This window comes from Carya illinoinensis, chromosome 14 (genome assembly GCF_018687715.1).
Source record: "Carya illinoinensis cultivar Pawnee chromosome 14, C.illinoinensisPawnee_v1, whole genome shotgun sequence".
NCBI classification, from domain to species: Eukaryota; Viridiplantae; Streptophyta; class Magnoliopsida; order Fagales; family Juglandaceae; genus Carya; species Carya illinoinensis.
Window position 1 is genome coordinate 25,325,228 of NC_056765.1, and position 72,089 is coordinate 25,397,316.

General features: G+C 32.6%; 2 protein-coding genes across 4 annotated transcripts; both read right to left on the reverse strand.

The window, feature by feature from the left end:
- Positions 1–13,681: 13,681 nt before the first annotated feature.
- On the reverse strand, positions 13,682–38,878 carry LOC122294156 (uncharacterized protein At2g27730, mitochondrial). 3 transcript variants are annotated; one of them, XM_043102655.1, is made up of 5 exons: positions 38,721–38,878; positions 34,119–34,238; positions 32,648–32,686; positions 32,159–32,385; positions 13,682–13,727 (listed from the first exon to the last, which is right to left on the reverse strand). In XM_043102655.1, exons 2-4 carry the CDS (start codon positions 34,218–34,220, stop codon positions 32,176–32,178), a joined length of 351 nt encoding a protein of 116 aa, XP_042958589.1. In that variant the 5' UTR covers positions 34,221–34,238; positions 38,721–38,878; the 3' UTR covers positions 13,682–13,727; positions 32,159–32,175. The 3 variants fall into 3 exon arrangements, with proteins under 3 accessions (XP_042958589.1, XP_042958590.1, XP_042958588.1); XM_043102656.1 differs by having other exon boundaries at positions 13,693–13,709; XM_043102654.1 differs by lacking the exon at positions 13,682–13,727 and having other exon boundaries at positions 32,038–32,385.
- On the reverse strand, positions 15,826–22,399 carry LOC122294155 (N-carbamoylputrescine amidase-like). Its single transcript, XM_043102653.1, has 9 exons — positions 22,174–22,399; positions 20,060–20,108; positions 17,815–17,906; positions 17,502–17,653; positions 17,362–17,408; positions 17,233–17,266; positions 16,699–16,865; positions 16,289–16,385; positions 15,826–16,170 (listed from the first exon to the last, which is right to left on the reverse strand). Exons 1-9 carry the CDS (start codon positions 22,257–22,259, stop codon positions 15,995–15,997), a joined length of 900 nt encoding a protein of 299 aa, XP_042958587.1. The 5' UTR covers positions 22,260–22,399; the 3' UTR covers positions 15,826–15,994.
- Positions 38,879–72,089: the final 33,211 nt, after the last annotated feature.

Genomic DNA, 72,089 nt, shown 5'->3' on the forward strand with positions numbered 1-72,089 from the left:
AATATGTTAGGGATAAGCCTTCTAATGGCTAAGCATTGTACAAAGTTTATCTACTTATGGCACTCATCCAGTGTTCTCTATGCCTTTATATAAGGGCACAGGTAACTCTCGAATCATCTTATTAGGTATTCTTGATTTATTATTCCCCACTTATTACTAACTTAGGCATTGGAGTTGTTCCAGGCACACAGTATCACCTACATAATGACTTGCAAATTAACAATCATGACCGGTGACGGGCCACGTCCTTTACAACATCTTTTGGGAGCCAACTAACCGATACCATAATGACTTGATATATTTTATTAATTTTATATAGTTATTTTTTTATCCTAATAAAAACAATATTATAAACTTAATTGAAGATGAAGAAATATCAACATACTTACAAATTTAATGTGAGCATGCTATATAGAGTGAATATCATAAAATATTATGTTTTAATTCTCAACATTAAAATCATCATTCACCTTCAAAATTATGGTTGTAGAAAAGAGAAGGGGCGAGGGAAAGATTGAATAGACTAAGGTCCTGTTTGGGTTTAGAAAGCATATCATCTTATCATTATAATTTTTTTTAAATTCTCACACAAAATATAATAAAAATTCAATTTTTTCAAATCTCAATTTAAATTTTTCAAATCTTAAAACAATAATAATATTAAAAAATAATGTTCTAATAATATTTTATTCAACTTTCATCTTTCATCTAAAATTATCTCATCTCTAAATCCAAACTAGCCTAAAAATGTAAGAAAGTCACGCGTCATAGCTTTTTATTTTTATTTTCAAAGAAATAGAGTATCAACATTTTTGAAATTTTTTTGTTGGGCCAAGGTTTTTTTTAGTATATGAGTTTTCACGTTTTCACAAATTAAGACAACGGTTTTTCGTTTTTGCAATATTGATATTAAGAGTAAACTACTGTTAGAAAAATGGTGGGAGATTGACACGTGGCAATTATGTTAGTTGTTAACAGGAAATTGACGAAGATACTTCATTGTAATTCTTTTTTATCTTATACTTCAATGTTATGAAAGTTGAAAACTTTGGCCTCAAAATCTGGAAACATGAAAATCCAGGTCCTTATATCTAACTCTAAAATATTTGTTTACCTTGAACGTTATTTCGAACTTGTAGATATTATAATTGTTTTGAATTTTGGGAGGGTTTTGCAATAAGAGGAAGATTTGTACAAATAATTTTTGGGATGATAAAAGAAAAGAGTAATATTACATACAGTCGTGGAGTGCGTAAGTGTCATACAATCATTTTAAAAAAAGAGTGAGATTTACTATTTAAAAATTGATTTTTTTCATATAGATCCTGTAGTTATTTATATTTTTAAAAATAATTACGTAACGGTTGTATAATATTTACAACTACAATTATCATTTTTCATAAAGAAATCTTTCTTGCCACTGTCTCCTGGAAAATCTCTAGTTTATCTTGGTTTTTTTTTTTTTTTTTTCCCTTCAGTGCTTCCAAATTCATGGAAATAGTTGAATTCTTGACCACTCTTGTCCCATGACTATATTTTCATCTTAACACATGAAAAGTGGATCTTCCATTGCCCCTTTCCTCCTCCCCCAAAGTCATAGGTCTCATCTCCGTTTTTCAAGTTTTTTTTTGGTTGCTTTTAGGATGGTTGAAGAAGCGTCTACTACTTTTGAACTTCCACCAATCTATACGCATCATGCGCCTCGCAACCACACTCTCAATCGTTGATCACTAGTCTTGACTCTCAATTAGTTGACTCCTTCGTGCCCAAGTCGCGTGTAAGCTTTATACACTCTCTCATTTTTCCGACTCTGATCAATTTATTAATTATGACCAACTCTGTCCTAATTTTATGGGTGTGTGAGTTTCACGTGTGGCCAGGGAAGACGATCAAACTATTAATCTCATTTATTTAATTATTTTACTATGCTAAAATTACTAATATAACCCTTGCTCATGAAATAAATATAATAAATAAATAAACATGTAAAAAACACCTTGAATTAAATATGAGGGGAAAGGTCAGTATATGGTTTTATAAATGTAGAATCACATCATTTCCATGTGTTTTTGACAGACACGTCGTTTAAGAGAGTCAATGAAACGGATGGAAGGTGGTAGATGGGGAACTCGTGAAAAGGATCGGCTCGAATATTCTCAAAACAAACGAGGAAAAAGGAGAGACCGGCATACATGACAATGACATGTAGATAGAACGGTATCTGTCCAACGCTGAGTCTTAATTACTATAAAAATAAATAAATAAATAAAAATATAATCTTAACTTCTTCAAAGCTGTACATGATCAAAATGGAGAACATTCCTGCGTAAAAATCTTATAACTTCATATAATTTAAGGGAGATGAGATATTTTAAAAAATTATAAAATTTTTAAATTAAGATAAAATTAAATAATTTATAAAAAATATATATATTTAAATAATAAAATAAGACGAGATAATTTTTTTTTAAATTTAATAAAAAAAGTGAATCTACTGATAATTAAAATTTATTTTATAAATATATTAATAGAAAGGAATATTTATTATTAATTAAAAAATTTATAACCAAAACGTAACTAGAAGATAGTGCACTGTGCATTGAAAAGTAATAATTATTTATTATTAAAAAATTTAGAAACAAAGATCCTACATTAAAAGACAAAAACAAAAATGAAAGGAAAAAAGAAAAAGTACTGCAGCCTGAAAATATCATTGAAAACGTACAGATGAGATGAAAATTATGGGGGCGGTTTGGATAGCAACATCAAATGAACCGTACAGATCAGATGACATAAGACTTATCTCATTGGGTTTTAATTGTTGTTTTCTCTGCAAAAAGAGTAGGAGTGGATAATTGAAGGGATAATGCATACTCCTTGGGAACCGAATTCCACAGGCGCATTTCTTCCAATAAGAACGTATATATAAATAAAGTTACTGTAATGACACGTATAACCACGCGATAAAGATCTTGGACATGATTCGTCCTATATTTATATAGTTTATGTTTATGAATAATGGGTATCATCATTAATCGTAGGTTAACAACGCGATGATGATCATTTTCTTTCCATTCCTTTCACTTTTCCTTTCGATGTTCGATCCATCCCATCAAGCAGTTTCTTTTGACATTAGAGGTTTACACTCGATTTTCTTTGTTCTGCTATTTCACTCAGTGGCTTCCAAAGAAAATGGGACACAAACCCACCAGTCCTAGACCCTGAAGTACTGCAATAATTATGTCTATTACTTATCCTGATTTCTCATTACAATTACTGGCCAGGAAACTTGAGTGACAATGACGTGGAAGGGGGATATTTGATACTCATGGGTTCATTATAATGAAAGCCCAGTAGTTGAATACAAATTCAAGAATGGATCTTATCGGTGCATTGAAGATAATAAATAGAGTAATCTTACTGGTCATATTAATTTTTATTATCTTTTTATTATTTTATAATATAATATTAAATAATAAAGATTATTTATTATATTTTATTTATAAATTTATTATCTAATATTATGATGAGAATTAAGATAAGAGCTTTACTATGTATAATTAAAATCGCGTACTAATCTACGTATCAATATTAATTCTTTTATATTTAAAATTTAAATTAACATTATTTTCAATAAAATTTATTTTTTAACTAATCATATTAAATTAGTGTATATATTAATACACAGTTATATTTGTAAATAAATTTTTCTTTAAAATAATGAATAGATTCTTTGTAATAGATAATACATTTGACTGATCAAAGATCGAGAAGATCACTTTAATTAATATAGAAAATTTTCACAAAAATCTTAAAAGTTGATCATCTTTACCATGCTAGACCTCTACAAATAATATTTAAAGATAGGGTCCGGTTACTATACCTCTCCATTCATACAATGGCATAGTGCCCATGGATTTTTTTATATATTTTTTTAATTATTTTCTTAATTATTAAATAAAAAAATACATCAATATACTTAAATTTACTTTTTTAATTATTAAGTTAAATAAAAAAGAAAAATTGCCCTGGCCAATCTGGACGGTCAACCTAGGCGGCAAAGAGGTTTTTTCTTTGAAGATAATATATTTATATTTATTCAAATATTTTACTTGAGATTATTTCTAAGTATCGGAGTTTTACTGACATTCCGTGCCGCCTCTCACTTTATTACAAATATCGGTATAGTTAATGATGTGAAACGTCCTTAACAACCTGCTTTAGCTATCTATATACGGCTTCGAGAAACGAAATCTCACTGTATATTACAATTGAGTGGAAATCAGCAGATCATGAAAAGATAACACTGTACATGAAATATCTCGGTAAGAACCAAAGTAATTTACACGATCAAATAAAAACTCTATCGCCATTAACTTCCTATTAATATTGTTGGCGGGCTTGTGATATTCTTGATTTTTAATTTATTATTTTTAATTATATTAATAATTGTGACATATTTTAAGTGATTTTATAAATCAAAAATTAAATAAAACATTACTTAAATGTGACAGATTATTTAATATGACTGCAAATAACAAGGTAAAAAATAATATTTCTCTTATTATGAAAAAAGATATCGTCTGGCTTTTCTAAATGAATCCTGCTGTAGCCCAAATTGCCACCGGAGAACAAAATTTTCTCCTTTTTTTAATTATTTTTTTATATTTTAAATATTTTTTTTAAAAAACTACAATATTACTAAAAAACACTTCCTTAATCATTAAGTAAAAAAAATTTTAAAAAAAAAATCGTTACACTTATTTTATCCTCATCTTTCGGGCACATACTTTTATTTAAAGAATGACCTTTACAAACAAGTATACTTAAATATTTACAATTTTTCATACCAAATCTTTTATGTATTTTTTCTAGATATTTTACTTGATCTAAATACAACATCATTGAATTCCTATTTTTAGAAATTCTTATACCAAGAACATAGACAACTTCACTCATGTCTTTCATTTCAAATTTAGATTTCAAAAATTCTTTTGTTTTATTCATTATATATAGACAATTACTTGTTAGTAATATATCATCAATATATAATGATAATAATGTTAATTTATTAACATTTTTTCATATATATACACATTGATTTAGTAGACTCGTTTCATATCTCATATCTAAAATGGCTTAGTGAAACTTCAAGTACCACTATCTTGAAGATTGCTTACAGTGAATTATTCAACCTATAGACTTTTTCATCATGTCCTTTAATTTAGAATCTTTATGATTTAATCATAAATATATCATCTTTTAATTCACCATTAGAAAAACTATTTTTACATCTAATTGATATAATTTCAAATTCATCATGGCAATAATAGACATGATAATCTTTACAGATGTGAACTTCGCCATAGGCCAATATGTATCTACAAAGTCTACCCCTGGTTGTTGGGTATATATATATCCATTGGTCACTAACCTTACTTTATATTTTTCTAAACTATTATCAACTTTAAGTTTTCTTCTGAGAATCCATTTACAACAAATAGCTTTTCTATCTTTTGGAATATATGTTAACTCCCAAACATTATTTTTGTTTATCTATTCTATTTTATCTTTCATGACCTCAAGTCATTTATTTGAATCGATATTATTGATTGCCACAAAAAAAATTTCAGGATCATTTTCTAAATTTTCCAAACTGGTATTTAGTGTATAATGATCTTGAAATAATATTGATGGTCATAAGGTTTTTTTTACTTCCACTGTCTCTAACATCAATACTTGAAAATTGATTTTCATTTGACTTTCTTTTATTTTTATTATTCTATATCTGAATAATATCATAATTTTCATTGTCAAACTCTACGAAAATCTGTTGATTCTCTAAATTATTTAATAAATTTATCTGATCAACTAGAGTAATAAGGTTTGTATTTTTCAAGAAAACGATATCTCTACTTTTTATCAATCCTCTTTCAAAGTAATAAAATATGTAGCCACTGCTGTTTTCTACATACTCAATAAACTTGCATTCCCAATTTTACTTTTCAATTTATCTCTTAAGCCCCGTTTGGTTACACAAATGAGATGAAATATTTTGAATTGTAATGAATAAAATATTATTATAATATAATTTTTTAATATTAGTTTTGTATTGGAATTTAAAATTTTTAAATTATTTATTACATTTTGTATGAAGATTTAAAAATGTTGTAATGATGAGATTTTTAGTTTTGATTAATCAATACGGGCCTAGTGGCCTTGGGAAAAGCACTTGTACCTTACAACCTCACATTTTGAGTTTACTTAAGTCTGGTTTATGTCACGTCCATATCTCATAAGGTGTAAGAGGTTTTGCTTTGATTTCAACTCTATCTAATATATATGTCGCAGTCAATAATGCTTCACCCCAAAAATACGTTGATAGATCAACATGCCATCATCAATCTCATCATATCTAATAGAGTTCTATTTCTTCTTTTTGCAATACCCTTTTATTAAGATTTATATGGCATAATATAAATGTGTTTTATTTCATTCAATGTACAGAAATCATCCAAAGCTTCAAATCACATCCTCTATCACTATTTAAACCTTTAATGGGCCTACTCAACTGAGTTTCTACTTCTATTTTATATTCTTCAAATTTCTCAATTACCTCAAATTTATATTTGAGTAAATAGATATACCCATATCTTAAATAGTTATCAATGATAATAATAAAATATTCCTCTATAGGTTTTAGTTTTAAAAGGTCCACATATATCATAATTTATCATTTCAAGTAAATCTTTAGATTTCTAACTTTTTTAAAAAAGTTTACTACTCATTTTCTTTTATTTCCAACTTTTTGAAAAAGATTTACTACTCATTTTTTCTTTGATACATGGTTCACATATAACAAAATTATTTGAATTTATTTATGATATTAATCCACTTTTACACATTATGATCATCTTGTATTTATTTATATGGCATAATTTTAAATGCCATAAATACGTACAATCAATAAACACATTCAAATAATCAGAAATAAATACTTTATTAATATCAATATTCGGTACATACATATCGTGATCTTTCTTTCATGCCTTTCACTGATACATTACCTTTACTTATTACAACGGTTCCACACTTAAACTCAATTGTGTAACCCTTCGGATCTAGTACAGGCACTGATACTAAATTCTTACGAATACTAGATACATATAATACATCACTAAGTAAAATAACAGAACAATTCACTTTAAATTTACATGTACCTTACCCCAAGACATTGCAGTATGTATTGTTGCCCATGTACACTTTATGCTCTCCTGTTTGTTTATCTTAAGTTTGAAAAACATATATTTATTCCTGCCTATATGTCATTTTGCTGCAGAGTTAACTCACCATAAATTTGACACTGATTCTATGATCATTACTTTTGAGACTATCATCACAATTTCCTTACTTTCTTGTACTTTTCACTTGGACATTGTGATTTGTATTGCCCCTTCTTCCCACACTAAAAACAATTTTCAGTAAATGATTTACTTTTTTTTTTTCAACCATTTCTTTTTTTTTAAAACTGTTTTGGCTTCATCTTGTTCTATGTAGAACGCTTGTCCCGAGCCATAAATAAATTGGATGATTCACTATCTCTATTCCCCTTCTTCATCATTTCTCCTTCAAGTACTAAAAGTACTGTACGCGTTGTTATTGTTATTTTATTTTTACTATGTGTTAAAAAAGTAACAATGTGATACCAAGATGAAGGAAGACTATTAGTATGGTTGTAACTTACATTTTATCAGTGAGAGGATGACTAGCATCATATAATTCTTTTTCAATCAACTTCATTTGAAGTACATGATCACTAATGTCATTATTCTCTTTCATACAAGTTCAGTTATATGTATCCAATAATAATTGTATATAAGTATCCAATCTTAAACCATAATTTGATTCAACTGTATCCATAGTTTTTTAGCAATTTTATAGTTTTCAAATAGAGGAATGATGTGATCATTCATACAATACAAAATTAAAAAATTTTCCCATGTAACGTATGAATACTATAAATGTTCTTCTCATTTATATCTGCTTCGTACGTTACTTCCATTTAACCCATTTTTTACACTTTCTGATACTTTGGTGTTGTCAATGTATATAAGATCTTTTCATAGGTTAGAAGAAAAGTTATATGCCTCAGGCTCGGAAATTTCTTTCGTTCAATTTTTCTATCCCCGAGATATCAATACTTTTCTTTAGTTCCATAAATATTAAACCTTAAAAAAATTAACAAAAACAATGTAGAAATAATAAATGTGTTCTATTGTAAATAAACTAAATACAATTGTTCAATTGTGAAAAATTAAAATTATGACAAACTCAATAATAATAATAATCCTTGGATCTAATCTAAGGTGGCGGCCTTGAAATTCTCCTATTATATTTTAAATAAGGAGAATAATAGAAGTGACGTCCCGATCGAGTATTTTCACGAACTTTTATTGATGTTTCTATCTTTTCAAAGAATTTTTGGTGATAATCTCGACCAACAGGTACTATGTAATGATTTGACATGAAATTTAGAGCACAACAGCTTTTAAATGGACCAAATCGAGTTTGAAATGACTTCAAATGTCCAAAATACCAAATCTGGCCCAACTTGGTTCAGAAAACCAAGTCAACTGATCACATCCTCAAAACGGTGTCATTTGGTCCCTTAATTGAAACGGCATAGTTTGATGTAAGCTTTGGATCCTCAGACGTTGCCAAAAAGACAATGTCATTTTGGTCATTTTGTTTCTCACGACAATGTCATTTAGCCAAGAATAATTTGAATTCTTCTGACCGTTGGTCGAAACGACACCATTTCAACTAGTGACATTGTCTTCTTCTTCCTCGTGCACGGATGTTGTAAACTTAGAAAATGTTTTATCTTGAAACAGTAATAATGTGTGTAAATTTGTTGGACAGTGCACTATTTTTTTGTGTAAAAAAAATACCAATAAGTTTCTTCAAAATAATAATAACTTACAAGATTTTGAAGATTCCTAACATACTCTAGGTCTCCCACCGTAATTTGGAAAAGTTTTTCCCTTGGATTCAAAAATCTCCCAAGATGATTGTAATATGTAAGTGGTGTTGCCAAATCAAGCACTTGCATATTGATCGTCTTCTCAATGCACAAAATTAACCTCTCTGCCATGAATAGGCTCTCTAATACTATTGTAGAAAAATAGAGAATAAAAGTGGATAGAAATCAAATGGAAAAGCGATAATATAGTGATACTTTCGTGAGAGTATTTGTCCCACAAATTAATGATAGACAAATTAAATTGAGTACCTTCATTGTGCACCAATAACCCTTACTTATAAGTCATGAGACATTAGTAATACAACTATTAGTAATACAAAAAAAATTTCTTGCAAGCACATTTGCGTACCAAATCGCGTACTAATACTAATATATAAGACATCCATTTAATAAAATGGTATGAATTAAAGATGGAAATAATTTTTATAAGATAAATGACATTTTCTTTTCTTAATTTTAATTTTTTTTTTTTCAATTAAAAAAATCGATGGTACACGATTTAGATGCATTAAATTATTTGTACCTAGCAAGACTAAGTAATAAAATGGTTAGTAAATGACCCAACTATTAACAAATAACACAAGTTATCTATTGATACTTCCTCAACCATCACTTTCATAAGAATTATCACTATAAAAAAAATGTGTCATTCCAAGAAATATATTATTCAGTGATCACGCCTTTTAGAGTTACACGTAACACTCTCAGAATACGCGCAAATAGAGTTATCTCACACAAATAAAAGGATATCCACGTTGTTTTACACATAAAATAATAATTATATTGCCATCCGTCTAAAAGTTATATGTCGACAAAGCATGCAATTGCCACGTGCAGTGATCTGAATAAGTGAGAATAAACCATGCAGAAAGCCACGTGGCTAAGAACTAATTTTATCACTTCTTTAAGTTGGTTCACTAACAAATACAAATAAATAAAACAAAAGAATTTGTGTTTTCATGTATTAATTCTTGCTATTTTCGTTCATATTCTTGTTAATGGAATTTTTCTTTCCTTTTTTTTTAAAAAATTTTTTTTTCCTTTATGAGAGAAGTGTTAGGAACAATATAAGAAATCTCAACATTATTTGAAAGAGAAAATATTTGTACATGTCCAAGATATTGACGGCATGTAGTTTTTTTGAAAAATAGCAAACCGATATATTTGAGACCATTATAAAACAAATTTAATTTTTTTATTTAAAGTTTTTATACATTTTGTAGCATTACCCTTGTGAATAACATGAGAGTTAATTTGTAGTTGTAGTGCTGACATGGGCATATCTTGAATCCCCTCAAATAATTGTTGAAAATCTAATCATGACCTAGGCGGCCAAGCCCCAATTATTAGGTTGGATTTAAGTAGTAAGATGATTTAGATATTCTGTTAATAATAATAAAATATTAAATAATAATAAAAAATATTAAAAAGTAATTAAATAATAATAATAAAATTTACTTACCCAAACATAGCCTTAATCTTGGTTATGCATGCAATTTCTTTCTCTAGAAAGGGACAAATTATCCCTAAATATTCTCAATAAGGTACAAAATACTATTACACGTGATTTTCAAAATTCTGTATTTAAAGTAAACATCTTTTTAATAAAACTATATTTTATAAATTTCTAATTTTTAAAAATAAGAAATGTTATGTTAAAAAAGGAAAAGATAATTTGTTTTTTTTTTTTTTTTGGCCCTTTCATTTTAGTGTTTTTTATTTTTAACATTTTTGTTCGAAACGTTACTAATGTTTTTAAAATAATTAACATTAGTGTTTTTTTATGGTTTTACGTGGCATGACATCATAAAACGTTGCAAAAAGTTTACTTTTGTGAAAAACCCAAAGGTAATGTTTGGATGTTGAGCTAAGTTGAGATGAGTTAATTTCTTTATGAATAGTAATGAATTGAGATGGTGAAATGATTTTTATATAGCTCATCTAAAATAAATTTAGATACATTTAAATGTTAAGATGAGTTTAGATTTATTTATAGAAAATTAAAAAAGGTTGAGGATCTCGTGTGTAAAAAGATGTTAAATTTAAAAAAGTTGTAAATTCCACATATAATAAAGTTTTGAATTGAAATGCGTTTAATGATTTAAAAGTTGTGTGCTTAGATGTTAGATTCAATTTAAAATTAGACTGAGTTAAATTGATCTCAGTGCACTCTATCAATGAAATGAAGCCTTAAGCTACCGACCCTCTGACAGAGCTACACCCAAAGATCAAAACATCCTCATTTAAACAGAGACAAAACACTAAAATAGAAAGACAGAAAAAGAGAAAATATGCCAAACACGAACTACACATAGATGATGACAAAAACACTATTTACAGCTATCCGCAATTATTATAGAGTTTTGCTACATACAAACAAAGTCGCATACTAATCTGCGTGCTAATACTGATTCATTTATATTCAAAATTTAAATAGGCATTGCTTTTAATAAAATATATTTTTTAACCAATCACATTAAATTAGTACACATATTAATGCGCAGTTATGCTTGTAACTAGATTTTTCCCTTATTATAAAAGAATAGATATTGATGGTGATAATAGCCTCGGTTTTCCTTCCCTGGCAAAGACAATATACATGTGGTTTGAGTAATAAATAGGCAGTCTTTCTAATTTCTTATTAGGGGTGTAAAAAAGACTGATAAACTGGTAAATCGGACCGGATCGGACTAAACCGGTGGCATCAGTCCAGTCCCGAGGTTGGTTCGGTTCAGTACCGGTTTTATTTTTCTTAAATCGATCAAAATCGTTCTGGTTTTAGTTTTCTTTTTTTAAAACCGGACCGGACCAACATATATATATTTTTTAATTTTTTATATTGTATATAATATTTATATATAATATATAACTATATATAAAATAGTTTTATATTATATGATAAATTACTAATTAATATAATATTAACTTTTAAAATCTTATATCATTTTACTTATTGTATTAATAATTACACTAATATTATATAGTTCATATTAATAGTTATACTAATACTATATTACTATATGTTATAATAGACTATAATATATCATTATAGTCTATATTATAATATATCATTATAGTCTATAATACAATTATAATATATATTATAATATACTACAATATATAATCATTATAGTATTATATACTATAATATAATATATTATATATTATATAATATATAATATAGTACATTAAAATCTGTAAAATTGAAGTACCAATTTAGGAGGGTAACCGGTACGTAATCGGTTTTGAAAAATGTAAAACTGGTACATATCGATTCAGTCCTAAATTTTGTTTAAGAGAAATGTTACACATCATCCCACACCACACACTTTATATATTAAAATAATATTTTTTATTATTTTTATTTTTTATTTCATTTTATTCTTATTAAACTAATTAAATTATTCTATTTATCATCTACACACTATATATTTATTATAGAAAAAATGAAAAAAAAATTAAAATAAGTGTGGTGTGTGAAGTGTGAGGATGATAAGAAGAATTTTCCTTATATATTACTTAATGTTTTTTTTACATAATTAATTTACTTATTTTTGAAAAAATTAAGTCCCCTCCACTTGTAGTGATAAAGAGAAGGGAGAGGTTAATATATATCCACTTTCAGATGAGTATAATGCGTTAAAAATAAGATAAATATACGTGTTTAAACCCACCCTTATTTATTTATTTATTTTTCTTCTTTTAAAATGTATTAAAATATTCCTTCATAATTATAAATTCTAATAAATCCCAATATTTATTATAGATCAAAATTAGTATTTGTCAGTCGCTTAGTGTATGTTTGGGATTGTGATTGGAAATATAGTTTATAACTTTAAGACTTATATCTTATAACTTAATTAATAAGTTATGCTATTAAAAAATTTGTGGTCGGAAATATAGTTTATAGCTTTAGGACTTATCTTACAACTTAATTAATAAGTTATACTATTAAAAATTATTTACTACTATTTGGTAACTATTATGTTTAAAACACTTTGAAAACATATTACGTTTGTTTGAAAACAAATTAAAAAAGTAATTTTTTTAGTAGAAATGACGAATATTTGAATTCTTAAAGATTATGAGCATATCCTTAAAATTTTGAAAGTTTTAATTATCTTAAAATTGTATGGATATTTTCATCTATTAACAATCTTTTTAAAGTTCGAATTACATTCCACATTATTCAAAAAAAGTATGTTTGAGAAAAAGCATCAAACGTACTTTTTAGTTTATTTGATATTAAAAATACTTTAATATGTAATATTCAAATAATTTAATTTTTTTTATTAAAGAGTTTTTAAGATTATATAAGTATTTTTAAGACTCCTACCATAATCTCAAATAGTCCCTAAGTTAATTATGCAAAAAACGTTGTTCATGTAGAATTGATCTCTCTATAGACTATATATATTTGTTTTACGCGTTACAGCAAAACTATGAATGGATTGGATTGGAAAGCCACGAGGCTACCCCATAAATAGGAGGCTTAAATCTTTCATAATTGTGCTTGAAATTATAACCACCAAATCCGGCAACCCCCATAGCCATTCATCCTTGTTCCACTCCAACAGAAAAAAGATGTGCAAATCAGCATCCCCTATTTAATATAGAACTCTCCCCCCTGATCTTTTCAACCCATGATCCTACTCTCTCTCTCTCTCTCTCTCTCTCTCTCTCTCTACCATCAAAAAAGCCCATCACCTTTTTCCTCTTTTTTCTTTTCTCACAAGAATCCTACAAAGATATACCACCAAAACAGCCAAGTCATGGCTGCCTGTGGAAGCCTCCACCACATCTTTGAAAACCAATTGCAGGAAAATCCAACACTGCTTGAATCCCTCTCTTCATGGAACCAGATTAAACCTGTTCAAACCAATGTTCAAAGGCAATCTTCCACCGAGATCTTCGGTGAACTTCATTTCAATGACAATTCTTTAGCATCCCCCCCATCATCTTATTCGACAGATTTAGCCCCACAATCTGAGGCCGAAACGTTCAGTGCCTATGATATTGGTGGTGGTGCAGCTTACACGGATGAGGGCAAGAGCCTGTCAAGGGACTCTTTCTGTGCAGGCTCCTCCTCTTCCTCCTCCTCGACAACCAAGTACAAATGTCATCATAAAAGTAGTGATAGCTTCTCGTCGATGAGCTCCGACAGCCTGCAGCTGTGTACTGAGGGTCTTGGGTTTGAAAGTTCCGATGATGTTGAGGACATGAGGAGTGAGATGAGCGAAGATTGGCAAAACCAAGAGGAGAAAATCAGCACGAAGAAGAATCATTTGCCATGTGAGATTCAAGGTGGTGGTGAATTCAGGAGATCGAAGATTAGTGTGGGAGCATTCCCTCCTCCGATTTCTTGTATCAGCAGAAGTGGGAAGCCTCAGGTTTGCTTCAAATCTTACAGGCAAGACGGCAGGTTTGTTCTCAAGGAGATACGAATTCCCACCCACGAGTTTTTGCATGCATGTAGAGAAGATGGGCGCCTCAAGTTGCATTTTGTTCAGCCAAATGATGAGATTCTAGAAGAAGAAGACGAGGAGGAGGAGGAGGATGAAGACGAAGCAGATGGGGAAGAAGAAAATGAAGACAACGAATACATAGATGGGAAGGAAGACGATGATGGTGTAAGCAATGGAAGAAAAGAGGAAAAATGAGACAGTAGGCAAAACGTGACGTCTGTGACAACTTTCGTGATAGGTACGAAGCCCTCCTGAAGCTTCGTGGCCTTGCCAGTTGGATTTTCCACTTCTGACTTTCTTCCCAAATTCGCAAATAAATAGTGGAACCAGAAGATGAATCCGGCGTTGAGTCTTTTGGAGAGAATTAAAATTCTCCTTTCTTCTGTCTAATCTTAATCTTAATCTTTGCTTCTACCGCTAGATGTTATTTTTTTCTAAGTAGTGCTAGATGTTCTTAAGAGCTAACTCAGATGTTTAAAAGCACATTAAAATTTTTCAGGTATAAATTTTGTCCATCCGTTTTGCATCTCGCAATCACTGCCCGCCCACTGACCATAGTAGATGATGAAGATTCTAACATTTCAGGCTACATTAATCATGCACTAAAAACTTAAAAATTCTGGCAATTTATACCCAGATCATGGTGCCTAGCTCACAGTTCATCATGAACCTTTTATCCGTACTATTTCCAAGTTTTCCAATGTAATAATTCCAACTCCGTGAAGCGGATCCCCTTCTTTTGCATGGATTCATTCGGAGAATGAAAAAAAAACGCGTAAAAAGTATAAAGAACTTCCTAAGCGAAGGAGACTAGACAGCAACAAAGACACCCTCTTGAATAAGATTCCGAACATGAAGGGAGTGTATGTTTAAGTACGTTTTGTAGCATCCAGGATATGAAATGCCTGCAGCAGTGTCATTGGAGCAAAGCAGAGAGGATTTTAAGAGAGAATAAGATCTTCTGGAGATGCTTTGAGCACATCATAGAAAGATTTGAACTGACCACATGGATTTACATGCCCAGACATTATTATGTCCCAATTCTTTGGAAGATTACTAAAGTTACACTTTTCTTGAACATAGAGCGATATGGATTCACGGAAGCCATACATGCACATAGCTGACACAATGAATCCATTTCTTTCAACGCATGAATCCATATCTCAGGATATTAATTACTTTGCTGAAGGAGTTGCGCTACATATCCAATGGCCAAATACAAAACTGCAAAGAAGAACTTGTTTGGGGCGCAATACCTTAGTTTATATGGTATATGGTAAGAGATCAAATATAACCAATATATGTACACAGCAAAAATGACATTTATCTAACTGATTTAAGTGACTTTCATCTGATATTATTTATCTAACTGTTCATGTCCAACCTGCCCACAAAGCCGGATCTTTGGAGAATAATATATTACTGAAAGTAGTTAAAAATCGGTTTTATTTGTTACCTCAATAAGAAGGTAGTAACAGGGGTGGTATCACAATTTAGGATTGTCGCCATCTAAGGTCAGAAGCACCTTGTATAAATCTGGACGCCGGTCACGAAATATTCCCCAACTATGTCTCTTGGACTTGATTTTATCCAGATCAAATTCTGCAACAAGAACGGCTTCCTCTTTATCATCAGCAGCTACGACAATTTCTCCAGTAGGCCCTGCATTCAAATTTCAGAATATATCAATTCGTATGGGATACAAATTCATGCAATAGATCCAGATACTTGAAGGTACTCCTGACTTTGCTAATGTTAATGGATAAACAAATGGGAGTACCTGCTATAAAAGAATTCCCATAGAATCTGATCTCACTTTTTCCATGCTCTGTCTCAATTAACTCCTTTCCTATGCGATTTGAAGCTACTAGAGGTACCTGAATTGGTCCAACCTATATTAGTTCTCCTTGTGTTTAAAGTGTCTCAGTAACAAACACCACATCGTTGGGAACTGTAGTTCACAAATTCAATCGAGTCCTTGACAGAGATCAACAAAAAGGTCACAAGAATGCCATATGCTTTAAACACATCACAACTCTTTAAATTTATTATTTTATGGTCATTTCTTAGATTATTTAAGGTTACTTGAACAAGGAAAAAATAAATTAATTAAAAAAGGATTGGAACCTAGGCCAACCTTTGACCAACTAAAGTACTTTAGTTGATAATTTACGAGCCTAAAGAATTTACCACATTTGCCCCTGCATGCCCTTGCATCACCCGCTTCCAGTGATCACGGGAATCAAGTCCTTCATCTTGAGGTTCAGAACCAATGGCAGTAGGATAAAACAATATTTCTGCACCCTGAAGAACCATAACTCTGGCTGCCTCTGGAAACCACTGATCCCAACAGATTGCTGACATAAAATATGCAGTAGTAGTAGTCTTAGCTTTTTCCTATGCTCAATTCCATTGCGGATTTTTTTATTTTTATTTTTAAAGTAATCTCAATTCAGTCGCAGATGCAATTATTGATTAGAAAAAATTGCTATATTTGCTGTTAACATAGGTATAATACACATCTGAAGCCCACGGTTAAAAATACTACTAAGGTATACCATCTCTGCACTGCATAAATGGTAGATGAAAAAACTAAAAGCATGCCGTGGAAAGGAAAAAAATACTTGGAACATATAAGATTAACGTACTTAAAACTTCTTACCAATTCCAATATTTGCAAACTTAGTCGGAACATATAAGATTAATGTACTTAAAACTTCTTACCAATTCCAATATTTGCAAACTTAGTCTGGAATACCTGTTAATATAAGTTTCATTAATTATCAAAATGGCCACCAAATGAATCTACCAAGGCAGTATTACATATCAATGGAGCATACAGTAAGCACCAACCTTAAAGCCAGTGTCACCAGGATTAAAGTAGAATTTTTCTTGGTAGCCTGTAGGAGAAAATTATTATACTGTTATTCTATACATATTTATATATATATATATATGATTCAAGAAAATGAATAATCCTGCACCTTATATACCTGGTCCATCTGGAATATGGGACTTTCTATAAAGTCCAAGATCTGTCCCATCAGCGTCAATAATGGCTACTGAATTATAATGAGCATTATTAGCCTCTTCAAAGAAGCTAACCGGTATCACCACCCCCAACTCTTTTGCAAGTTTCTGCATCCTACACGGCATGCACAAATATATATAAAAGAAGTTCAACTGCACGAAGTTGGGATCAAGGCATCGAGAGTGGAGGCAAAATAACACATTGCCCATTGGATCCAGTGTAAGAGCATTCACCGGTAAAAAAAAGATAACAGAAGCAATTTTCTAATAATTTACCTCAGGATTGTTGGGTGACCCTTATAGGGCTTAGCTCGCTGAAAGAAATCCTCCCTTTGTGCCTGACAGAAGTAGTACCCCTCAAAAAGTTCCTGAAACAGCATACAGTGAAGAATAAAGCTCATACTCATGCCAAAATTGAGTCGCCCACCTCAAACTGAGTGTATCTAGAGAAAGTTCCCCACCTCAAACTGAATGAATTGTTTCAAATTTTGATTAAAAATACTTTAATAATGGAAATGCATGTTTCCCAAAAAACCCACTAACAGACAAGTTGCTCGTTATTTGATTGTGCTGCTCACCACTCAACCAACTTAATGGTCCTTGCAAACTCAGCCCATTCAATTTTGTTGTAAGATGATGGGACTTGGGTTTTGGGGAGAGAGAGCTAAGATTTCAATAGAGTTAAAATAGGTTGGTGTTTGGTTTTGTCTGGAATTTGAGCGCGAGAAGAATAGTTGACTTTCACAAAGGTTCGGCCTTTTGTTTCCAGTTTCGAATTGTTAGTCCTTGTTTGGTCTCTGTTTGCTTGATGGGAAGGGTGACAAAAACAACAGAAAAATGGAACAAAGGTGCAGTTTGAGTTTTTATGGTGTTTAGTTGTTGATTACAGGAATAATTTTAGCCTGGCATGAGGAAATGTTTGGCTCTTTTTTATTGAGTTCAGTTTTAGTTGTTTTGAAAAATTTGGGATATAATGGTTATGTTCTATTAAGTTTTTATTTCACTTTTGATTGATTCTTTGATTGCTATAATAGAACTTTGTGAATCCAAAGTCTTTTTTTCTCTTCTAATTGGTTTCAATGCTTTTGAATAAGTATCCTTATGATTGTGTTTTGGGTTTGTAAGTCATGTATTCAATGAAGAAAGAGAATGGCAAATTTACTTTGTAGACAATTCAACTGATCACTTTCAATGTTTCTGTTGTTTGTAGTTCATATATCTATTTGTTCCTCTATATCTCTTGTTCAAACACAAAAGTATCTCAAAGGTTCTGGTGTGTTTTCAAATGGAAGTTCATATATTATTGTTAATTTCTTTGTCCATCCCCAGCCAAAATTGTAACGAGTTTATTGATAATATATAGTAAAGCAAATTTTGGTTGCAGAAGTATTTCAGAGTTTTGGGACTAAAATATTTAAAGGTAACTTCTGCATGATAATCAGCTAGAAAAGCAACATTACAAGCACAATAACATTTCACTTTTAGTTTGATGAACATCATTTGGGCTTTTTCAGCCTTGTAAATTGGATCTCTCTATATCAAGAGCCAAATAATCATTTATTTTGAATCCAAAAATGCTAATAGAAATCAAGTTATTATTGTTGGCTCCTTCTCATCTTGTTGATGAATCATTTGGGTTTATGGGACTGGGATCAAATTAGGCTTGAAAGCAATTAGAGACAAAACCTGAAACAGGGAGAAGGCTAATGGGTGGGCATTTCATTTGTATGCCAATTGGTCTGTGAAGTAAGGCAGTTTTTCTCTGATTAGAATGTGACAACAGCTTTGAGGATGCGTATAAGTACTTTTATTTGAAAAAATGGAAACATGATGAAGATTGAAGTGTTTACATACTTCTTTTGCCCGTCTCATTCACCTCTCTGTTTATGTCATAGATTAAATGACTTAGAAGTTAGTAGTTTGGTTTCTCTACATCTGACATAGACATTCACTTTCAAACGTAGGGTTTCATTTTCAAATAACTAGTCTTCTTTGCTTGTCCTCATGGTTGTAATGAAAATAATAACAGATATCTTATTCTTTTGCAGGTAGGTTGAGATGAGCGCATCATTTCATGCACATGATGAAGAAGAAAGCTACTAGTTTGCAAAGAACATTTTGATGAATAGCTTCAATTTGTTTTTTATTAAAAAAAACTGTATTTTTCTGACTCCATCAAGCCATACATTCCTTAGACATGCAGCATGACTGAATTGGAGCATTTTAATAGTATTTTTAAACTGACTCCAAGGTCCTCTAATCTCATAAATATACAGATATTTTTAAATTGTGACAGTCTCAAAAACGATATAGCGTTTTGATGTTCAGGAACAAAATATATTTGCATGAACCATAGAGCCATCATAAGAACAAAGAAACAGAAATAATGCTTTTTACAAGTAAAGAAACAGAAATAATTGTATCATTCTGAAGATGTGTAAAATACTACTTTCTTAAAATGAATGTTTTTAAGGAGATGTACACTACAAGAGCAGGATATCACAAGTTCAAGTGCACATGCCTGTATAAGAATGATGTTCGCACCCTTTCCATGAGCAGCTCTAACCAGTCTGCATAAAAAGAAAGCTCCTCAAGTTATAAAAAAAATGAAGCATGAGGGCATTGCAAAAGTATATAGTTCCAAAAACCAAGAACACGGCATGAAGAAACTAATGGCATAACATCAATCAAGCTACTAAGAACTTCTCAAATAAATATTAGTTAAGATACAAAAAAAGTATTGAGGTTGGCGTCTAAAATACCGAATCATTAAAGTTGGAGCCTGAAAGGCTGAATCATCCAGTGATACATAGTTTTTTCGCTCTCTATTTTACATTGACATTTGGTCACATCAAAACTACTTGGTGCAACCAAGAAGAAGCTATCTTGACATTAAGACAAAATAATAAGAGTACCCTCCATTTCAACAATAATCAAGTCCACATAGTCAAAACCGTCACAATTTGATGCAAGAAATTAACTTAAATCAACTGGAGCAGCAAAAAGAATGAAAAGGAAAAAAATAAACCGGAGTACAATGTTTTGTTTTTGTTTTTTTTATAAGTAATAAACTTTATTGAAACGAATGAAAACTAGGCAGAGCCCATGTACACAGGAAGAATACAAGATGGGACACCTAATTACATTCTAGAAAGCTGAAAAGAAAATAAAAACTCATTAACGCTCACTCCCTTCAATACAATAGCAGAAAACCACTGGAAAAGAGAAGACACAAAGAAATTCCAGATATCCCCACTGCTCTTTCCCTGTTGTTAAAACATATGTCATTCCTTTCTGTCCATAAACACCACAATAAGCACAATGGTATCATCCTCCATGCCGCATCCAGTTGAGAGCTATTGTGATTTCTGTTCCAGCATGCTAAAACTTCCACCACCCTCTTAGGCATAACCCAACTCAGCCCAGCTCTACAAAGAATACCCACCCGTAACTCCCTAGCCACCTCACAATGAAGAAAAAGATGATGAATCGATTCACCATCCTTCTTACACATGAAGCACCACTCCATAATAATTAAACCGCACTTTCTCAGATTATCAATCGTTAAAATCTTCCCTAGTGCAGCAGTCCAAATAAAAAAGGCAACTTTAGACGGCACATAAACCTTCCAAATGCTCTTCCACGGAAAGAAAACATGCTATTGGGTAGGCAACACCTTATAAAATGACTTCACAGAAAATTTATTACTCCCCAAGTGTTTCCACAACAAACAATCTCTCCCATATGGACCTATCTTAACAGAATACAAGAAGCTCAGAAAATCTGCAATCTCATCAAGTTCCCAATCCTGGGCATTTCTAGTGTGTATAACATTCCAATATACAGCCCCATCGACACGACACAGCACCTCTGAAACAGCAACCAGCTGGTTAACCAAGCTGAACACTACCGGAAACACAGCATTAAGAGGTCTCTCACAACACCACTCATCAAACCAGAAACGATTCTATCACCAGCTCCAACCTCAAACTTAATGTGTTTTTTCAAAAAAGTTCCACCCCTTTCTAATATTTTTCCAAAGGCAAACACCATAAGACCCCTACCCTCCTTAGAACACCATCTCCCCCACTCACACCGATATGTCCGATCAATCTCCTCTCTCCAAAAAGAATCTCCTTCCTTTTGATACCTCCACAACCACTTTCCCAGCAGTGCCTTATTAAAAAAGTTCAAATCTCCCACCCCCAAGCCACCATTCACAATCGGACAAATCACCCTTTGCCAATTCACAAGATGAAATTCATGCTCCTTTGCCATGTACACAGGAATACAACGCTTTGTGAGAAAGTAAATATCAATAATACAGAACTAAGAACCCCAAAAGCTGGTCTGGTCCATAGGCTACATCAAATTCAGACCCTTTTATTAACTTGAGAAATAAAATTTGCAGCAGTACACAGGGAGTTCAAATCGTACTTACAAACACAACAATATAAAATAATGAAGCAAGTGAATAGAACAAGAGAATGGAATAGATATACGGTGCTCGAGAAAAGGGTGTGAACTTGATTGGTTTGTAAGTAAACAGCAAGTTTAACAAGCAACTTGTGCTTCTAATATGTATTTACTTCAAAATGGATAAAGAAGCAAAAATAAAGAAATAAGAAGAGAGACCTTTCGGCGTTGGCGACATTTGAGGAGACTTCATCAGTGCAAGCGAACTGCAAAGCTGAGACTACCACTCTCCTTCCCTTCTCCATAACTTTTCTCTCACTTTCACCTTTTCTCCTCTTCAGAGTCGGCTGAAATACTGCGGATTGTGCGCAGACCCCTAGTCGTGTTTGGATGCTCTATCTTTTTGGTGTCTGACTTCTTTCGTCGGCATTGTCATAGGCTTAAGGCCATATATAAACTTTGATGAAAGTATATACTTTTCGTAAATGTAAGATCTCTCTAGTCGAAATAATAATATAATATTATTTTTTTAATAATTAAATTTTTAATATATTTTTTCATATTTTACCATTACACTAATCATATATTTATTAATAATTTAATTTGATACTTAAATTATTATTTTCTAACTAAATTTTTTCCTCAACTTAATTAATCTTAATTAATACTTAAACCCTAGTGGCACTAATCTGAAATCCATTTAATAATCGTAATCTAATAATCACAATCCACCTGAACTACCATGATCCATCACAAATAAAACTTGACAAGAAATCTGGATAAATCACATTTAAGAAAAATTCACACTAAAATATCATGAGAAAAAATCACACTAAAGAAATAACACGCAATCTAACTAACAAAACCAAAACACAATCTCAACTCAAGCTGGAAAATTACACCTCAACCCACACCCAACATCCTCTCGGCCTTCCCCTCAGCCATCGTAGCCAAAAAGAACCCCTCCCTTCCAGTTTCAGAAACCCCCCAGCAACTTCAGAATCTCACCGGCAGGCATGGCAACCCCACATTCAGGTCTCCTTCACCACGATGCCAATGCCAGCCAACCACCATGAACCAACCAAGAACATGACAACACCTCTGTTATACCAACCCAAAAATAGAGTAGCAAGTCTTAGCCATGCCTAGATCTGCCACATCATCTCCTCCATGCTGCAACCACGTGACGACTTCTCCTTTAGCCCTAGCCTTAGAACAGTGTCACAGCTATGGGAAAATGCCACCATGAGCTATCGAACACCAAAAGATCCCCACGCACGGCAATTCTCTTTAGGGAGCCAAGAAATTGAAGCGGTTCGACCACCACCTTGCCGAAAACCATCGAGAAAGTCATAGAAAGTGTTGCTGGATCACATCCCGTCACCCTCACACCACCTTGGTAAGCCATGCCCAATTCTGCTACCACGCACTAAAGCCGCCTTCATTGATCTCAATCCAACCACCTAGAACGACAGTCGCATGGTGCCCCCTCTCTTCCACAGTAAGAGTGATGCCCAACATCCTTCTTTTCTTTTGCTCATGTCTATTTCCTCAAGAAAGCAAGAGAAAGTGAGAGAAAAGGAGAGAGAAAACACGTGGAGAGGAAAATAAAATGAAAAAGGAAAAGGAAAATAGCCGTTGTCGGGAATAAATTAGAATAAAAATATATATTTTAGGTGAACTGTAGCACGCCAAATATGAAGGAACCTTAAGTTTTACTATAGCTGAAAGTTTCTAATATATCCCTTTTGCTAATCCAATGTAGCTGCATTTAGAAGAAATAAGTTATATTTTTCATTTAGTTGGACTTTTGATGAAGCCGGTGCCAATACTCTAAAACGAGACCCCAAGTCAAACTGGGACGGTAGGATTAAAAGAATTTGAGAAAAGTTGAATTGTTTCCCACTTAGCATCAACGTGTTGCCAAGATGCTACTTATCATTATCGCATCATACATCAATATATGATTTTTTTTATTTGTATCCTTTTATCTAAACATGCATATTTACTCATAGTAAACATGTGTATTTAAATAAAAAGATAAAAATAACAAATCACGTACTCATATGTGGCGTGGAGGATGATTAGTAGAATTTTTTTAATCCCTAGGCAATCTCATAATTAACGGAATATTTGTCAACTGTACATCAAAAAAAGAAATAAAAAAATTAATTGGCTGAATAGTGACTATATCAATGTTCTTATAATTGACCGTTGTAATCGTGGCATGATCTTCGGAGGTGATAATCTTGGCATGATCTCCATTTGTGATAGATTGTAGTTGTCAACAAATTTTGTGGTGTTGACATCCCCCCTCAAGTTCAACAGAAGTGACCATACGTTGAGCCTGTCATACAAAGGAGAGAATGTGGTAGTAACAAGCGGTTTAGTAAGAACATCTACAGGCTGCTTTTTTCCATAAATTAACTGGACGTCAATTCGACGATATGAGACTTGTTCACATACAAAGTGAAAGTCAACAGCAACACATTTAGTTTGAGAGTGAAAAATTAGACTGACGAACAAATATGTGGTGCAAATATTATCACACCATAGGATTGGCAATTGAGGAAGAAAGATACCCAATTCCTTGAGAAGTCCTTGAAACAAAATAAGTTCAGCAATTAAATCTGTCAAAACTTTATATTTTGCCTAAGTGCTAGAATGAGAAATAGTTTGTTGTTTCTTAAAACCCTAAGATATCAGATTGTTGCCAAAATAAATGAGATATTCGCTTGTAGAGCAACGATTATCAAGATTGTTAATGACGTGTTTCGTACACTTTTGGGCTAGACTCTTAGAAGTTCAGGTCTTCTGTTCCTGTGGCTTGTGATAACAAAGAAGAGATTAGGAAAGGTGGCCCTGGGATGGCTCGAGTACCCTCCGATACCTAAGTCAGTAATAGCTTACTAAGCAGTGGGGAAACAAGGAGATAGTGAGTGCCAGTGTTTTAGCAAAAAGATTTGATTAGAGAGAAAGTTGATCTCTTTACCTAAAGGTCGAGAGATCCTATCTTCAATCCAGCAATTCACTAAACATTACAGATAGAGATATAGAAAGTGTCAAGTCAAGCATCAAACTAACAGGGGGAAATTTCCTTAGGACAATCCAACAAAACTAGTTACATTGACATTCTCTTTCCTTAAATTGCATTTTACACCTTCTAACAGACACGAAACAGATGAAAATTCATTTTTATTAGAAGTTGGACCAATAATACATATTTAGGGCAGAGCAGAACCTCAGGCCCTACTACCAAAGGATAATATCCGCCGAGCCTTGATACAATCAAACGAGGATTCATACAGCATTCCTACGAAAGAAAAGAGATTATGAAATTCGGGATTCCGAGTTAGGGACGAGCGAAGGAAGACATATATACCCCTTAATAGAATGCAAGCCATAGCCTCTCCAAACAATTATACCCTGCGGCCTGGGGGGAATGAAAGTCCTCTTAGAGCTCCCTTCACCATACCGTCTTTAATGCAGCATGGCCCTCTAGGATTCGTCATTAATACAGCGTGATTGTCTGGTGAACTCATTTAATGCGGCGTGATCTCTTGCTGCTGCTTTGAGTCCAGTCCCTTCCTCCGGCCTAACTTCCCGTGCTTCTCCTATAACTTCACATCTGGGCTCAGATAGTTATACCCGATTTACATGTGTCATGGGTTCTTCCTGAACTATTGGGAGGCTCTTGCAGGTTTGGGCTTGGCCGTCTAGAATATGGAGAACATGCCTGACATTGGACTTGGGTTGGCCTTCGTGGGCCTCAGAGGATAACCAGCTTAGTTTGCATTGGAGAATGCTTGTAGAAAGTATGAGGAATTTTGAGAGATGTGGAGCCCATGTGAAGATATGAACTTGAGATAACGAAAAATTGGCTTGACAGCAATCCAATGATTTACGGTTGGCTAGTGCATATATTGGCAAACACAGTTGACTACAAAAGAGAGATATGGAAGAGTGAGAAGAATAAATTGTAAGGCCCCAACAGTGCTCCTATTGAGTGTAGGATCCAAAAAATGATCACTATTAAACTTGGACAATGAATGAGCAAATGACATGGGAGTGAATGCGAGCTTAGCATTCAATATATTAATCTTCTAAAAAAGATCTGATATGTAATGGGTTTGAATGAGGTAAAGACCATCAGACCGAGGAGTACTTTCCATGCCTAGGAAAAAATTAAGTGGTCTAAGGTCTTTTATTGGTAGCCCAACCCGAAGTTGTTGTAATAGAAAATCAAGTGCAAATTGTGAGAACTCGTGAGAACAATATCATCAACGTAAATGGGTAAGAAAATCTCAACCGCAGCAATTGAAAAAATGAAGAGTGAACTATCTACCTTTGAAGTTGTGAAACAAGCTCAAGCAAGAGTTGACTAAGACATGAGAACTAGGTACGGGGAGCTTGCTTAAGCCCATAGATAGCTTTATTGAGTTTGCATACGGGATGGGGTATTAAGGATGTAGAAATCCCTTTGGTTGAACCATAAACACAGATTTTGTAAGGTCACCATGGAGGAACGTATTTTATACGTCTAATTGTCGTAGTGGCCACCCATGAGTGACAGCAAGTGTAAGCGCTAGGTGGATGGTTTGACATTTGACAACTGGACTATAGGTCTCCATAAAGTCTAGCCTCGGCTGTTGAGTGTAACCTTGGGCCATCAAGCATGCCTTATGTCATTCAAACGTCCCATTTGTCTTTCTCATTGAGACAAAATATCTATTTGAACCAACTATATTCATGGAGGGATGATATAGGATAAACGTTCAGTTTGATTGTGTAATAGTGCATCAAACTCCATATTCATGGCATTTTTCCAAACTAGATTCTTGGAGGCTGCAATGAACAATGTAGGTTCAGATTGTGAAGACTCACTGGAGAGAAGCATTGCATGAGGAGGGCATAGAATTGAGCCATCCTTGTAGACATGAGGTTGGATGATATTCTCTCATAATCAAGTGTGCATAGAGTGAACAGAATGAGCAGGAGATGTAGAGACAAATAGCTCAAGAGATTTCTATGCAGACGGTAAAGACTGAGTTGGAGTTGTATCAAGACAAGGTATAGATGAAGGCTCAATAGTCTGTTGTGGTGAAGATAAAATATCTACTGGCTCACAAGGTGTGCTAACAAGTTGCAAATTGCTAGTTAAGCACATGGGAGAAGACTCAACAATTAGTGGGCTAATGTGCTGGTGCGTGATGGCAAATTGTGAACCAAGTGAAGTTGCATGTGATGAAAGAATGGGGACCTGCAAAAGTGAAGGTAAATGTATGTGGCACGCATGGTCTAAAGTCTTAGTAATAAGCTGGGTGGAGTGGTCTTTAAGAAAAGAAAAACGATTTTCATCAAGCCAAACATCTCAAGAGATATAGATGCGAATAGTGGGATGTTGGAGACTCTTATAGCCCTTGTGTGACTAATTGTAGCCCAGGAAAACACAAAACTAAGAATGAAAGTCCATTTTGTGATAGTTAAATGGACGCAAATTTGGCCAACAAGAACATCCAAAAACCTTGAGAAATTTCTTATCGAGCTTCATATTGAACAAACACTAAAGAGGATATTTATTTTGAAGTATGGGTGATGGAAGATAATTGATGAGCAAACGGGTTGATTGAAAAGCTTCAATCCAATATTGTTTGGATAAACCATAGTGGGCCATAAGAGAAAGTCCAGTTACAACAATATGTCTATGTTCTCATTCAACCATATGTTGAGACGCCAATATCCTCCTCCCTAATCAGTCTGAATACTTTTTATTTTTCACCCAAGTTGATGCTCAACCAACTTTTGAAATTCATAAAATACTTTCTCAATGCCTGATTTTTGGGTAATGGGAAACAGCCAAGAAAACTTGCTATAATCATCAACAAAAATAACATAATAATAAGAACCATCCTTCGAAGTCACAAGGGATGGTGCCCATACATCTGGAAATATTAGATCTAAAACATGAGAAGATCTAGAATGAGACAAAGAAAATGGAAGTATGTGACTTTCTGCTTGTTGACAAGAGTCACAAACTAAAGACGCTTTATTGCTTGTGGTGGGAAGGTGATTGGAATACAAAATATGTTAAACCATGGAAAGAGAGGGATGTCCAAGTCTGTAGTGCCAAGTTTCAAATGAGGCTTGCTCCCCAAGAAATGTAGTCTTATGCATGGACTTTGTGGACTGAGAGAAAAGGTCATCTTTAGTTGGTATGTAAAGGAGAACTTTCCTTGTAACTAGATCCTTCACACATAAAAAATTAAGATGAAATTCAAATAATAGCTTATTATCTGGAGTAAATTTACTGACAGAAATTAAATTTTTTTGGATAAAGGAAAAAGTAAAAGTTTTCATAAGAACAAAGATTTTGAAAAATAAAATAAATGAGCTGAATCGGTATGACATATAGGCAAACCTGCCCAATTGCTTACGCAAATTTGATTATTTCCCACATACTCATCAACAGCATATTGAGGTTGCCAACATCAAAGGTAAGTGTTAGGATACCATGTTTGATCTTGTGGAGTGGAGTTGGAAGTCATGAAAGCTTCAATTTGATTTGGTTGATATTCTTGATAAGTAAAATCAAATCTATGATAGCACTTTAAGGCGGTGTGACTCAGTTTGTGACACACTTGGCAAGTTAGGCATGATCTGTTTGAGTTTCCAAGGCCACATCCTCGACCTCGAGATTGAGATAATGTAGAAGAGTAATGCAAGAATTATGACCCAAAGAATCTGAGTTGTTTTGAGGTCCCCTTTGTAACAATCACGATTATTAGAACTCCTAGACACAGTAATGACAGAGGCACAAGGAAGGTCCAATGTTGGTTGTTGTTGTACTGGATGCAACTCATAATTAAGTAGATAACCATAGACTTCTTAGATGGTCATGGCATCAATTTGGGTTGTCTATGAGGTGGTCCAAGAATCATGTTATAATCTAAATCCCGCAATAACATAATAGACCAATTCATAGTCAGATAAAGGCTATCCAATGGTAACAAAAGTATTTGTGAAGGACTTCATTTTTTGGAAGAACTCAGCAATAGAGAGATTTCCTTTCTTGAGAGAGACAAAGTTATAATGAAGTGTAATAACTACTCCAACGTTGGCCAAACTTCGCTAGAGGTATGAAGTCCTACCACTTGGGCAAGAACATCATTCGAGAGTGTTGAAATAAGAGCTGAAAGTAAGAGTTGATCTTGTTGATGTCATTAGGCATATTCGAGATTAGAGATAAGTAGAGGGGTACTATCATCATCAGAATAATTGGTGCCCATTGGTGGCGGTGGAGTGCGAGAGCCATCTACGAAATTAAAAAGCTACTAATCTTTGAGACAGGGAAGAAATTGAGCTCTCCATGAGAGATGATTCTCACGTGTACGTTTAAGGGTGATAAGATGAGTAATATTAGTGAGTGGGGCAATGGAAGGGTTGAGGCTTGCAAAAGTATTTGTATTGGAGGAAGAAGCCATGGATAAAATAAATTGTTGGAAGGAAAAAAACACTAGACGACAGTGGTCGAGGATAGCTCAAATACGATAAAGGAATTTGAGAAAAACTGAATTGTTTCCCACTGACCATGAACGTGTACAAGCACTACTCTATATACATTAGTCATAAATGTAATCCCATAATTAGTGAGATAATTTTCAGTTGTATATTAGAAAGGAAAAATAGAAAAACTAGTTGGCTTGACTATGTTAATTTCCTTGTAATAAATATTTTTACCATACACTCTTGTCAAAAAGTCAAAGCATCAGCTTTTTCATCATGACTAAAAAGATAAATGCTACTATCGACCCATATTTATCGCTCACTTTGTCTCATTGATATGGCATAACCACTTGGTGCTATGTGATTTATTGGAAAACAATAAAAATATCTATATTCAAAACAAAATGGCATCCTAAAACACAAAATGAGAAAGATTAAAATCCTAAATTCCCTCTATCCCTTTTATGTTTGTGTTTCAATTTTTTTTTTTAATAAGCAACATAGCACCAAGCGATAGTGTCACATCAATGAGGCAAAGTGATCGGTATAATTAGGAAAAAGTGATCAATATAACTAGGGCCAATATAGTCCCCGCGTGATACTGTCTTTAATTGCCAGCTAATATTTTATTGTATGCCACACGTGTGTAGCCACCAATATACTTGTGATGCAAATAACTTCTATGTTTGTTTGATAATACTTGAGGCCACAGTGAGAAGGTTTTGCTCATGTATACTTCAAGTGGTTATGAGTTAGTATAAATGAGATCCGCCAGTGTTTTGCATCTATCCATGTATGTAGTTAGTTCATCTATGGCCTTTTTCTTTTTTTTTTTCTTTTTTTTTTTTCGCTTCTGTTTGGGGTTGGAAAATAATTGTTTTCATGTTTGGTGTCCATGTAAAAAAACATATATAACTGGTAAAACCTTAGGTTAGGTCACAACAAGAAATTTTTTTGGGGTTTGTTTTTCTTCTATTCTAGGCTAAAAAAAATTGTGGTTGGGTTGAAAAACTTTGGCCATATTTGAGATGGTTTTGTGCCCAACACATCTCGTTTTGTCTGAGTTTTAGTAGAGGTGTACAACTTTCAGTCCGGACTGGACCAAAAACTATACCAGTCAATTTCAATTCCACAAATTGTAGATCCAATAAATTCGGTTTGGTCTCGAGATCTATAAATTTTGGATCGAATTGGACCAGACTGAACTATATATATATTTAAAATATTTTTAATAATTTAATATATTATTTTTATATAGTAATTATATAAGTTAATGATGTAATTTTTATCTAATTTAGTATTATTAACCATATAAAATATTAAATAATATATGCTATCAATTAATAATAAATCATAAATCATGTGATAATTTATATCATTATATGCAAATAATTAATACATTATACATTCATACATACTCTACTATTTACACTTAATTAAAGTAATTAGATAATTTTTTTTTAAATACCTAAGTTGCAAGTGAGCATAAAATCTATGTACAATGAAATTATTTGATATTCATTAACCATATATAAAACGTATGACATTATTAATAATTATGCATACTAAAAAATAAAGTTTAAGTTAGTAAGTAGTAACTATCAACATCATAAATATAATTATAATTAAATATTTTTAAATGAGTTATTTACATAATCTATATTAATAATTTACTTAATTTTAATTTTAGTAATTTAAATATTTTATTATTAATTTATTTGCAAAAAAGATGAAACAAAATAATTAGGTTGAACCAAACGGACCAAGAAGGGCTTATAGCTACGGGTCTAGTCCTATTCCTAGGGTTTTCGATTCAGAAAAATGATTAATTGAAAGTTTCGATCCATCACCTCCCGAACCGGACCAAACCGATTTATACCCTAGGTTTTTTGTTGAAAAAAACAAAACCATGTGTTTTGCATCAGTCCATGTACGTTTAATTAGTTTAGGGTTGTTTTTGCTTCAAATTTGGGTTGAGAAAAACTTTGTTCGCCTATTGCTGCCCATGTGTATGGTTAGAGGAAACATTTTGTCCATTGTATGAGACGGCTTTCTGTTCAATGAGATTTTTGTTGATAAATCATGTTTGGTTAGTAAAGCAAACATCAAATATTGATAAAGAGTAGTGGTATTTGAACGCATTTACACCACAAATCATCTACATAACACAATTCGATGTATTATATAAAGGCCTCCAAATAACACTACTCTTTACCAATATATTGGGAAATATGGTGGGAAGCAGATTTGTTTTAAAATGCTCTCTTCAGCCTTTGCTTGGAAGAGATGAAACGCAGTGAGAAGCAGATTATTTTTAAAGGGTGAATTTATCGGATGCTAAAGTGATTTTGTCATGTTTTATAACTTTACCCCCTTTCTTTTGCTTTGCAGGCAGCCCTTTGTTGAACTTGGTGGTCATGAATCCTTACAATGATGGTCACCCCCACGTCATTGATTTGAGAAGATAACATATATTCCAGAATAGGGGTAAGGGAAACCCGTTGCCAAACTAGCTGAAAAATTATGAAGGAACGTGAAACAAACACGATAATAAACCGATGTAACAAATGATACAGAGAATGGAGCATAGTGAAGTTGATGAATTTTATTTAACTGAAACAAAAGAAGATTTAGAAAGTAAATGTAAAATACTTCTTCCTCTGTCAACTCTTTTGACTGTTCATATTAAAAGCACATTAACCTCTCTCTCTCTCTCTCTCAGTCCTGGACTTCGGGCTTCTTTTCACTACCTTTGAGGTACCATCCAACAGAAGCAAGAACAGTGATAGTTCCAGCTAAAACTGCATAGTTCCGGTACTTGTCATTCGATACTCCAGATGTTGAGGAGGAGGAGGAAGAACTGGTTGGTTTGGCATCAGTGACTGATCCTCCTGAACTTGTGGCAGGTTTTTCTCCTGGTTTTGGGCCCTGAGAATATTCAACTCATCAGGAATTACTACTACATCCAAGGATAACTGTGCAAGGATCTCATCCAACAAAAAGTTCCAATCGAGAGAATAAATACATGTTTAGTACCACAATCCTTGAGTCAAAACGGAAAATTTAATGAAGTTTTGGAACAGCATCTCAGAGTGCAAGCAATACACGGTAAACCAAATGGCTCGTAGCTAATGAGTCGATGAATGTCTACCAAGACAGACAAAAAGAAAAAAAAGTAATCTCCTCGTACCTTCCTTGCAAGCTTCTCCAGCTTCTCTTGCTCAAGTTTCTACACCATTACACAAGATCTATTAAAAAAGTGACACAAAAGCACTACAGGCATTATTAATAAGCAGAGATTGTCCATTGCAATCATTAGATATATTCAGATACCTCATGTAAGAAAATGTCAAAGCATTATTTAATTTATTTATACATGCACCCATTGAATTTTGAATTCACAATCTCACCCTGCATTTGACTTATAATCGGAGGAGTGCCTTTTGAGCTACAGCTCATTGGCATAGACAAAGAATTGTACCAAGGGTCCATCACCAAGATGCCACTGAAAAGTTCCAGCGGGAGACATGACATGTGTTGGTCAAAAGTTCAACATTCTCTAACTCGTGCAATGGTTTTAGATTGTGAATATTATACAGACAAAAAGAAATAATTTAACCTGACCCCATATTCAAATTTGGATGATTTTAGATTTTTTTTTTTTTCATGCTCTATATGACGCAATAGCATGTGTTCAAATTTTTTAGTACAGATAATGAAGGCCAGCTCAAGTACAGATAATATTATACAAGTATTATCAATACTCTTTGATCATCAAGTCTATATCTCTGAGCTCCATAACTGTAATGAGACATCAATTTTTAATTTCTTATAGACGTAAAAAAATAACTATCTTCCCCTGCATGCTGGACCTCTGATTTCAAAGTTTGAAGCTAGTAATATTTACTGATGATAGCTTTAATATCTCTGTGCTTGAAACTAGCAATATTTGCCATCTCCCCTTGCATACTGGACCTGTTATTTCTTGACAACTTTACGAGAAAGTAACAATTTGCACCCCTAAATTATCAGTTTTCCAATTTGCATCCTAAACTACCTAAGTTGCTAATTGGTACCCCAAACTACCAAATTTTGACAATTTACACCCTTGGTTAAGATATAAGTGTTAAGATCAATAAAAAAATAGAACAAGTGGCTTAGTCTAATATATAATATATATATATATAGAGAGAGAGAGAGAGAGAGAGAGAGTCTCTTCTAGACAAAACTTCAAATTTCTAACAGACCCCGTTATATATTCTAAATTGCCCCTGGTCTGAACCAATTGTCCACACAGGGTTCAGCTGGAATCCTCAACCATGATCAATTGCCCACTTCTTTTTCTGGGTTTAATAACCCAAGACATCCTCACCAGACAATGATCCTTACGAAGGCATCCAACAAGAAAGGCGAATCCCACATATATATATACACATTCTAGACCTTGGGCTTGGGTAATCTGAGATATTCGAATAAAAATATTCAAATTATTAAGATAATAGCATCTGGGAGGCAAAATAAAAGTGAATATCAATATACGATGAAATCAGAAAGAAAATACTTAATCTGACAAAAAAAAAAAATCCATGTCTCGCAGCGCCAAGGCATCAAAAAAATGCCAAAAGGAAAAGCACGAGAAAATATGGGACTTTGAAAATTACCTTAATGTAAACATTTTCTGCAGCTTTTTCCTCCTCACTAAGAATTTTTCCACCACTAGAAAACCTCCGAGATACAAATCTTGCAGCCATCCTCATCGCCATTGCAATTTGAATATTTTCCTATAAATGAGATAATGGGTGATAAATTAAAGACAGAACTTCATTTGGAGAATCATGCGATACAAGAAAACCAGAGTCTAGTAAATCTACCAGTCTAGCAAATCTTTCTCTATTGTTGCACAATTGTGATTAAACAGCACATTTGACTTTTATTACTTGTGAAAGTTTTAGCATTATGATCACAACATATTCAACATAAACAATGCAACTTTCAATATTACATCAACTTACAGCCAAAATTCATTAGGCCAAAAAAATGGTAATGAGAAACATAATCACCCTCATTGTGTCCAACATATACTATTCAAACAAGAAGTCCGATGGTCTACAGGTCATCTTTCTTCCCAAGTCACAGCATGCTTAATTGAGAACAAGATGACAACGAAGCTTTTGATATTAGTGTCACTTTTTTTCTTTTCTTTTTTATGTACTTTTGGATACAATAGAGGCTCACCAAACCCATAGGGGACAAACAAGAATTAAGTATCTCCTCAACCTTTTTTTTAAATCGGTAAACAAAAACTTCATTGATAACCAGAACATGCAAGATCTCAAGTACACGGAAGATATACAAGAGCCGTCCTGTATGCACGAGAATCTGGTGATACAAGAAATCTCTCCTTAACTTAAACCCTCCACATTGGGTAAAGGGACGGGTTAGATGATTAGAATTAACCCCTCGAAGTTGGCTCAAGTGGTAAAGGCATTGGTCTTGGTGGAATACCCCCTCCAAGTCTAAGATTCAAATCCTATTAGATGCAAACAATTTCTAAAGGCCATCAGACTAGGGAAACTATTCCTTGAATTACTCAAGGTGCACTTGCGGGAAATTCCTTGCCGAAGGCTTATGCACCCCGGGATAAGTCGGAACTTTGTTCTTTAAGGAAAAAAATATAAATATATTATTAGAATTTCAGGTCTATTAATCTACAAGCTAAGCCAGCTAACACCCGCAACCATAGTTACTTTAATAGGTAATACACTTTATCCTCTCAAAAACAAGACCACTAACTACCATAGTTATTTTAAGATCTAGCCCTAAGATAGTTTTAGGAATGCTCAATGGCTTGTTATTTGAAAACTGTTGATCATGGTTTTCCAAGGGCATTTAGGCGATGCTCAGCTTGTAGATTAATATGCTCAGCCACTTATCAAAAAAAAAAAAAAAAAACAGATTACTATGCTCAGCTTGCCAAATAAGAGATTGGGCGATGCTAATCTATGTACCGCTGTGGAGACTTTCTTTGATTTTATCTTTTATCAAAGACTTATGGATACTTCCTTAGTGGAGCTTTTGCACGGTCTTACAAATGGGATTCAACATCTTTTCTAAGACTCGAGTTTCTCAATGGAACTAAAAAACAATAGAGTTTAAGCTCCTTTTGCTTACTTTCCCAACGGATGGCTGCTGGCCATCTGCATGTGTCCCAAAGTGACATCTATTTTTTGGTAATGGGTATACTCGAGAAAAATTTGGAATTCAACCTCTCTAGGGTCATGGACTTCTTTTTTGTTTTGGATCCCTTTTCTACATTCAATTATTTATTGAGCCTAGCATGGAATCACCGTCATTACAACCATTTTGGTGTAGAATAGATAGATTTCAAGTTTCCTCCATTTAGGAGGCATATCATCCATGTTTGAGTCAAAAGACGATTCCTTGACTTTGCTTAGACCACTTTCCCCTTATTTTAGCTTGTAGATCTATTCATGGTGGCAGAAGAACTATGCATGTTCTACCACTTTCAAGAAATCTTGTCAAGTAAGCTTGCAACTTTTGCTCTTTAACATGTGTTAAATAAGTAAGAGATTTATGTGTTGAAGAGAAGATGAGGAAAAACCAACCAAGGCATGACTTGGAGCAGGTTATATTAATAGAGATGTGTTGGAGGGAGAAGTCAAGGGCTATATGGTTAGGAGAAGTTGAAAAATTTTCCATTGCGAACAAATCTAGGAGAAACAACTATTTCTTTGATAAGTAATATAGGAGAAACAATTATATTGAGTTGATGCTAGTTGATGACTCAGTTTTTACTGATCAAGAAGTGATTAGAAGTCATACCATGCACCTCAGTGATAAATTGTTTACTATGCCGCTTGGGGACCCTGGCTTGAGGGAATATCTTTCGATTCCATTGAGGGGAGCCAAAAAGGTCATTTGGCTTGAGAGGCTTTTTGAGAAGATGGTAGTACATAAAGCAGCAAAAGCTTTGAATAGTGAAAAGGCCCTTGGCTAGAATGGTTTCTCGATGGCTTTCTTTCCAGTATGATGTGATGTGATGTGATTGGAAAAGATATCATACGAGTGTATCATGATCTTCATAGCAGTTGCAATTTTTTTTTAAAAAAAAATAAAGAAAGAAAAAGAAAGAAAGAAGAAGCCTAGATGCTACCTTCATTGCTCTTACACCAAAAGAAAAATACGGGGCTGTACACCTTAGAGATTGCAAGTCTAAAAGCTTAGTGAGTGGGGTTAAGTTCTTACTACAGGTTGTGTCCGGTGAGAGAAAGATCATCTTGAAGCCACAACATACCTTTATTAGCCCATTGGAAAATTTATACAAGGAAGCTCATCCACAAAATATCTTTATTATTCCATTACAAGGAACTCATGAACTTCTTTGTGGATGAACGTCCTTGATACAAGGAAGGTATTTTGTGGAAGTTCATTACAAGGAACAATATCCAATTTGAGGTGGGATTTGAATCTAGGATCAGATTCTAGCATCATTTGTGGTGTGTTCATGGGATGCTTACAGAAGTTTTCCATGATTTGTACCTTGTTACTCTTGCTTTTGCCACAAACAATTTCGAGATTTTTCTAGAAATTAGCACAAAGGAATAAAAAAATTTATCAGAGTGAATGAAGATTGGGAGGTTGGAGTTTTTAGTGAAGTTTTTAATCTGTTGTATTCCACTAGATTGGGAAGAGGAATGCTTAATCTTCATCATTTCTCTAATATATTTATTCCTTACGTTATCAAAAAGACAAGCATTTCCTTGGAAGAGTATTGATAGAAAAAAGGTCCCATTGAGAGTTGCATTTTACGCCTAACAAACTCGTTAGGAAAAGATTCTTACCATGGGAATTTAAGAGACAATTGAGTAATTGATTGATGTTGTGTAAAAGAAGTGGAAAGTTTGTTGATCATCTTTTATTTCATTGTGAGACTGCAAGTGCATTGGAGCCACTTCTTTAATCAGTTTGGAGTGGCTTGGGTGAATCCCAGAAGAATTCAGCATCTTTTATATTCCTAGAGGAGGTTAAGATGTTTCGTTGTTGGAGTGAACTCAACTCATCTTAAACCAATTATTGATGGGACCCACTATTTTTTCAACTTTCCATAAAAAAAATTAAACTCATCTCAACCTACTTCATACATTCAAACACATATCTCAACCTATTTACATTCAAACATATCTCAATGAGACCTACAAAATACTACTATTTACAAATCACCTAAAATTACCTTAGCATCCAAACGCAACCTAGGTAGCACGCAAATCAAAATGGTGTAGACATGGTTCCTATTTGCCTCATTTGGTGTATGTAGAAGAAAGGAACAATAAAATCTTTTGAGGACCACAAACGGACACTGGATGAGCTCAAAATGTTTTAATATTAATAGAATTTTTCCTTTGGGCCACTTCTATAGACTCTTAATGGGATAAACTTTTATGATCTTCTTCTATCTTTTTCTCCTAGATAGTCAGGTGCTTGCTGCACCTTTTCTGATTTTTTATAAAGATTTTTTTTTATCTGGAGTACTTATGCAAGTACCTTCCTTTGTTTCAAAAGAGCGTCATCATTTCTAAATAACTGAAAATACTTTGTTTCAAGAGAGCACCTTTTTATTTAAAAAAAAAAAAAAACTACATAAATAAAGCATTAATGACTTTTGGCAAAAACTAGAGACATTTTTCCTTCTACCATTTCCAATAAATATGTTTCTTCAAAGTATATACTCAAGATAAAACTAATAAATATCATAGATTTACCGAAAAAGATCACTTTTTAATAAGTATATTTTACCCGAAGAGATTATAATAAAATAAGCACCCAAATAAGCAGGAAAAGTTCCTGAAAAAGGATTGGAAGTCATGTCCTGCAACAAACGGAACCTCGTGTGACCGTGTCAAGGATTGGTGCTTTATTCCCAGCACTCTTCTCCTTCCTAAAATAAAACAACCCCTCACCCAACCCCAAATTGCACACCCAAAATTTGAGGTAGTTAGCAACATTCAAAGCACACTAAAAATGAACGCTAATTTCAAAAATTACATCACCGTTCACTTCTCAAGACATGCATATAAAATGGAAGAGATCAGAATATTAGAATGACGAGCAAGATTGATTATTGAGTATCCGACCGTCCATGGATTTCCAGCAAAGAATATTCAAGGAAAATGTATCTAAAAATAGACTAAAATGTAGACAACATAGCAGCAACCAGAAAACTTAAAGAAATCTAGAAACCCTACCAAGCGATTGCCGATTCAAGTGGAGAGAGCGAGAGCGCCTGAAAAGAAAGCAATGTGCTTGGCGTGTAGGTATATCGGTTAGGGATTATAAATGGTCCCTGGGAACGAGTTTTCGGAACGAAGCTCTCTAATCACCGTCTGATCTTAAGAAAATAATTTAGCCGTTGATGTCTTAAAGCAATCGTGCCCTCAGTTCATATATCCATTTATGTCCAACAGAATTTTAATATATATTCTACGTTAAGTTTTACAAAAATAAATTCTACATTGAGATTTTTTAAAAGAATTATATTACATATAATTATTTTTATATATTATTTATATATTTTATTAATGTAATTGCTCAAAACAATTACTTTATATTAAAAAAATAATACAGCCAATTACATCAATAAAATACATAAAAAAATACGTAAAAATGACTATACATAAAATTTTTATTTTTAAAATAACTTTACAGAATTAAAAATTTGTTTGAATAAAATGTTAAGATATTTTTTTAAAGAATTATTTTGGTTTTTATATTCTTTTAAGAGAATTGGAAATTTGTTTTGGTGTTTAAAAAACTAAATTGAATTTTTTTTTTAAAACCAAATATAAAAGTAATTTTTTATTCATTTGCGCATCAAGCTTTAAAAGCCATCAATGATTTTCATCTCAAACTACAATCTTTTAATTATTTTCCACCAAAATTAAAATGAAGGTTTTTAAGAATATTTGTGTAACACTCCGTCACTCTAAGCTTGTAATATTAGAAGAACCAGATGCTACTAACCTTAAAACATTTCATTCTTGCACCACGAATAAAAGTTCCACACATTTATAAAGTAAAACAGAGTATTTGTTAAAATTGATAGTTCTCAAAATAACATTGCTTGGAAGCACTTGTTAATAAAAATAAAAATGTCACGTGTAACAATTTTGTTAAAATTGTAATCATGAAAATCATAAAATTCTTTCTCGGTGCCTCAAGCCTCATTGTTGTTGTCATCCCATTGGACAATATCCTCACCCGTAGTATCATTGTAGAATTCCTCACTTGGGATTAGAAAAATATAAAAATAACTAAAATAAGTCAAATATAAACTAGGTCATTCTCCATCATATATTTGGAGGAGTTTTCTGTCAGCTAGAGAACTTCTTAAAGTAGGTGCTGTCTGGAGGATGAGAAATGGATGGAGTATATCCATTTGGAGTCAAACCCGGGTTCCTCAAGTTCCTTCTTTCAAAGTTCATTCTCTCATCAGAATTTTTGGTGAAACTTCCAAAGTTAGTAAACTTATAGTGGAGGAGTGGCATTGTTGGGATCATAAGTTGATTTTTGAGGTATTTAATAGGTCTGAAGCTATTAATATTTGTAGTATTCCTCTGAGCAGTAAGAGGATGGAAGATAAACTCATATGGGGGTACAGGCTGTACACTACGGATGGCAGATTTTCAGTCAAAAGTACTTATCACTTGGGTGTGACTACGACAAAAGAAAGGCTGGCTGCTCCTTCAACATCTCATGATAAGGGTGATTTTTGGAAGAGTTTGTGGACTCTTAAGTGATAGGTTCGACGAAGCAGTTCCTGTGGAGGGCTATGAAGAACCTTCTCCCTACAAAGCAGAACCTTTTTAAGAGAAATGTGTTGAAAGATTAACTATGTCCTATATGAAGTAAGGAACCAGAAACTATACAACATGTGTTATGGACATGCCCTGCAACTAGTGATGTTTGGGCTGAGAGGACCAGCTTGCTTAAGAAGTGGACCTGTGTAGATGTTGAATTTTCTTAATAATGGGAGGAACTGCAGCAGTATTCCAAGAAGGAACAGTTGGAGGAGATTGCAGTTATTTGTAGGAGATTGTGGATAAGAATGAATAGATTTGTCTTTGACAATAATTTTGAAGCTCCTGCTACTTTGATTACAAGGGCCTTAGTTGAGTTAAGAGATTTATGGGAAGCATAGATTCTGGAAAATGATGAGTAGGTTCGGTAGCTAGAGTCTAGAAACAATGTCAAGTGGGAAGCACCACTTGCTGCAATCCTAAAGCTGAATTTCGATGTTGCAATGGATCAGGAGCATTCTAAGTTAAGTATTGACTTAATTGCAAGAAATCACAAGGGCGAGGTTATGTTCTCTGCATTTTTAAGTGGTTTTTTTACTGGTTCCTCCAGTATGGCTGAGTGCTTTGCATTATGAAGGGCCATGGCACTTTGTCAGGATTTAGATGTAAAAGATACGATCTTTGAGAGAGATGCTAAGAGTATCACTCAAGCTATTAATGGCAATTCACATGATTGGTCTAGCTTTGGAATGATGGTGGAAGATATGAGGTTATTTTTATTTCTGCAGCAAGGCTAGACAGTTCATTTCATTTATAGGGAAGGTAATCATGCTACTCACATGCTAGCAAAAAAGGCTCTGTATATGGAGGAGGATAGAATTTGAATGGAGGAAGGACCAGTCGAAGTGGCGATTATTGTAAGAAAAGAACTCTCATGTATGAGTTGATTTATTATGAATGAGAGTCTATTTGTATAAAAAAAAAAGTCAAATAATCAATAAGAACAATGTCATGCAGTAAACATAATAGTAATCTAGGACCTTCAATTAACAATACGTCCTTGAGAAGACGTTACCTTAAATCGTACATAAACATTTATCTCAACGCATTAAAGAAAAATATTTATTTCCTCAACCTCAAAGCATTAGGCTTGGTTTGGATAGAGAGATGTTTACATCTCATCTCATCTCATCTCATTTTATTTCATCTCATTTTAATATCCAAACATTACAAATACAAACACTTTTCAATTTTAAATATTCAATTTTTTCATCTAATTATTACCTAATTATTACAATTTTCTAAAACTTCTAAATAAAATATAAAAAATAATTTAACTTTTTCAAATCACAAAATAAAAAATTATATTCTAACAATATTTTAATTTTATAATATTTTTATTCAATTTTCTTCTCTCTCATTTTCCAAAACTCCACAAAATATTTTAACTCAAACCATTTCTAATGAATCACATCTCAACTCAAATATATCTCTACTATTCACAAACCATCTCATATTAATTTACTATCTAAACTAGGCCTTAATGTTCATTCCCTTAACCTCATCCTTAATGGTCATTACACATTGTTATCTATGTGTGTTAGAGTTAGCGACCATTGCATCAATGGTTATTTTTGTAACTAGTGGTTAAAAAATGAACTGTATGAATAGGCCATTACTAGGTGCACCGCCAGTGATGAATTCCAACATTGCAATCCGTCTCAACCTCATGCTGTACAATCTTTACTGTCATATGGCCCATTCAGTGTCCCCATTAAACACGCAATCATACATTTTACATTTTCATCTTCTTTCCTTTAATCTTATATTATCTATTCTTTTATTATTTTAAATATATAGTCATACTATGTAATATTCAGTTACTAAAGTCTAGGGGTGTGCATCCAGACCAGATTTTTATCCGATCTGGTCCAGAAATCCGGATCCGGGTGAATCCGGGTGGATTATCGCCCAGATTACTCCTGGGCGGATTTATAAAACACGGATCAACCGGATCCGGTTGTAAAACCCGGTAATCCGTAACCGGGTTACGAATCCGCATGGTTTTATTTTTGCCGAAAACGATACCATTTCGGTCTCTTTGATTTCTTTTCCTCTCAACTCTCTCGAAGGCTCGAACGGATTGCTAAGCCTCACTCAACTTCAGTCTTCTCTCAACCCTAGCCGTGCCGTCTCTCTAGTCGTGCCGTCTCTCATCGCTGTCTCTCAACTCTCTTGAAGCATACGGTATGTTAATCTCTCTTTCTCTATCTCTCTCTCGGTTTGGTTGGTTTTTTTTTCTAGGTTTGTATTGGATTTTTGCTTAGGTTTGTATTGGATTTTTTTTTTTTCTCGGTTTGGTTGGATTTCATTTTTCATGCTTTTTGGTATCTCTGTCTCTACCTCTCTCTCGGTTTAGTTAGATTTTTTTATGGGTTTGTATTTGATTTTCGCTTCTGTTTGGGTTTGGGTTTGATTTTCTGGATTATGTACAAGAAAGTTGATTGATGTGGCTTCTTTCGGATTCATGATCCAGTGGTTGGATTTCATTTGCCTTCGACAAGGTTTGCTGAGCCCAATTATTTGTAATTTCTTTTTGGTGTTCCTAAATCCCTTTTTTTTTTTTGGGTTCTCAAGGAAATTTTAGGCGAACGCAAGAATGTGAGATTTAAGTTCTCTGAGCTGCATGTGTTCTTGCTGCCCGAATAATGATGGCGTCTATGATCCCATTTCTCATTCTTCAACTGGCGAAAATTCTGAATTCAACTTCAGGGGAAATAATCGTAGTCTTAGTTTCACTCATTTTTACTCTTGTTTTCCTCTTCGTGTACTGTACCTTTCAAGTAACACAAAATTCCATTAGTATGAATGAGCATTCTTCTCCAGCAAATAGAAATGAAACCATAGAACGTTTGCTCTGATTTATTTACTTAACTCATTGACTTTCATGCTTCTCCATTTGATACATAATTTGCATATGCTAATATTTTCTCCTTGAAAATGAACAACAATGTTGCAGGTATTCCAGCCATGGATTCAGAATTTTTCAGGAGTTATATCTAGATAGACCCTTTAAACTGCTAAATTGAATTGGGACCATGAGAGATGTGGGATCCTTGTCAAATCCATATCTGTCTTTGATTACATGCAATTGGTTGTCGGGGGTAACAAATAAGTAATTTTGTATACACCAACTACTTTCCTCAATACATTGGTTTTGATGTCTCGAGGCTTGTGACAGGAGAAGGAGCTTGCTGTGGCTGTTAGTAAATTTGCAGAGTGCCAAAAAACGATTGCATCTTCCTATAATCAGCTTGTTGAGTTGTGACAGGAGAAGGTGTTGATGCTTGACTGTTCTTGTTTAATTAAATATTAAGATGGATATAATGGCTATATTTCCTGTAATCGGGTTGTTGGATTGTGCTGGTCAATGTCCCTTGTGCAGCTTCCTCAATTCCATATTCAACTTTCAAGATGTGAAGAGCATTGTAATTTTTTTTTTTTTTGAAATAGTAGCAGCATTCTAATGTATTATTATTTATTTTGTTCTTTGTAATGGCTTGTATTAGTTTAATTAGTTGTAATGTATTATTATTTATTTTGTTATTTGTAAATTTATGTTTTGCATTGAGATGTAAACAAAAGTATTATCTATTTTTGCATTTTTTTTTAAACTTATAAAATGTGTTTATATTATTTTTTAAAACAAATTGGGCAATTGAAATAAGATATCAGATTTTTTTGTTTTTAAAGTGCTATATATATATTTTTTGGAGTTTTAAAGTCTGAAAAAAAAAAAAACCGGATTAGACCCGGTTATAACCCGGATATCCGGGTTTTAAGGCAAAAAATTGTAAAAAAACCGGATATCCGGTTATAATCCGGATTAGATCCGGTGATCCGCCCTGATTGAAATCCGGGCCAATCCGGACGGATAACCGCCCGGTTTTTAAAACCCGAATCCGGATCCGGTTATGTCTGGATACCCGGATCCGGATCCGGTTGAACACCCCTACTAAAGTTACTTGCAATTACTTTCATCGTACATAGAAATCATAAAAAGCAACTTCTAACAATGCCTCTATGACGCCCCCAACTTCTTCTTTCTTGTTCTTACTAGGTCGCTGGGACATCAAACAAATCTATAACGCACAACATGGTCCCGTCGTGTCATTAAAACTTATGGAAATAAGTTATAATTTTTTTTATACGATGAAGCTAAAGCATTTTAACTAACTACAATTACGTTGTCAAAGATGAAACTAGGCACCGTAAAAAAATATATAACATTTACAGTATAAGGTTACAAGACTACCCTTGTCACACTTGAGTTTTCATGCACGTGTTGATTTAAAAAATAATTATACAACGATTGTTAAATACAAACACTAGTTAATATTGTTTTGTTATTACACAACACTATTACATAAGTACATAAGAGACTCCTAATTCATCCTGATCATTATTGTCGATAGCCTCTTCCTCTAGAGTGGGGTTCAGTGTCCTTGTCATAATTTGTAGTTTCGTTATTGATAAATACCGAAACTTCAGGTGGACCATCACTAAGAGATTTGCATCTTAGTGTCAAGATCCATAAATTAGAAATGTAATTGTTATGAGCTTTTGTACTTCCTAATTTAATGCATAAATTAAAAAATTGAATAAAATAAACACTTGTATTAAAACTCATAATTTATTTCATAATTAATCATAAAAGCAATAAACATAACCAGTTATTAATTCACAATTAATTCTAACTCTAGACTTTGTTATATATCTTGTCAATTAAATATTAACTACTTAAACTTTACCAGAGGGCATTCCATTTCATTTTATTTTCCTTTCATACTTTACTCTATACATAAACCATGACCCCTCATACATCCCAATTATTTTGTTGTGCCTATCTTCCAAGGAAAACAACTCATTATTTAACATAGTTCTTGGTTGAGATACTCTCACCCAGTCTAAGAACAAAATATGGCCCTTCCCTAGCCAAAAGGGTAAATCCTCAGCACGAGATCTTGATTATTTGTCATCAACTAGAGATATATCACTCCATTTTTACTTATTCTAGAATGGTTAGTGGAGTTACACTAGTATTATACCCCTCCTAGCATGTAGGGTCATGACAAAATCTTAGTTCCGCAATTCACAGTCAATCAAGTATTTTTCTCAAGTATGTCATAAATATTCAATTTAACTAAAGAGAATAACTTCAGACCAGTTGGTCTAATAAACATAAAATAATAGCCCTCCAATGAGCTATTGACAAATAGACTCTCCACTTTATTTCTCATGCGCCTACACCTTACGTGAAACCCCACGGAACCCCACACCCCCTCCCCTGTTTCCTATCCTCTCGCATCAAATCACCCCTCTCTCCATCCACTCCTCTCCGAGATGAAAATTGTGATCCTTTTCACTTGATTGAAGTCGTCGCCACCGACCCTACGTGAAACCCCACGAAACCCACCCCCCCTCCGATTGAAGTCACCACCGTCGAGTATTTGTCGAAGCCATGACATATAGAGGATGGGACAGCACCGACATAATTTCTCTCTGGTATGTACGAATTTGTCTGATATTCCTATCTAGTATGCCCTAATTCCTCTCTGGTATGCACAAATCCTTGTAGTAGTGTTGATGCAAAATATTTTTGTGCCTAGTGAATCTGGGAGAAGAGGTCGATCTGTGTGTGAAAGACGAGTATCATGCAAGTAACAATTTTTTGAAAATATTGGGGATAAATGAAAAACCACCTATCAAATTAATTACTATGCCACTTTCAAATTTGTACTTGTTACAATTAAACTATCTTACAAACTTATGACTTGGTGTGGTGTGTCTATCAATCAATCAATCAATATGTAGGATAATCTTTTGTAATCCTTTTGTAGATCTAACAATTTCCTTTCTAGAAACTTCAAAATGCATCACTTCTAAACAGTACTTAATGCATTTTTCTATAACTCTAAGCATGCCTTCTAGTAATTAGAACTTCTTTCTTGATCATAATGCTATAACTTTGTAAAGGTATCGGCCAATTGTTCTTTAGTCTTGCATGCATTGTATTTGCATGGCATTGATAAAATGGAGAATTATTTACAATTGATGTAGAATAGAATGATTAGAATGATTTGTTTTTTGGCTTTGTACAAGACGCATGGATAAGCTAGTTCATATGGATTAAGTTTAATATACCAAATTAAGATTTCAACAATTGTCTTTATATATTCATATCTAATCAATTTGGAGTTTAATGTACGCTCTAGATACAAAGAGCAGACAATGCATGCCTCTCGTATGTACACAAGCCAAGAAAACACATCACTTTTAACAGGATTTCTGAATGCATAAACATTCATCAGTGATGCATCATCTTTGGAAATATTGGGGGTAAACAAAAAACCACTTATCAAATTTGTGTGTGAAAGACAAGTATCATGCAAGTAGCGTAACTCTTTGGGTGCTAGAACTTATGATGAATTCACTTCACAGCTTACATTTATGCCAGATTTTTATTTGTTGGTTTAACTATGGGTATGCCTCACTCTAAAGTGGTTCCCCCCCGCACCCCCATATTGAATGTCAGTGACTTTGAGCTTATAGTGGTACCAAAATTGTTTGATTCTAAAGTGATCAAATACACATTAAATAGTCACAAGGTCTCATATTGTCTTGCTACTGGATTAACTTTCTAGAGCTGGTTGTACTAGCTAGTTTATAAGAAGCACTATGCATACTCAGGACTAAAGTGTTGATATTGATTGTGATCATATCAGGATTTCAAGATGCACATTTTGATTATTGTCATTAAAGCTTGCACTGGAACATACTAGAGGTGTTCATTTTCTTATAATGCTTACTTTCTTATATATTTTCTAACAAATGACAAGTTCAAGTTCTCATTCCGGTTCAAGTTTATGGACTGCAAGATGGGAAGACAAGGCTAATTTGGAGAGCCCACTTTGCTATTATGGCATTCAATCGAATTTATGAGTTTCTAGAAAAGCTAATAGTTTTGGTAGAAGATTTTACAACTGTCCAAACTATAAGATCAATAAACAATGCATAATTTTTTAATAGATTGATCTTCAAAATGAACAAAATAACTATTATAAAATAATGTTGGAGTTAGCTAAACAAAAGAACGAGAGGGTATTTCATGAATGTATAGTGATCGAACAAGCCAAATTTAAAACAATGGAGATAAAGTATAAGGGAATCTTGAAAGTATTATTATTGTCATGGTTGTTCTTTATGATATTTTTGCTGTAATTTTTATATCTTCAAAAAATTATAATATATGTCAGCCAGTACTACGACTCATGTAAGCTGTTGTAATTTTTAGAACACTTTTTTTTTCTCAGCTAAATGTAATGAACATGCATTAAATATAATGGACATGTGTTGAATGTAATGGAGTTTTTGGACAGAATGTGAACATTATTTGTAAATTTTTTGTACGTGTTTGGAATGTAATGAACAAGGGCACTTATCCCTCTCCATATTCTAAAATATTAGGACACTGCTAATAGGGAATACTACCACCTTGAACTATAGGAAGGGTCCTGCATATGTGAAAATATAACATATTTTCAATAGTTCTTGTAGACTTAAGTAAATTCCTTGACTAAATATTAGAGTATTGTTGCTAACAAGAAACCATACTATCTTAATTCTACTACTTGTAACGTTGATCAAACCTACATATTCTGCTACTAACAAGAATGATGATGTAGATGTAGCAATTTCACATCCACATCCACATCTTAGTTACAAAGTCATAATGTATTCAGAATCATATAGTCATAAAAACCTTCACATACACATCTTCAATTACAAAGTCATAATGTATTACATAAAGTTATAATAACATATACGTTATCTCTCAATTACATACACATGAAATGCACACTTCAAAACACATAAAAGCAGCAAAAAACACCATCCATTTTTCAAAACTCACAATCTATTGCGTTCTTTCTAGTGATATCAAAAGACAAAATACAATAAAAAAAATTGTACTAAGAATTAAAAAAATGGCATAACAACACATTAAAAAAAATCACATACAATATTCAAGCAAATTTGCACCTTCTCCATTATAAATTTTGTGATATGTTGTCAATTGTTGGCCCAAGATCCCTATATAAACCATAACAAAATCCAAAAAAGATTAACTTCTTTGATTAAAAACAAATAAAACACAATTATAAATTTAAAAGCTACTATACCTAACTGAAAGACAGTTGTTCTTAGCATGTCTCTCTTTCTTGCAAATGCTAAAACGTCTTTTTCTTATTGCTTGCGTTTCTTTTGAGTTCTTTATTATCAGAGACTTTGATCGTTCTTTTGTTGGCACTCGTGGAGGATCCTTGACCGTTGTTAAAATTTGATACAACTTGACTTCTTAGCATATGAGAATAATTGGTTGACTCTCCTCCAAGATCTACATGATCTTCCATCATAAGTAGTTCTTTGTGGACCTTCTCTAATGTAAGAGAGAGGTAGTTGAGTTTTTCTGTTAACTACGACCCAAGTTCTGTAATGTCATAAAATTGTATCATCAACTTGTTTTTTATTATTGTTAGATCATCTTATGTTAGGATTTGCCCTTTCGAACATGGTATGTCGGAAATAGATCAATTCTTAGTTTTAACAGTCCATCTTTCTAGAACATAATACTCTGACAATCTATCTACTTTCAATTTCTTGCCAAGAACACATAAAATATGCCTAGAAAGAATTCCTATAAACTCAAACATATGACATATACATATTGTATTTTCTTCTCCACTTTCCAAGATCACAGAATAAAGAGGTGTTTCTTTGTTACGAGGTGTTACTCCTAAGGGTGTAAATTTTAACTAGGTCTGGAACCAGTTTCTAAAATGCCAAAACCGGTCGAAACTGGTCTGGTTCCGGTTTCATGATTTTTAGGATCGAACCGGTTCACTATCATATATATTTAAATTAGTTTTTTTAAATATTATATATTATTTTTATATATAATTATAATTTATATTAAATTATAATTATATATAAGATAATGTTGTTATATTTTATAACATAAAACTTTAATCTTAAACATGAAACTTACTTGATCATATGCAGTTTTTTTATAGCATAATCTTTTTTGCATATCAGATTTTTTTATAAAGCAGGTTTTTTATAGTATAATTTTTTTACATAGTAAATTCTTTTTTATAAAAGCATATTTTTGTAAATGAGAAATGCTACAAATCATCCCACACCACACACTTTATATATTAAAATATTATTTTTTTATTTTATTTTATTCTTATTAAAATAATTAAATTATTTTATTTATCATCCACACACTACATATTTATTATAGAAAAAATGAAAAAAAAAATTCAAATAAGTGTGGTGTGTGAAATGTGAGGATAACAAGAAGATTTTTCCTTTGTAAATATAGTAAATTCTTTTTTATAAAAGCATATTTTTGTAAATAGTAACAGATTTTTAATAAAACAGATTTTTTTGAAACAGTTTTTTAAATCAAAATATTTTTTATGAGGAATTTGTATTTTTATTAAAACTAGAACATCGGTTTTAGAAAATATAAAACTGATGCATACCGGTTTGGTCTTAAATTTTATCCAATACTAGATTGGACCGAGCTGGTTACAACCCTAGTCATCCTATATGTATTGTTTTCACCCTCTTTGAAAAATTTACATGATTTGTATCGTTGATTATTGAAAAACTCATCTTAGAAGATCATGAAAGACTTTCTTGTATAAACTATGGTTGTCTCCTCTTCAATTTTATGACATATTTTCAATATTGCCCGTGTTAATTTTGTTCACACATTCTTTTTTTCTCTTTAAAATAATGTGTATCTACAACTTTCTCATACTAATGAACAAAGTTACTAATCATAGTGCCTGAACGAATATAATCCTTGAAAAATTTGTTCATGCTTTCACTCATTTGAGTTATTGACAGACCGACACATAATGTTGAACGTAAGTAAGCTATAGCCCACTTATCTCGTCTGCTGTAAAGATTTTGGAGTAAACTATTATTTCTTAACCCATACTTCACTAATATTGAACTTCATTCTTACTCGAACTCATCAATTGTAATTGTCTCATGGATATAATGATGAATATCTTTTTGAAAGTCAAGAAATTTGTTATAAATATAAGACAAATGTTCAGAATCTTTTTATAAAATGTGCCACAAGTACAACCTATGAGTCGTATTTAAGAGTACCTCTTCAATGGCCTTCACCATCGTTTGATCATTATCAGTAATTATAATTGAAGGGGCATGCCCAAGCATTAACTCCTGCCATGTTCTCAATAATTATGTATATTATTCGACTGTTTCATTAATTAATAAAATACAACCAAACATTAGGGTTAACTCTAGAAAACGACACAAATGTCATCTTATAAATATTTGTCAGGTATGTGACATCATATGTGACAACATTCCCAAAATTTTGATATGTAGCTCTTACGTGGACATTTGCCTAAAAATTTCACATAAATCCATCCTTATCAGCTTACATGGAGTACACAAATCCGACTCTTTGCATTGCCAATCAAGAAAGTAAGCATATAATCTTTATGTATCCCCCTCTTAAATAATTTTCTCCTCTTGTTTCCCAGTAATTTTTAACATCCTTGCTAATGCAACTGACATTAAAGTCACTACCTTTCTTTATTCAACATCGACATTATCTTTCTTGTCAGTATACTAGACTCATTCAAAGTCATAATAAGTTTTTTTGAACTTTAATAACTCTCTATGTTCACAGAGCAAACTAATATTTCTCGATGTAAATAGAACATGATTATGTTCAAGAACAAACTTGCATAATATCCACTTGTCACCATCTTTTTTTTTTATCCCTATTATTACTTTACATCTAATTTTTGTCTCAACTGGTTCAAGAATTGTTCGTTCTTTTTTAACGCGACTTTCCCGCCAAAATCTTTCCCTTGAGCAAACATAGTCTACTGCAATAAATTTTTTCTCATCTTTTGACAATCGAGTATGGTTGGTCCGAATTGCAAACCCTTTTCATCTTGAATATGTTTTATAAACTGCTTGAAGGTCTTCCACGTCCTCAAATACCATACCAATGAATGGTTTCAAATGACCATTACTCAAAGAGAAAATCACATTGACTCAATCTTCAATATTCACATTATCTTTCACATTCACATCACACTATTCTTCTACACTTTCAACTTCAACTCCTGCATCTTCAACTTCTGAACAGTTTCTACCCATTGTTATCTCAAGCTCATCACTATCAAAATACAAAATTTGATCATTCCATATAAAATAACCACATTACAAATTCAGTCAAGAAATACAAAACAAGATCCTTTAACAATCGAACAGATAATACGTGTGACACCCCCGACTCCCACGTACGAAAATGCTGGAATCGTCACATCGGAATGACGACAACACAGGTCACACACCCCAAATGACAAGTGTTAACTGTATTTACATGTAAAAAGTATACAACAAAAATTGTAGCGGCTAAATAAATGATAGTCAACTAAGTACTAAAATTTGAAACACAGATTTTTTAAAATAAAATGCATTTAAAAAGTTATACAGTTATTCAATAAAAATATAATATAAACCAAAATGCATGATCAAAAGTGGAAAACAAATCTAAAAACATGAAAAGCAATCCTAGGTCACTCCTCCGGCTGAGCTGAAACCTCAGGCTCAACATTCTCATTTGCGTCAAAATCTATGATTCTATCAAACGAAAACATATAGAAGAATACCTTGTGAGATTATGAGTTTTAGTAAGTAACCACCCAAACAACACAAGAGATAAAAACACATTTACATACCAACATGTATTCATGCACATGCTGAAACATGCATGAGCTCAAAACATCATTTTCCCTGAAAATAACTATTTTTCCAATGCACGCCAAAAACCTCATTTGACCCAAAACAAGTCCATTAAAAAAAACCACTATTTTCTCATAAAACAGCCCAAGTATAAAACCACAATTTTTTCAAAAAATGCTCCACATATCTATTCATCCTTTCCATTTTTCCAGAAAATGCTCCACATATCTATTTATCAAATCCGCCATTTTTTTAGAAAATTGTCTATTATCCGAATTATCCCGTATGCACCATGATCTCCTCTATAGACCATTCACATACCATGAATCCCTTCGTCACACCACGAGTAATGACCGTGTGTGTGACTTCGCAACAATTAATGTCTAGCTCCCTGTCCAACACGTTCGTGACTAAGTATCCTCTAACCCACGCTAGTAAAGGGGCCACAAAGTCGGTAAGAGAACGTTACCATCTCATCCAATCATGTTATTGCCCAGCGACAATCTAGAAGATGTCACTTAGTATATTATGCTCTCGAGTGACTAGAGGAGTTCTACCGAGATAATGCCTCATCTCGGGTTGGGGTCATAATACGCATGCATCCAAAATCATTTCTCACATAAAAATCCAGTTTTTCATTTAGAACACATGAAAATGCATGCGACATTAAAATGAATATCATGACACGATAAACAACCAAATAAAATACACAATCACAACCCAACTACACCAATCAACTCATCCTCCAAATCCGACCCAAAATTCAAACTCCTCATACACAAGACCCGACACAACCAACCAGATTGCAGAAAATATGCTAGTGTAACAATATATTTAAATCTCAAAAAAACTCTTTGAAAAATTACTTACAATGCTGAAAAGGTAAAACTATGGAAGAACAAAGCCCCCGAGCATTTGATTAACGCCATAAGTGAACCCAAATAAAATCACAAACAAACACAATTTGAGACTGAAAATGGGACTCGAAAATAAGGAAATTTGTGACGCCCCCAAATTCCGTTTGGGATCGGACGGACATTTGAAGCGTCGAGACATGCAACACAAGGTTACCTGCCCTCGTTCATGACATATAAGATGCAATATTCCTAACATGCATCTAACAATATGCAATATTCGCAGCGGATAAATTTTTTCTTTAGCAATACTATGCACCAAATTGAAAATATCCCAAATGCTTAAAACATATTTCATACATAAAAATCTATTGAACAACTAAGATCACAACACTAGTCCAAAATGGTTATGATCCAAAAAGTATTAGAGATGCAACTCAATCGTACAAGTAGTAATTTACATTAATTACTATATTAACATTTATCTCGCACCGTCGCTTAGTCAACTGTGTCTAGTTGATCAGCTTCTGATTCTCCTTCAGGTCCTGTAACAAGATCTACCATTCGGGGGGAATGGTAGTTGGGACTACCAAAGTGAGATTTGATTACAAATCTCAATAAGTTAACAAAAAACTTCCACACAAGCTAATAATGCATGGATGACAGTAAAAGCATAAATGCATAATCAAATTCATAAGTAATTAAAGCACAACTTGGCGTACAACATAGCATAATTGACATAACTTAAATTGAAACATGAACTGAACTTGACTTGACATGAACTTGATCTGAAACTTGACTTAGCATGAACTTGCTTTGAAACTTGAATTAATATGAAAAATACATACTCCACAGTTGTTGTGGCCCCATGTATTTTACACAAACTTGACTTAACATGAAAATACATACTCCACAGTTGTTGTGGCCCCATGTATTCTACACAAACTTGACTTAACATGAAAAATACATACTCCACAGTTGTTGTGGCCCCATGTATTCTACACAAACTTGACTTAACATGAAAAATACATACTCCACAGTTGTTGTGACCCCATGGCCATGTATTCTACGTGTCACAATTGTTGTGTCTCACGTATTGTATGCGTCACAATTGTTGTGACCCCATACATAAGTAATCAAGATGAAACGTGACTGGAATACGAAATGACTGAAGCCCTGACGTAACATAACGTAACTTGAATATAACTTGAAATACATGACCAACTTGAGATAGAAACATTTCGTAACATGGCATAACATATAATAGACAACATATTTAACATGACATACTTGCAACAATGAATATTACATGACTTGACGTACATGTAATAGATGGCATACTTAGCATGACGTACTTGTAATGTACAGTAATACATAACAGAATATATTATGTAACAGATAAAAATTGATGACAGAATAAATTCTTTATAATAGACAATTACGTGATAACTTGGCATGGCATGACATATATGATAACATACATACATACACTGTAGTTCTTTTACTTAGCACACATACACAATAGACTGCTAGTAAGTTAAAAGCTAACTTACTTCGATCTCCGCGTTTCTTATAAAACTTCAAGTGCGACCACGAAGAACTGTAATTAGTGATTCTAAAAGTTAAAACTAAATCACTAATAATTTGAAATATGGAAAATACTAACTTAAAGAGTAAAATTTTCATTTTACTCTCTACATGTGGGAAAATGACTGTTTTACCCATAACTTAAGGATTTTGCATACTAACTCCAAAAGTTTCCAAAATTTACATTCTTCATGTAAATTTTGTCCTAAACTTAAATATTAATTTAGAAAAATTTAAAACAAAACACAACTATGAAGAACACACTATGGCCGAAACATCCATATGCCATTTCCCTTGATTTTTGTTGCAATTCCTTCTAACTTCAAAACTCATGCTTAAACCAAAATTTTGCAACAAACATCTTCCAATCCTAAGTTCAAAACCATACTTAAAACATCAATTTAGAAAAAGCTAATAATTAACACCAAACATTTTTTGTAAAAAGATCCAAGCACTTGAATCACAAGTTTTGACCTTAAATCAAAACATCTCCAAGAATTTCAAAAATCAAATCTTACTTCTAACATATTCATAATATCATCCTAACATCAACCATGCTTTAAATCATCAAACTAAAGTCACCAAAATCACAAAATAACATTTGGAGTTTTTTGTTTTACACTTAGTCCAAAAACATAAACTTTTTCCTCAACTAGTTTTGATAAATCTCTTGATCTATGACTTGTAAATATATGATCTTCAAACCAAACCATCACATGGTTTAAAAAGATGTCCTAAAACATATATAAGCTTCTAACTCAAGATCACATGGTTAGAAATTAACCAAAACATAAATTTAGCCAAGAATATCCACACTTTGACTTATTTGAATATCTCTTTGCATAAAATTTCATATATTTGAAACTAACACCAAATATTTTCAAAATAATAATATAACATGTATATAAGATGCTTAGGATCCTCCAATAAAATTATCAAAGTCATTGGAATAGGTTTAGACCGCCAAAGAGTTAAACTTTCTCAAAACAGAAACTGTTTTTCTTCTTCCAGTTTCTAAGTTTCTAAATCTAAGAAAATATTTCATCAAAACCTTTAATCATGCAAAAATCCTCAACCAATAGTCACATATACATGTTAACAATACTCCATAAAAATTTCGGACCAATATCTATCCATTAGCTTGGTCAAAAACTCCAAACTATAACATATTCTCCAGTTTATCTTCCAGAATGACCTTTCTATAGTTTACACAATATTTGACTGACCAAATGATCTTCAAATTGGGCAAATAAGATATCCATGTAAACTAGACTAAAAAAGGAACAACTTATATGAATGAGACTTTATGATAAAACACTTACAAAAGCTTCAAAATGGGTTTGCAAAAGACCTCCTAAAAGCTGTCCGAGAGAGAGTGTTTGATATTCTTTCAATGGAAAGTGTAAATGAAGATAATTTCATGGGGAGAGGTGGCTGGAGATACTTATGGATGAGATATGGAAGAGATGAGGCTGGAGTTGAGAGTTGAGTGTAGTTTTCTCCTACCCAAAATATCTATAAAAGATTATCTCATAATATTCTATCCAATAGTATCTACAAAAAATCAACTTAAGATATTTTTATCTAATAATATCTATAAAAATCAACTCAAAATATTTTTACCCAATAATATTCATGAAAATTACCTCAAGATATTTCTTTTTATCCAATAATATCTACAGTTTTGAACAGACGTTTTGTCCGAAAATATGAAAAAATATTATTGCGCCATAAGACTTTAAATAACCCTCCGAGTCTAATGGCACAAACCATAATACATTTTGACACTTCTAACTATCTCCAATAATCAAAAACACACTTCTGATACCATAATAAATAATAACACTAACTATGTAGTTAGACAAAAACCTATACGATTAATGGATTCGTGAAAATTTATGGGGTTTTCACGAGGTTCCTAAAGTTAATAGAAATTTCACAATTAAATTTCTAGCGGGCTGTTACAAAATTCAAGTGAAATCTTGTGAGAGAAAATGGGCTAATTTATAAAATAAAAACTAGAAGATAAAGGCTGGACAATGGCGTGCATGGCATAGGAGAAAAATAACTAGCAAGACCAAAAATGGAGATCACGGCTTGGATCAAAACGGGGGCACCACAGACAAACCAAAACAGGGGTCAAAAATGAGGAAGAAATACTAAAAATGATAGGGTTTCTCACAAGTAGAAATGCAAAAATACCAAGGGAATAACAGAAAGACAAATGGGTATGGAGGATCATGGCTTGGACCTACAAAAAGGTGAGAAAACAGATGAACAAATAATGCTAGAGATAAGAAAAAATGAAGGCACGGTAACAAGAACCAAACCGAAAATCAAGGGACAAGAATGCAAGCTAATACTAGATGGAAAATAAATCAAGAAGCTACGACAATACCAATTTGCAGATGAAGAACAGAAGAAACCAAAAAGAAGGAGTAGATCAGCACAATAAAGAAAAAAGAAAGGAGAAACCGAATGATAAAGAGACTATAAATCAAATAAATCCAGAAGAGAATATGATGATGGGAGTTGTGGCACACTGATTTTAGAAGAATAAAGAACACTGAAATGGAGGAAGAAGAAGAGTTGTTCTACGCAGGGGAGAAGAAGGAAGAAAAGGATGTGAAGCCCTAAGGGCATTTGACAAAACATATCGTATGGAGAGGAAGAGAGGGCTGGCTAAATTTCGAAGGGACTAGGCTTCAAGAGGCTATATGGGTTAGGCCCAAAATAGAGGGAAAACACAAATAAACAAAGCTCAAACCAAAACATAAAGGTCTACTAAAATAAAAAGGTACAACAAAAATAAATTAAAGACAAATAAAAACACTACAACTAAATATTAATAAAATAAAATGATTAAACCCAACAACAAAATAATTTAAAATAAAGAGCAATTTAAATACAAAGCAATAATTAATATCAAGAAAGCACATCAAAATAAATTTCACAACTTAATAATCACAAAATAATACAATGAAATTCACATTAAATTTAAGACAAGAGAATCAATACTACTAATAAATTAAATAATTATGTAATTAAAACATACTAAAATACAGAGTATGACAATATGTGTAAAATGCTTAATTAGATGATGAACAATGAGATCATATACATGGCATGATCAAGTTGTAATTAACCACATGATGACTAGTTGCTCATCAATAGACGACCTAAATGATCAAGAGGGCCCTCGCATGCATGCATGCATATTGCATAACATCATTGATAGGGTCATTCTACTGTTCCACTTTTATTATTCCCACCAATTGTTCCTCGTTTCTGATCAGAACTTGGCTTTACATTGTTCCCTAAATTAAGTCTACTTGCTTAATATTAATTTGTTTGGGCAACAATAAATAATGATAGTAATAATAATAACACCAACAAACATACACGGTACTAAATCTTTTTGGTTTGCTGAAATCATAATCCCTATAAATTAAGGCTTCCCTAGATCTCTATAGGTCCTTTCCATCCACAGGTTCTATCTCCCTTTGGTTCAAGGCAAACGCATTTTATAATATGATAAAATTATTAAAATTATAAAAGTAGTAATGGTGTGGGGATTATGCAACACATGCATTTCATTTTGAGATGGGATTTCTACTTTTAAGAAACGTAGGCTCAGGAAAAAGCCCTAAGCAAGAATGATTTATTAAGGGCAGAATGTAGAGATGGTGATGATTCTATTTCATAGATGGGCAGCTCATGCAAAAAATTCGATTCTATTTCATAGATATAATCCAAAAAATTATAACAATAACCAATTAAATCACAAAGAGATCAAAATAAATCAACAATGAGAAATAAATTAACAAGGAGAAAAACAAAACTGGGCAGCACCAAGGCCACTACTGTCAGCCATGAACAAAATGAATTTCTCAAGTCCAAGAACTCCACGTCCGTTGTTTGGGGGCTAGTGGAACATGTGCCTACTGTGATGGTAGCGATGGAACACGTTTGTGATGCAAAACATGGCGGTGGGCAACAGAACTTGCAGCAGTTGTCTAAAGTTTGTGAGGGTCAAAGACTCAAAAGATATTGTGGTTTTGTGTTTTTTACTAAAATCTTGATTTGATCCAGTGTATTGATCTTCTATGGCTTTTGTGTGGACTTGCTTATATGGAGGACTTGTATTGAATGCTGTTGTTGCCTTAACATTAGTTTGATCGTTGCAAAGCAGACATGTTAACCAAATCATACTTAAAATAAAACAATAGATTCCACAAAGCTATGCAATTCTATAAACGTAACTTAGTTTAATTCATAGATCTTTACTTAATGTGCATATTTAGCTTTTAAATTCTCAAATTCCTTTGGAGTCCTCATTTTTGGTACAGTCTTTGTATAAATCATTAATGTATTGTTAAATTATTGAAAATTAAATTTTTACAACATAATTGTTAAATTACTAATTTTGCCCTTAACACTCTATTTAGTTATGATTTTTTTATTAATCTTCTATAGCTCGCATTTTAAATTCCTAAACTCCATTTGTAAAATCTTACTTCTTGTTGAAATTTAAACTTTACTCCTAACTAAATATTAATTTATGGTTGTTCCCCTAATTTTTTATCAATACCAATTTAGTTCCTAAACTTTGTTCAAATTTCATTTCAACCTCCAATTTTACTCTTTTCACTCAAAACACTTTTTTGATCATTTTAGTTATCCTTAGACACATTTACATTAAAAACTCATTTTAACACCTAAATACATTATAAAACTTTATTTTATCCTAAATATTGGATTTCATTATTTCACCTAGATTCGATTACATACTAAATAATTTTAAATCGAAACTAATCATTAAACTATATTTTCTAAGTTTCATCATTTTTCTTTAAAAAAAAACTTATGAAAACTCTTTCAAAACCCTAAGCCAAATCCTAAATTTTCTATATTTTCATGTTCACCCCAGGCTAAGTTGATGAATTTTGAAACCCTAAGTCTAATTTTGAAACACTATCTAATAGGCAAACAAGTTTATTGGATATTACAAATTAAGTTATTTCTTAAGTGGTCTCCAAGATGACATTAGGGTTCCTGTGTGTATGTTCAACCTCTCCAACTTAATCATAGCCTATAGCTTAGCCAGGCTACAGGAAGAACACATTGGAATTAGTAAGAAAAATGTAAAGTCAGTGCCCTATTCTATGGAATTTGAGATCCTTAAAAAACCACATTCACATGCAAGAATATTAAGTAGGATGCTCAAAAAGGGACTGATGCTTGTACAAAAAATTAACCAAAATCAGATAAAGGATCATAGAGAGAAAGGGCTGTGTTATTTTTGTTATGCTTGTTGGAACCAAGGACACAAGTGCCAAAACCCAACATCGTTTTTAATTAAGGAACTGGGAGTACAAACTGACTCACTCAAAAATGAGTAGCACAAAAGCTATCTCAAGTGCAGAACGATATCGTGTCATAATTAGAAATAAAATTCCTAAATCTTCTCCTCGGAAAAAGTTGTTTAAATCCAAACTCGTATAAAATAGTAAAAAGTTTCACAAATAAAAGTGGTGGTATGTACAATGAATAGAATGATGAAATGGAAATAAAAATGGCACTAGTCATAAACTAGATTCATACTTTTAGAATTTTTTAAGTGTCGAAATGGAACGTACAAGACTAACAAATTGAAATTAATAATTAAGGATTCAACTACGCTAAATAATTTTAATTAATCTAAAAATTAAATAATAAACTGAATTATTTAAATCCTAATTAACCTTTAATGAATCTAAAATGTAATTGTAATGTCTATTTAATAGAAACTTAAAGAAACAAGAAAAATAATTGACATAAAATAAAATAAACAGTAAATAAAATGCCAAAATTTTTAATCCCAAAAATATAAAGAATACACCACAAATTTCAAATTGAAATTAAATAAAAAGTATGGAATGAAAAGAGCAAGCCAATTGAACGGAGATGGAGATTGAAAGCAGTGAAGGAGGTTAGACTGTAGCAGCAATTGGACCCCTCAAAGAGTTCTTCAACGACAATGCCGCTCATTTATGAAAATAGTGTGCGGTGCTAATCTAACTCCAGAGAAAAAATAATGTATCGGCGTGAATAAATGCGAAAGAAATATCTAAAATTACCGTCCCAGCTCGTGTGACATGGAAATTCAATTAATAAATAATATGTTATCGTGCGGTGCTAAACTCCACCAAGAGAAAAATATATGTATTCCGTAGGTCAAACTCCACCAATATATGCCCAGTAGTCAAAATAGAAGTGTGTGGCTGAAATTTACTCAAGAGATAAAATCAAATGTATGGCTCAAAATGAAATAAAATGAAAAACCCTTCATGTCATGCCCTTTTCCAAATCTCTTTTCATTTCTTACCCTATATAAACAAATAAAAATAAAAATTAGACTAAAATAAAATAAAATAAAATAAAATTAAAGAATAGAATATTAAAAATATTTATGCATATAAAGGAACATTGTCCAATTAAATCACAAGATAATATTAAGCAAAAATCATGTTATTCATCAATTTAAATCACAACTCGAATTTATACATTTTAATTATTTTTTATCTAAAATCAATAATAATATAATGAAAGAATTAAAATATATTGTTTCTAAATGTATAAAAATATGCAATATTTCAGCTCAATCACAAACCAATGAGAAAATAGGGCTAGAAGAAATACCTAGGGAGGAAACATGGGGGCTAGGAGAAAATACTTTCAGTATTTTCTTGTAGAGCACCCTGAGATCTCCTTAAGTGCAATCACAGGATCTTTCAACTCGAATACTATGAGGGTCAAAGGAAAAATTGGAAAAAATTGGATAGCCATCTTAGTGGACACGTAAAACACCTATAGTTTCTTAGACCTTGCAAGTGTAAAAAAGGCTTAAATCTGAATTAATACCCAAGAGACAGTTAGGGTATGGGTAACTAATGGTGAGCTAGTGGAAAGTGAAATAAATATAAAAGATTTAAGGGTCTTGGATAGGGACTGATATTCACAATATAAGTTTACGTGCTGGTGCTGGTAGGGTGTGACATGGTTTTAGGGGTTAATTGGTTGCAAAGCTTTGGGTTTGTCCTTTGGAACTTTAAAAAACTTATCATGAAGTTTACTTACCAGGGTAACCTAGCAATATTATAGTGACTAATCTCAGCTAACTAGATTGATTGAAGAGGGCACTCTCAACCGATTTAACAAATAGGAATAGAAGGTTCTTCTCCTATAATTCATTGAAACAACAAAGAAAACAAGCAACAAAAAGACAGACCCAACCATTTTTGGAGTTAATAAAGCAGTACATAGATATTTTTGAAGAACCAATGGGTCTGCTTCTTGTAGGACCCATGATCATGCTATTACATTTATGCTTGATGCCAAACTAGTGTTTGTCAGGCCCTACAAGTATCCTTATTTTCAGAAAGATGACATTGAGATGACAGTTAAGGAGTTGCTTGGGACAAGGGTGATTAGGCCCAATCAAAGTTCTTATTGTTTCCTAGTACTCTTAGTAAGTAAAGTTAATGGATCATGGAGGATATGTGTAGACTACAAGGCCTTGAATGCAATGACAGTCAAGTATAAATACCCCAACCCTATGATAGAAGAGTTGCTGGATGAGCTACATGGAGTATTTTTCAAAGGTAGACCTAAAGTTTGGATACCACCAAATTAGAGTGAAGCCCCATGACATTCTGAAGATTGTCTTTCAAACCCATGAGGCGCATTACGAATATCTTGTTCCTTTTGAGCTAACAGATACCGCCTCGACACTTCAAAGTTTAATGAACGAGATATTTAGACCCTAATTAAGAAAATTTGTACTGGTTTTCTTTGATGATATCCTTGTTTAAAGTAGGGAGCATTTACAACACCTGACATTGACTATAGACACTCTTAGACTGTGCTAACTTTATGCCATATAGTCCAAATGCAAAGGAGGTTGCCTATCAAGGGTATTTGATCTCGGTTGAAGGGGTTAGGGCTAACCATGAGAAATTAAAGGCTTATGGTAGAATGACCAAAACCTTCATCCTTGAGATCCCTTAGAGGATCTTTAGGATTGACAGGGTATTACTGAAGATTTTAAGGGGTATAGGGGAATAACTGCTGCTTTAACTCATCTTCTCAAGAATGGATAATTCAAGTGGAATGGGGAAGCCCAAGAGGCCTTCCAACAACTAAAAAAGCCTTGACTGAACCCCTGTGTTGGCCTTCTCAAATTTAAACAAAAAATTCATTATTGAGTGTGATACATTTGGAATAGTAGTGGAAGCTGTACTAATGCAACAAGGCAAACCCATTGCTTGTTACAGCTAAGTTGTGAAGGGACGGACTCAACTTCCTTCAACATATGAGAAGGAACTATTTGCAATAGTTTTAACAATGCAAAAATAGAGCCATTACCTCATTGGCATACCCTTTATAGTCAAAACTAACCAATAGAGCTTGAAGTATTTGTTAGATCAAAGGGTAGGCACTCCCACACTACAAAAATGGGTGGCCAAGTTTTTGGGATACAATTTTGTGATAAAATATAAAAAGGACAAGGAGAATAGGGAAACATATGCCCTTTTGAGACAGTTTGAGGAAAATGAGGTGACTTTGACTGTAATTTCTTTACCCACCATCACATGATTGGAGGAGCTTAAAAAGGGATACAAAATAGATACAAAATAGATAACAAGGTACATGAAACACTTCAGAAGGTGAACAAGTGTGTGGAAATAGAACCAAGGACCAAGCTAGTTGGGTTCCTTTGGTTGAGTGGTACAACACCACCCAGCACGCATCAACAAAGATTACCTCGTTCAAGGCCCTATATGGTTACCCACCCCTCCGTTGATGGCATATACACCAAGCAGTTCCATAGTGGAGGCCATGGATGCTACCCTTAGAACTCAAGATTCTATCCTACAGCTACTTCACCACAACCTACACCATGCTCAAGACAAGATGAAGAACTATGCAAATCTGAACGAGAGAGAGAAACTTTGGAGTGAGGAGTTGGGTATACCTGAGATTGCAACCATATCAGCAATTATTCTTCAATGGAAGTTGCAACCTTAAGCTATCACCAAGGTTTTGTGGGCCTTTTCAGGTCCTGCACAGGGTTGGAACTGTGGCATACCGCCTGCAACTACCCCCTCAACCTAGATCCATTCGGTGTTCCACGTCTCTCAACTGAAGGCCAAGCTAAGAAGCAATGTTCCGATGCTCCTTGCCCTATCTCCAATAGACACCATAGGGTTTAAAAACTTGAATAAAAAGCAATCTTGAACGTGAGAATAAGGATGAAGGGCAACCAACCAGTGGTAGAGCTCTTGGTTTGATGGCAAGGACAAAGCCTCGATAATGCACCTAGAAGGGTTCTAACTATCTCAAAAAGGCTCTCCCACACCTTCTGGGTAAGGTATTTTAAAAATGAGTGGATATTGTCACACTGCTGGCCCTTACTAGGGAAAATGTGTGGCGACAACAGAGGGGAGAGAAGTAGAAGAAGGTGAGAGATGAGGTATTAGGGAAAATGTAATTTGGGGCCATTTTCTTAACTAGAGGATCGTGGGTTAGGCCCGACAGGAACTTGAAGACTGTGAGTTTGGGGTGAGACAAAGCAAGCTTACAAGCCTGCAGTTACCACATGGGTCTAGGGCATCTCTGTTGGCCCATTAGTCTGATAATAATGTTTAGGCCCATTAATGTGTTAGATGTTGTTGAATCTAAGGTTTCAAGTTTCGTATAATTATATATCTACACATGGATTTTGATGATAACAAATGAATTCAAAGAATAAAGGAGTCTCAAGCTCAAGTTGTCTACACAATGGAGTCAAGCAAATCAAGGAACCAAACATGCACAAGAAGGGAATAAATTCACATTAAAACTCATAAAGTAATGTTGTAAATCTCTTAAAAATTCAAAATTAAGATTAAAACCTAAAATTAATATTTCATCATAAAGTATTAAAATACATTTGCCACATGTGCATAAATATTTTAAAAAATTAAATTTGAAAATTTTGAAAGATGATTGATTGTCATCTTTCACATGTGCATGACATGATTAGAGGTTTAAATTTTGAAAATATTAAAGATGATTAATTGCCATCTTTCACATATGCATACTTTATTTGAATATTTTCAAAAATGATTTATACCCTTTTTGACTTATGCAAAAGGTAAATGATTTTGCTTGAAAAACTTAAAAAGTAAATAGTACTCATTTTATCATATACAAAAAGTAAAATGATTAGATTTGAAATTTTGAAAAGTGAATGATGTTGTTTTTGACAAAAACAAAATAAGAAATTTTTATTTGAATTTATGATGTTGTTTTTGACAAATTAAAAAATGAGAAACTCTTATTTGAATTTTATAAAAAATGAATGATGTTGTCTTTGACATGTGGATATTTTTAAATTTGAATATGAAATCTCATATGTCTATAAATAGATCATTTGAGAGCTTTACATTTATAACCCCAAGAGTATACAACATTCATTCAAAGCTTTCATTCTCTATTTTCTAAGTATTAGCCTTAAACCTTGTTCATTTTGAGAAAGATATAGTTTGCGCTGTATTGTTCTTATTTCACTCATTGAGGAGTGTTTTATGATAACTTACTTACTATCATTTCTTGTATCAGTAAAAGAGTGTGTATAACCCTTGTAAGTGTAAAAAGTGTTCTACACAAGGAATAATTGAATCACCACGTGTAAGGTGATTGCATTTGTAGAGGGTGTTCTACACAGATCCTTTCTAGCAGTATTGTTCAAATGTGTAATAGGTTTCTATCTCTACATGAAAGATGTTGAATAGCGAATTTGGGGATCCTCAATGGGTAACTTGAGGTAAGGGCGTAAGCAGCAGAGCCAAACCTAGTTAATATACTGAATTTGCTTCTCTCTTACACTTACTTTTTATATTTATTGCTGCTTCGTATTTTATTTATATTTTATATTGTGTATTTGATTTATAATTGTTAATTGTTTAAATATAACCCAATTCATCCCCTCTTGTGTTATTCATCTGGGCAACAATTGGTATCAGAGTAAGGGTTTTGTTATAAAATTAACTATCTTTTGAGTTAAGATCTTATGGCTAATATTGCAGTTTCATTTGGTGAAGGTCAATCTAGCATTCGGCCTCCACTCTTTTGTGGAGACAATTACTCATTCTAAAAAGTTAGAATGAGAATATTCATTCAGGTTCAAGGTCGAGAAATCTGGAAATGTATTATAAATGGATCTTATATTCCAACAAAAGTGGTTAATAGAGTAAAGGTAAAAAAGGAAGAAGAAGAGTTTGATCGTGAAGACGATAAATTTTATACATTCAATTTAACACAATCAATTTATTATATAATGCTCTCAATGGAAATGAGTATAATAGAATAATGACTTGGGCTACAGCAAAAGAAATTTGTGATAATTTGAAAGTTACTTACGAAATAACTTTGCAAGTCAAGAAATCAAAAATTTATATTTTTACTCATGAATATAAAATGTTTAAGATGCATGATGATAAATCTATTTTTAATATGTACACTCGTTTTACTAACATCATAAACAGTTTGATAGCTATTGGCAAAATTTATTCAAAGGTGGAGATAGTAAAAAACATTTTCAACTCTCTACCAAAACGCTGAAAACAAAACATGACAGCGATTCTTGAAGGTAGAAACCCCAAGAAACTCGAAATAAATGAACTTATTAGGTCACTTACCACCCATGAGTACACATTGAAAAGAGGAGAAGAAGAAAGAAAGTCAAAGAAGAGCTTGACACTTAAAACTGATCCTCATGAAAGTGAAAGTGATAAAAATGAGGAAAATGACGGCAAAAATGAAGAAGTTGCGATGATAACAAGAAGAATTAAGAGGTTCTTGAAGAAAAATAAAACTCTTTTGAGGAAATCTTTCAAAAAGTTTTCCAATTAAGATTCAGGTAAAAATGACACTTTAATTTGTTATAAATACAATAAGCCTGATCAAATCAAACAAGATTGTCATATGCTAAAGAAAGATCAAAACAAGGACAAAAAATCAATGAAAGTTATATGGGATGATGATTCAAGTAGCTCAGATAGTGAAACAACTAATAAAGAATCAGCAAATTTTTGTCTTATGACTAAAGATGACATTGAGGTAACAAATCTTGATAATATTAAATATCTTTCATATGAAAAATTGCAAAATATTTTAGAATATGTATATGAGAAATTTGAAAATTTGGGTATCAACTATACTGTTTTGAAAAAGAAAAATTATTCTTTAACAAATAAAATTGATGTTTTAAGAAAAGTTTTAAGAAAAGAATGTATCGTTTTGAAAGATGAAAATTTTGAGTTGAAGAAGAAAAAAACTGATTTAGAAAATATTATTGAAAACTTTACAAATGGAAAAAGAAATTTTGAAAAACTTCTTTGTAGTCAAAGATGTATTTTTGACAAGGCAGACTTAGGATATATGCAAAAACAAAAATACAAATCTTATAAAACTTTTTTGATAATCCTTCTACATCAAAATTCAGTATTCAAAATTTTTTTTATAAAAATAATTTTGTCAAAAAAAGTTGCTATTAAAATCACTTAAGTTTTTCATATATGTCACATGTTATTTGCAATTTTTGTAATAGAAATAGTCATAATTATCATGTTTGTCCTATTAGAAGAAAACATACAATGACTATCAGGGTCATATGAGTACCTAAAAATCTTGTTTCTTCTAATACTAATAAATAAATGACCCAAAGAACTTGGGTATTAAGAAAAATCATTTTAATTGTTTTTATAGGTATGCAAGAAGTCCTCCACAAGCAAAAACAAATGGTTTTTAGATAGTGGATGTTCAAGACAATGATGAGAGACAATACTAAGTTTTTTTATTTTAGATTTAAAGAAGAATGACACGTGACATTTGGAAACAACTCGAAAGGAAAGATCGTAGGAATATGTAAAATTGATATAATTGAAAATATTTTACTTGTTGAAGGTCTAAAACATATTATTTTGAGCATAAATCAATTATGGATTAAAATATTTACAGTTATTTTCAAAATGGATAAGTGCATTGTTTTGAATGATCATAATTGCAATGTTTGTTTTATTACTTTTAGAAGCAATGATGCTATTTGTGATGTTTATACAATCGATTTTGAAGAAATTACCTCACAAGATGCTATTTATTTTTCAGTTCAAAATGAAATTAGTTAGTTATGACATAGAAGACTAGATCATGCCAACATAGAACTTATTTCCAAACTTTCAAAAAATGATCTTGTGAGAAGTTTACCAAACGTAAATTTTCTTAAAAACAAAATTTGTGATGCATGCCAATTTGGTAAATAAACAAAATTTTCTTTTAAAATCAAAAAATATATTTTCACTACTAGACCACTGCAACTGATACATATGGATCTTTTTGGATCAAATAGAGTTGCAAGTTTAGGAGGAAAATATTATACATTTGTTATTATTGATGATTTCTCTAGATATATTTGGGTTATTTTTCTTACTCATAAAGATGAGATACATAATGCATTTACCAAGTTATGGAAGAGAATTCAAAATGAAAAATGTTATACTATTTCAAGTATCCGAAATGATATGGGAAAATAGTTTGTTAATAAAAATATTGATATTTTTTGTGATGAAAATTGTTTTGTGCATAATTTTTCTGCTCATCGAACTCCTCAACAAAATGGGGTAGTAGAGAGAAAAAATAGATCTCTTTAAGAGATAGAAAGAATAATGCTCAATGAGAACAACTTGCCTAATTACTTTTAGGTCGAAGCGATAAGTACTGCATGTTATGTTATAAATAGAGTTATGCTAAATTCTAAATTAAATAAAACCCTTATAAGTTTTGGAATTAGAAAAAACCCAATATTTGTTACTTTCATGTATTTAAATGTAAATGTTTTATTTTGAATGACAGAAATAATTTAGGCAAATTTGATGCAAAATCTGATGAAGGTATCTTTATCGGGTATTCTACTAATAGTAAAACTTATAGAGTATTCAATAAAAAATTTTTGACTGTACAAGAATCTATGCATGTAGTATTTAATTAATTTAATTCTCTACTCTCTAAGAAATCCATTGATGAAGAAATATGAGGTATAAATAACACGAAAAGTCTCAATTTCAACAAAGATAACACAATAGAGAGAGTCTAACATGGAGACATCATGAAAGATCTTTAAAATTTAATACAAGATGCAACCAAACAGTGAAAATTGTGAAAGATCATCAAGTAGAACAAATACTCGATCATCTCTTAGAAATATTTACAATCATACTGTTTTTCTATCTCAGATTGAACCCAAAAATATTAATGAAGTACTTCTTGATGAATCTTAGATTCTAACTATGCAAGAAGAGTTGAATCAATTTGAAAAAAATGATATTTGGACACTTGTTCCTAGAGCCAAAAATATACTATTATTGGAACAAAATGTGTTTTTAGAAACAAAAAAAGATAAGTTCGGAGTCATTATTAAAAATAAGGCTCGACTTGTAGTTCAAAATTTCAATCAAGAAGAAGGAATCGATTATGATGAGACATATGCACCAGTCGCAAGATTAGAAGCTATTCAAATGTTACTTGCATATGCTTGTTATAAAGATTTCAAACTTTTTCAAATAGATGTTAAAAGTGATTTCTTAAATGGTTTTATAAAAGAAGAGGTATATGTTGAGCAACCTCTAGATTTTGAAAATTATATTTCTCCAAATCATATTTTCGAACTCACAAAAGCACTATATGGACTCGAACAAGCTCCTAGAGCTTGGTACGATAGATTCGGTGGTTTCTTGATTGAGAAAGGTTTTTCAAGAGAAAAAATCGACACAACTCTTTTTATTAAACACGAAAATGATGATTTTTTTTATTCAAATTTATGTTGATGATATAATATTTTGTACTACTAATAAAAATATGTGCCAATTTTTTGCTAAAACTATGCAGGAAGAATTTGAAATGAACATAATGGGAGAACTTACATTCTTTCTCGAATTACAAATTAAGCAAGTAAAAAGTAGAACATTCATCAATCGATCAAAATATATTTAGGAATTACTTAGGAAGTTTGGGATGGAAGGTGCTAAGGAAATTAGAACACCAATGAGCCCATCCACTAAACTTGATAAAGATGAAACTGGTAAACCAGTTGACTTGAACGTATATCGAGATATGATTGGTAACTTATTATATTTGACAGCTAGTAGATCAGATATTATATTTAGTGTATGCTTATATGTACGCTTTCAATCATCTCTAAAAGAATCTTATTTAATTGCAGTTAAGCGTATTTTTAGATATCTTAGTGGTACAATTGACCTAGGGTTATGGTACCCTAAGCACACATCTTTCGATTTAATCAGCTACATAGATGCAGATTATGCTGATTGCAAATTGATCGAAAAAGCACTAGTGGAGCATGTCATTTTTTAGGTCATGCACTAGTTTCTTGATTTAGTAAAAATCAAAATTCTGTTGCATTATCTACTACTGAGGCAGAATATGTTGTTGCGAGTAATTGTTGTGCTCAAGTTCTTTACATAAAACAGCAACTTGAATATTTTAAACTCGTGTATAATCACATTCCAATCAAATGTGATAATACAAGTGCTATAAATCTTTCAAAGAATCCAATACAACATTCTAGAACTAAGCATATTGAAATAAGATATCATTTTTTTTAGATCATCCGCAGAAAGACGATACAGTACTAGTGTTCATAAATATACACGATCAGTTAGTAGATATTTCATAAAACCTTTACCAGAAGATAGATTATGTATGATTAGAAGAGAAATAGATATAATGCATGTTATGAATATCTCTTAAAAGATAAACTAGAGTCAATACAAATAGAGAGAGAATTTTTACAAATACTTTTACATAAATTTGAGATTATTGGTCTTATGTTTAAGACACTCATTTTCTTCATACAATATCATAACATCTTTATTTATGGAACTGACAAGCGGAATGAAGAATCTAATAAAAATTTCAACTATTTATTTTTCTGTCGAAAGATTCATTCCCTTGTGTGAGACTCTTGAACAATTTGCTGAAATACAACAATTTATTCTTTAAGCTTTTCAATTTCATGGTTTTTAATTTGTAGCCGCTGGGAAAAAATAACAATAGAGGATGAGTAGCGAGTCCCAAGACTCACCAAGTCATAGATAGCATTGGAGTATGACTTATTAGATAAATTATTATTTTCTTACTGTAACATGACACCAATAGCAGTTGCAGAAAGGACAGCAAGTTGAGGTGTAGAATACCTCATGGATGGATCTAGAGAAATATTAGAAGAATGAGCCATTGAGAAAAGAATTGAAAACTTAAAGCGAGAATGTTAAAGGAATGCAGATGAGTTATATAGATGATAATAAGATTTGATGCAAATTGGATAAACTTTAAGACTGGTTTTATATGATATCAAATGGGTGAAAATAATAATTTTTTTTTATAGAAACTTAGAACTCTCAATCTTGTTTGTCAACAACATAAGACGATTGTTCAAATCTCTAACCGTACTTGTCAGGTGATGGGCGGTTCCAATTTTTCAACCATCTATAGTTTCTACTAACACACCATTTTCTTCAACCCATTTACTTGTTACGGATTCTTTTTAATGATGCCAAAATGGGGATAAGTTTTAGACTAGAACTGTAACATTGTTTTAATTGCTAAACTTGTTATATATGCTTGGAATTATATTTATACTTTTACTTGAAAAACTAACATACATTCTCAGGGGGATCTTAAGTATTAATATATGTTTTAGGTTCTATCAAGTATTTGTCATATTAAAAAAAAGGGAGAGATTGTTGAATTCAAGGTTTCAAGTTTCGTGTAATTATATATCTATACATGGATTTTGATGATAACAAATGAATTCAAAGAATAAAAGAGTTTCAAGTTCAAGTTGTCTATATAATGGAGTCAAGCACATCAAAGAACTAAGTATGAGCAAGAATGGAATAAGTTCACATTAAATCTTATAGTTTTTCTACGGACAGTCGCCTTGTGTAGCTGTGGTGCAACCGGTTGTGCCACGTCAGCTGATTTAAAAAAAAAATCAAAATAATGTACGAGCAAACTACAAAGGTCTAGTTTTTCACAGTTAGAAGTTGTAGAATTTATAAGTAGATTTCTTGGATTCTTTAAAGAGGGCTCAGAATCGGTGATGCAACATGATCAAAAGCATCATTCACTGGGAATTGTAGGTTCTCATTGAAAAAGAAGATGCAAAAATCGGCAACAAAAATTCAATTAACCATAGGAGAGCACTGGGTTGCAGATGAAAACTACAAAAAAGCTTAGAAATATATTGGGTTGTAGATGAAAACTACAAAAAGGCTAACAAATACAATGGGTTGCAGCTAAAAACTAAAAAAAACTCAGAATACACTGGGTTGCAGATGCTTCTCTTCATCTTTGTGAGTTGGCAATGTCGATCTGTGCACCATGGGTTGGAGGTTGTCTTCAACATCTT

Excerpts from the sequence above, each read along its gene's own strand:
- LOC122294155 (XM_043102653.1), bottom strand. The coding sequence starts at position 22,259 with ATGGAGAAGGGAAGGAGAGTGGTAGTCTCAGCTTTGCAGTTCGCTTGC. Across the intron at positions 20,109-22,173 it reads AATGTCGCCAACGCCGAAAG|ACTGGTTAGAGCTGCTCATG; the intron begins GTCTCTCTTCTT and ends CTTTTTATGCAG. Across the intron at positions 16,171-16,288 it reads TGGGAATTCTTTTATAGCAG|GGCCTACTGGAGAAATTGTC; the intron begins GTACTCCCATTT and ends ATTTGAATGCAG.
- LOC122294156 (XM_043102655.1), bottom strand. The coding sequence starts at position 34,220 with ATGGCGATGAGGATGGCTGCAAGATTTGTATCTCGGAGGTTTTCTAGT. Across the intron at positions 32,687-34,118 it reads CAGAAAATGTTTACATTAAG|AAACTTGAGCAAGAGAAGCT; the intron begins GTAATTTTCAAA and ends GTAATGGTGTAG. Across the intron at positions 32,386-32,647 it reads TGGAGAAGCTTGCAAGGAAG|GGCCCAAAACCAGGAGAAAA; the intron begins GTACGAGGAGAT and ends GAATATTCTCAG.